The sequence below is a fragment of the Pavona decussata genome, unplaced genomic scaffold (genome assembly GCF_977016875.1).
Source record: "Pavona decussata unplaced genomic scaffold, jaPavDecu1.1 SCAFFOLD_164, whole genome shotgun sequence".
Taxonomy (NCBI): domain Eukaryota; kingdom Metazoa; phylum Cnidaria; class Anthozoa; order Scleractinia; family Agariciidae; genus Pavona; species Pavona decussata.
In genome coordinates, this window is record NW_028145575.1 from 1,177,294 (window position 1) to 1,242,186 (window position 64,893).

Sequence of the window (64,893 nt, forward strand, 5' to 3'; positions counted from 1 at the left end):
GATAAAAATAGCAAACCGTGGATCCAAAGAAGGACCTAACAGAGTAATTTCGTCTAGAGAATTTGACCTGTTCCGTCATCTCATCAAAGGGACACTGTTATGCTTGGTTATCATTCGTTGGAAGAAGAAGAAGAAGAAGAAGAAGAAGAAGAAGAAGAAGAAGAAGAAGAAGTAGCCAGTGAAACCAGTTGGTCGCTATGACTGATTTCAGTTTCTCCACCAAACAGACATCAATCCGATCAAATAACCTTTGCTGTTTTCCAGATCCACTTTTAGAAATTTCTTTTTTTAGCTTTAGCATTTGATTTCCGTGTATTTTTGGTACAAATAAAACCGGGCTTAAAGACTCAAACTCCAAAGATCCTCAAAGAACTCGTTTTTTGGGGGCACAAAATGAAGAAACAAACAATTGAAAGTGTACAACTGGCGTGCTCAGTCAATCAGGAGCGAGTAGTTTCGCCGATCGACCAATCATGAGTGTGTAATTTTGCCCTCGGTGAAAGGAAAATTAAGAAAAAATGTCCAGCACTCCAGAAAAAAACTCCAGAAAAGATTGGGAAATTGCACGGTTATAACGTTCATACAATAAGCAGACTTCTGCAAATGCATTTAATCAAATCCCTGTTGGATCAACAGAAAAATGATATTAAGTCAACCCAACCATTGTATAATAAAAATCAATTTGAAATGAAACAAAATTTTGGTTGTACTAATCTGGTTTAATATAAAAACTTTGATGAGACTTATCTTCGCTCTTTAAACGTTGTTTACCTGCTTTTTAACCTAAACGTATTGACAAATTAAATAAGCTATACTTAAAATCCTGATTTAAAGTTGTAATGTTTTTGAGGAGCCTGTAGATCGTACAAGCCCCGATAGTTTCTCAATGGGCATCCTCGCCATATGTGCCTCTCTCTTTTGTTATTCATTTACCTTTTATCTTCTAATTTATATTTATTTTGTAGCGATGTGTAAAAATAATGGCAAAAAACAAACTGAAACTGAAGTTTGAAAGTGGAAAATAAACAAAAGCAATTAAAATACCCAAATGAAGATAAGTATTGTTTTTTTTATTTAAGTCAGAAATTTTTAGTAAGATAGTAACATGAAATTTAATAGAAAATGTATTTTTATAAAAAATTTAAATGCAATTTTGAAAAAATTATACTATAAGAGATATACAAAATTAAGGCAAAATTATTTTAGAATAACAAAACCCACTATTGAAAGAAAAATATACAAATGCAATTTTGAAATAAAACAATTGGAATATGAGTGCCCAAGTTTTCCCAAGATCCTGACTTTTTTAACAAAGTTTAATTCTAGATAACATATAATTTATAATTTTATTTTTAAAAGAACAAGCCGTAATAATACTTTATCTTCTTTAATTTGCATAAATGAGTTTTCTCGAGGAAGCTTCCAAATATTTATCATCCTGTCTTCAGGGAACTAAATGACGCTTATGAACGATGCATGTTACGTTAAATTTGCGACCCACTGTTTTTCATCCACCAAGGCCTTGCGTCCTTTTTTCAACTGTACTTCCACAGTCATTTCTCAGGAAAAGTTTATTTTTTCTTGAAGATAAAAACAAGCAAAAGGCAAAACAAAAAAAGGAATCAACATTACATGACTTTTACAAGATTTTGTAAATTGGCACCAAATTATTATTGTCTTTAATTTCCTTCCGAGGAAACGAACATGCCACTCACATATCAAATATTTATCTCGTTTTAAGCTTCAAGGCACATGAAACTCTTTATAACCAGATGGAAATCATGATCACGGTTGGTGAAGGTCACGTTTTATCATCCACTAAGTTTTATGGGTGACACTATAATTGAGGTCAGTTCAGCTTTTATCATACAAGGTCACAAAGTTGACTCCACATAATTCGTTGACGTTTTGAGAATTGGAATTAATCAGTGACAAGAGCATTCCCCGAGAATAGTGGCCTAGAAAAGAGTCTTACAAGGTATCAAACCTAATCCGGCAAAAACTGAGAGGCAAGCAAAATCACTCGGAAAACGCTTAAATACCTTACATTTGAACAGACGCACCCTTGGATATCTTCTTCAGGTTCAAAACTGAATAAGAACCACATTACGGTGCAATCGTATTATTTCTCTGTAGGATCATGAGGGATGTATGGGCCAAAGGATATACTATCGGATCAACTTGATTATTCTTGAGTGAGAAACCTAAACATGGAAAACACCAAATGGAAAATTTTTCGATTACCCATATGCGGCTCGGTGTACTTTCAGACTCAGCTGGATACCTGGATCGTATATTTGTACATCGCTGTTAATGTAATTCTTACTTTCACAGCAATCGTAGGAAACGTATTGATCTTAGTTGCTGTTCAAAGAGGATCTCTGTAGCTTCATCCTCCATTTAAACTGCTGTTTCGTTGCTTGGCATCAACTGATCTCTGTGTTGGACTGATTACTCAGCCAAGTTTTGTCGTTTATCTCATTTCTAGAGAAGTCGACTTAGATACCTGTGTGTTTTTCACAAGATTCTTAACTGTTTTTTCTACATTACTTTGTGGAATTTCCTTGTGTACATTGACCATCATTAGTGTGGACAGATTACTCGCCCTGCTGTTGGGTCTGCGATACCGACATGTCGTAACTGTCGCCCGTGTTCGCGGAATCACTTTTCTCTCCTATTTTGTACTTTCATCACTCACTATGCTGTACTTTCTTAACGCATCTATTTTCTCTATTATTCTGATTTTCAGTGATCTGTTATTTCTTGTAATCTCAACATTCTGCTATTTCAAAATCTTTTTTACTCTTCGTTATCGTCAAGCTCAGGTTCAGCAAGAAACTGCACCCAGACAATTTAACGGCCCCAGTCGAGTGCACGAGTTAAAGTATAAAAGGTCTGTGTCTACTACAATGTTGGTTTCCATCGTCATGATAGCGTGTTATCTTCCGTTCGCCATATTCATCGCTGTTGTGGTCGTACGTCAAGAGATTTCGTCTTCCTCACTTACCGCACAAGCGATCACGATATCTTTAGTTTACTTTAATTCTTCAATAAATCCAGCAATTTATTGTTGGCGGATCAGAGAGTTGAGGGAGGCAGTAAAAGCAACGATTAGGCGGTTTTGCTTCTTTTACTCTTAAAAAGCTTTTCTTGTATTTTTGCTGAAAATGTTCAGTGACGTTTGGGTTACACTAACGTATGAAATAGCATCGTTTGTAATATCGAATTGGTATTCTACAAAATTGGGTCAAGATCTCAAACGTTAAATTTGTTCTTTTCTCTCTTTTGAATAGAAACTAATGAATACGGAGACCGCTGAAAAGGCTAACGGAATATGACAATGCATTTTATAAATTGCAAATTCCATATGAATGCTCTAATGCTTTGTACAAGGTAGATTAGAAGTGAGCTTGGACGTCACCATGTAAAGGCGCAACAACCCAGTCTACCTTCACCCCACCCTCCTGTACCAATAATGGACAAATCTCATTCTAGCTTCTCAACCCATGAATGAATGTGAGCAGATCAAACCGAAACCCATTCCGTACGTTAATGAAAACATATCACAAAGCATATGAGACGTAGGGGCAATTAACTGGCTTGATGTATTAGTTTGCGTTCGATTTTCAATGTGATTTTATTTTTATTTACTTATCTAGGTTAAATAATTTAACCTGAAACATTAGTCACTGTATAACTTTATGTACAGCATCTTATATATTTTCTCTCTGTCCAATGTCTTGAGTTTCGTTCGTTTTGCAAATATACAAAAGAACAAGAAACCACGGTCACCACTAGAGTTTATTTGCTTTGTTTAAAATTAATTAATAAAATAATATTAATAAAAATTAATAAATTAATACCACCAGATTCAGTAGCAACCTGTGTGGCTTTATTGGTGTCAAAATGAGGCATTGCTGATAGAGGGTTCCTCTCCACAGATTTGAAATAAGCGCGTAAAAATTATATGTTTGGTTGGGTGGAGGGAGGGGGATGAGGGGTTGTGAGCAGAAAAAGAAGAATTGTTAAAATAAATATAAGTTAGAAGTCAGAGATAAATTGAGAGGGTTATAACTGTAAATAAATAAAAAGAATTAGAATACACAACTGAATATGAGTATTGATTGTTTATTTAACTCAGACATTTGTAGTAAGTTTGTAACTTGGAATTTGATAGAAAATGTATTTCCATAAAAATCGCAAATGCAATTTTGACAAAAATGAGACTACGTGAGATATATAAAATTTAAGTCAAAATTATTTTGGGATAAACACACCCACTGCTGTATGAAAAATACAGAAATACAATTTTTTAAACGAAATAATTGGAATCTGCGTGCCCAAATTTTTGTAATATTCTGATTTTTTTAAACAAAGGTTAATTCTAGATAATAATAACAACAACAATAATAATAATAATAATAATAATCTTTATTGAGGAAATCAATTTTACTAATAAGTGATTTACAAAAGAGTCCTCGAAAATTAAAAAAGAACAAAAAAAAGAAAGAGAAAGACGAATATATGAATATATAATTTTGGACTAAAGACTATTTACATTTCTTAACACTCATTACATTTCTTATAACATAACTTATAATTATATTTTGAAAGAAAAAGCCATTATACCTTATCTTCTTTAATCGGCGTAAATGGGTTTTCTCGAAAAAGATTTCAAATATTTATCATCATGTTTTCAGGCGACTAAATAACGCTCACGAAAGATGCGTGTTACGTTAAAATTGCCATCTCAAATCAACTATTTTCCATCCATCGAGGCCTTGCGTCTTTTTTCAACTGTTCTTCCACAGTCATTTGTCAAACAAAGTTCTTGTTCTTAAATATACAAAAAACAAGCAGAAAAACAAAATAAAAAAGGAGTCAACATTACATTACTTTTACAAGATTTTGTAAATTGGCACCAAATTTATTATTCTCTTTACTTTCCTTCCGCGGAAACGAATACTTAGTATGCCACTCACATCAAAGATATTTATCTTGTTTTAAGTTTCAGGTACATAAAAATCTTTATAACCAGATGGAAATCATGATCACGGTTGGTGAAGGTCACGTTTTATCATCTACTGAGTTATGTGGGTGACACTATAATTCAAGTCTGGTTCAGCTTTCATCAAACAAGATCCCAAAGTTGACTCCTCATAATTCGTTGACGTGTTGGGAAATCAAATTAATCAATATTATGTTAAAACAGTCAGCTTGGTTCCCAGTGATCAGGGCATTCCCAATAGTAGCTTAGTACACAATCCAACAAGATAAGAAACTTAATCCGGCAAAATACTGAAAGGCATGCAGGATCACTTGCAAAAAGTTTGAATACCTTACTTTTGAACAGACACACCCTTGGATATCTTATTCAGATTCAAAACTGAGTGAGAACCACATTACGGTGCAATCGTATGATTTCGCTGTAGAATCATCGGGCGACGCAAGAGAAAAAGCATATTCTATTGGATCAACTTGATTGTTCTTGACTAAGCAATCTAAACATGGAAATCAACAAATGGCAAACTTTTCAGTTATCCACATGCGGCTCGGTGTACCTTAAGAACATGACTGAGCTGGATACCTGGATCGTATTCCGGTATTTGTGCATCGCCGTTAATGCAATTCTTACTTTCACAGCAATCGCAGGAAACGTGTTGATCTCAATTGCTCTTCAGAGAAAATCTCTGCCGCTTCATTCTCCATGTAAACTGCTGTTTCGTTGCTTGGCGTCAACTGATTTCTGTGTTGGACTGATTACTCAGCCAAGTTTTGTCGTTTATCTCATTTCTAGAGAAAGCGACTTACATACCTGTGTTTTCTTCGCAAGTTTGTTAACTGTTTTTTCTACTTTACTTTGTGGAATTTCCTTGTGTACATTGACCATCATTAGTGTGGACAGGCTACTCGCCCTGCTTTGGGTCTGCGATACCGACATGTCGTAACTGTCGCCCGTGTTCGTGGAATCACTTTTCTCTGCTATTTTGTACTTTCGTTGCTCACTATGCAAGCCCAGGTTGAACAAGAAACTGCACCCAGACAATTTAACGGCCCCAGTCGAGTGCACGAGTTAAAGTATAAAAGGTCTGTTTCTACTACAATGTTGGTTTCCATCTTCATGATAGCGTGTTATCTTCCGTTCGCTATATTCGCTACTGTTATAGCTATACGTCATGAGATTTCGTCTTCCTCACTTGCCGCGGATGGAATCGTGTTATCCCTTGTTTACTTCAATTCTTCAATAAATCCAGTAATTTATTGTTGTCGGATCAGAGAGGTGAGGCAAGCAGTAAAAGCAGCGATTGGGCGGTTTTGTTTATTTTGCTCTTAAAAAGCTTTTTGGGGATTTTTGCCGAAAAGGTTCACTCATGTTTAAGTTACACTGACGTACGAAATAACATTGTTTGTAATATCGTAAAAGCATTCTACAAAATTGGTTCTCAAACTCATTAATAATTCATCAAGAGAAAACAAAGAAAATCACTACCTTGACCTTGACCGTGACCGTAAAATTTTGCCAACTTTAGCCTTGAATTTCTCCAAGAATTATTGATCACTTGAGAAGCCATATCAAACACTCGAAAGCGTGTTTCATCAGATATCCAAACACCTTGAAGTTTTTTAAAAAAACTCGGCTGCGCCTCGTTTTTTCAACCTACTTCTCGGTGTTTGGATATCTGATGAAACACTCTTCCTCGTGTTTGATATATTACGTCAAGGTCTCAAGCGTTTGTTCTTTTCTCTCTTTCGAATAGAAACATGAATAAGGAACCCGTAAGAAAAAATAACGGTCAATGGTAATGCTTTTCATAAATTTCAAATTCCATATGAATTCTCTAATGCGCTTTATAATGCAGAAAAAAAATGAGCTTTGACGTCAACCTCATTTCCAGAGTCCTTGCTCGTCAAGTCACAGGGACGTGAAGAGGAGAGACCCTGGGAACGAGGTCGCTTGGACGTCAGCATTCAAAGGCGTAACAACCAAGTCCACTTTTACCCGACCCTCCTGAACCAATAATGGACAGGTCTCATCCCACCCTCTCGACCCATGAATGAATGTGAACAGGTCAGAGTAAAAAACAAATGGAACGACGGTTTCTGCCGACTCCAAAACAAAAAACCATTGGAGACAGTTAACTGGATTATTATTTTTTGTTCTGCCTTCAATGAATTTTATTTTATTTATTCATCTAGGTTTCTTAAGTTAACCTGAAACATAAGTCACTGTATAATTTCATTTACAACATCTTGTATATTTTCTCTCTGCCCAATGCCTTGATTTCGTTCCTTTTACATATATGCAAACGAATAATAAGCCACGATCGCTTGTAAAGGTCATTTGCCGCCACTTGTTTTTAAAATAATTTCATATAGACTCTACTTAGAGATTGTTTTAAGAGCATGCGTGGATTTATCCTTACACCAGGTCTAAACCGACCTTCTATGCTTTTGAGTGAAAGACAGTTTGTAACGTGCATTTCACTCGCAATTATCATCCCTCACTTCAAATACTGCTCAGAGACATGGCATTTTTGTAATAAAAATGTCACTGCAAAGCTGGAAAAAGTAAACGAGCGTGCCCCTCGTTTTGTCTTTAATAAGAAACAACAACCTTGAGCACTGTGAACTACTCAACAGAATACCATCACTTGTGGACGAACGCCTCGCAAAAATACTCTGTACGGTTTTTAATGTTACTTATAATAAACATGCACCAAGGAGCATCAAAGAACTGATCCGATATAGAAACAATAAATACGAACTGAGAGGAAATGATATTTTAAAGCGGCCAAACACCTACACTTCAACTTACGGCCTAAAATCGTGGAGGTTTACGTACGACGCCAAAACTCTGGAATTCAATACCCCACTTATACAGAACTATTCGATCTTTTAAGGTTTTTAAAAATAACATTAGAAAATTGGACTTGTCAGGTTTACTATGGTCAACAACTTTATACCCGTCGCATGGTACAAACAATGATTTTTCATTCTTATGTGAACAGATTTTAAATTTTATTCTAGTTACTTGTGTAATACCTGAAATCTATCTGGTGAGCTCTCTCACTATCTACACAATAAACTTGACTTGACTAATTTTTATGCTACCGCATTGTACGTATTTAAGAACGAAACGTAGTTATAACCATTAAAAATTAATTAAGGACATCCCGTAGAGGTAACAGTCCAATTTGTAGAAAATAGAGGACTTTTGCTTTGAGGTTTTTGCCTCGAGTTATGATCCAATCTCCGCTCACCTCGGTCAGCAGCAGATCGTCTGGTAGATACCTGATATATGGTAGTTATTATGTCCCCAACTTTGATATTTTTTATGTAATGTGCCCTCAACTTTTATTTCTAATTATTATGTCCCAACTTCTATTTTTGATTATTGTTATGTCCCCAACGTACCTTGCTGTCTTGTAAATTTGTTACTCAGTAGCTCTGTTAGTGTTACTGTTACTGATGTCGTCGACAACATACCGCTGACTGAGGAGAGCGAAGACTCTTTGTAGGTGGTTGGTTATGATCTCCACGGGAAGTGGTCCCTTTTCCTGGAGTCTATATAGTGACCATCCGCTGACTGACTAACACACCGATCTGTGTTATGAACTCTTAGTGAGTGAGCCACTGAATCAGTGAGTACTTCACAAGCTTTGGATCAGGCGCCATCCAAAGTACCAAAAAAAAATGGCGACTGGTTCATTTACCCATAATTCTTAGCGTACGTAAATCTCCAAAAACGCTCATAAAGATTCATAGAAAAGTATCAAGAAGTTCAAACTAAGCATACACAATTTTGTTGGCAAGGGGTCGCCAATTTCGTATAAAATTTGGCTTTCCATGTGTCTGTTGGCTGTCTTAGGTTCGCAAGGTATTGTGGTAAAATCTTCGGCCGTCATCTTTTTCCGAACAGTGGATTACAATCAGGGAACAGCCCGAAAATATAATTTCGCTTGAATTTCTGTTTGGAAGGCCTTCATTGCATCAGAAAACTGATATTCTCTGTGGCAAAATATCACCACAAAATTTCGTAATATTGGAAAAATAATTTGTTTTTTTTCTTTTTCACAGGGTAAAATACGTCGTTGATTGTGCGAAATATGGCCAACTAGCGTTGTTGTTAAGCCAGCAGAGGAAATTCGGGAAATAAAATTCCTTTCCTTAAAACTTTCTTCCACTTTTAAAAACATCCAAACAGATCAAATTGTATAAATTGAAATAAAATTTTATTATTTTGGTTTAATGTGGTCATTGAGTGTTTCTACAGTAGACAAATGCCTTTGAGCAGGCCTGGGCCTAGATTATACAGCTAGCTCAATAATCGCAAGTTGATATGGGTTATTTGTTAAAAGACACACAGACACACTGGTTTTATCGAAGCTACTTTGCAAAGAAAAAACAAACAGAATTGTGTAACTTCTTTTCTGAATAATTACAATAGATCAATATGTAAATCATCTAACAACAGTTTTAAAAATAGCCTTATTAATCTCAGCTGGGGGAAATGCTCATGAATTTTCTCCCATCCTATGGTGACTGTCAACCGCAAAATTGCAGCAAAATTATCAGATTTAAAGCCACCCATACTACGTTTCTGTCTTGTAGCGTAATCTCCAACAAGCTTTGTAGCTACTGCAGTTACAACAAAGCGGATTTACGAGATAAAGGCGCGTGCACTAGAAACTGAAACTGGATAAGCCATTTCCAACTCGCTTTGAACCTCATTATGAACCGACAATCATGGAGAAAAGTTGTTGAGACACATGAAAATTACCAGCCTTTTTTCCCTAGGTGTAAATTCTCCTCTCTCCCCTCGTGAAAGGCAGCTTTCCCTTCCCCCTTTTTCAATGTTGCAAACAAATAAACATCCAGGAAGCGTTTTGCAACATTGTTTGGGGGGGGGGGGGGGGGTGGGATGACTACTTATGAAAAAAGGTGTTTTCATTCAAATACAAAATGTTTAAGAACAGAAAGGAGTCAACTTAATTCTCGATTTTTGCAATTTTAGACCAGAAAGGTATGATCTTAATGTTCGATTTTTAACTGTTTTCACGAATTTGAGAACAGAAACAAATCAACTTTTTTCTCGAGTTGTGGCAATTTTCGTCAACAAGTAACGAATTTATTTGCCTATTCTAAACTATTTTTTAAGAATTTTGAGACAAGAAAAGGAGAAACTTATAGCTCGATTTTTGACTATTTTCACGAATTTATGACCAGAAGGGAGTGAAATACGACGTTTGAACGCTATTTTCTTGAATTTGAGACCAGAAAGGAGTGCACTTATAGCTCGGTTCTGGCGTACTGTATTTCCACGAATTTGAGTCCAGAAATTGTCGCGAGCAAGCTAGTAGCAGTTAATGTTCAGTACTGTTACAGATATCATCACCATACGATCCTTTAAGCTTTGTACGGGAATCGAACGGAAATTTTTGCACTTTTTGAAGGGACAACTGGAAGGCAGTTGAGGTTTACTCAACAAAAGAACTTTACAGCCAACGAACACAGCTGATTTGCAATAAATTCAACACACTGGCGAACCGAATTCGCCAAGAAACCAACTTACGAGGACTGAAGCAAAGGTTGTTTCAGGTCGATTTTCCGGAGAATCCGTGATTGAATACTTGTCTTCCAATAGCTCAATAGATCAGAAACATCTTACGCGAATCTCTTTCTATTCTTTTTTAGCGACAGAGCTTGCCAAACGTGCCATATAGTTACGACATTATTGCTGGTCTGCCTACATTCTGATTCTTTGTGTTTAGTCGCTTATGTTAACCCACTTTAATTATGTCAAGTCTTTTTACATTAATTATTCCATTTCTTCTTTTCCTGTTGGTTAATGCGTAATGAAGCCATGATGTCAAGTTTTTTACCTTAATTATTCTAATGCTTCTTTTCCTGTTGGTTAATACCTGACGATGCCATGATGTCAAGTTTTCAGTTTACATTAATTATTCTATTGCTTCTTCTCCTGTTGGTTAATACGTGACGATACCATGATGTCAAGTTTTTTACATAATTATTCTATTGCTTCTTTTCCTGTTGGTTAATACGTAACGACGCCATGATGTCAAGTTTTTTACATTAGTTATTCTACTTCTTCTTTTCCTGTTGGTTAATACGTGATGAAGCCATGATGTCAAGTTTTTTACCTTAATTATTCTTTTCCTTCTTTTCCTGTTGGTTAATACGTGACGATGCCATGATGTCAAGTTTTTTACATTAATTATTCTATTGCTTCGTTTCCTGTTGGTTAATACGTGGTGAAGCCACTTGCTTCTGATTGGTTTGCCATCAAGCTATTGTTATTTGCCTATATAAGTGCGACACCACCCGGCTAGATTGGGAGGAATCAGTAAACCTAACGCACCGTAGACAGAATGAACCCTCTCCTTTTGTTAGTCATAGAACCCATTGATTTCCAGAATACACTACAATTCATACGCAATACAATTATCTTTCCATCCAGACAACACAATAGGACACAACACAATTACAATAAAATGACAAAACAACACAACAAACAGAAAACAAAGAAATCATACCTACCTTAAAAAATACTACAGCTCGTCGTGAGCCGCCCTTAGAAACCGTGGAAGTACATAGACTGAATTTAGGTGTCAGTTGTTTTTTATTGAAAACGTTTTGTTAAAGTACGTACTACACATTAACCAACTTTGCAACGGTAAGGAAATACAATTTTTGAAATGAAATAATTGGAATCTGGGTGCCCAAATATTCGTAACATCCTGACTTTTTTAAACAAAGGTTAATTCTAAATAACATAATTTATAATTATATTTTGAAAGAAAAAGCCATTATACCTTTTCGTTTTTAATTTGCGTAAATGAGTTTTCTCGAGGAAGATTCCAAATATTTCAAATATCATCCGATCCTCATTCACGAACGAGGCATGTTACGTTAAATTTGCGATCCACTGTTTTCCATCCACCGAGGCCTTGCGTCTTTTTTCAACTGTTCTTCCACAGTCATTTGTCAGACAAAGTTTTTATTCTTTAACATACAAATACAGCAGAAAAACAAAATAAAAAAGGGGTCAACATTACATGACTTTTACAAGATTTTGTAAATTGGGACCAAATTTATTATTCCCTTTAATTTACTTCAGAGCCATTCAGATGACAGATATTTATCTCGTTTTAAGCTTCAGGCAAACTCTTTATAACCAGATGGACGTCATGATCACGGTTGGTGAAGTTTACGTTTTATCATCTACTGATATGTGGGTGACACTATAATCCAGGTCCGTTCAGCTTTGATCATACAAGATCCCAAAGTTGACTCCTCATAATTCGTTGATGTGTTGTGAAATCAAATTAATCAATATTATGTTAAAACAGTCAGCTTGGTTCTCAGTGATCAGGGCATTCCAAATAGCAATCTTGTACACAATCCAACAAGGTATCAAATTTAATCCGGCAAAATGCTGAAAGGCAAGCAGAATCACTTGGAAAACGTTTGAATAGATTAACTTACATTTGAACAGACACACCCTTAGATTTCTTCTTCAGGTTCAAAACTGAGTGAAAACCACAATACGGTGCAATCGTATGATTTCGCTGTGCAATCATTAGGTGATGCAGGGGAAAAAGCATATTCTATCGGATCAACTTAATTATTCTTGACTGAGCAATCTAAACATGGAAAACAACAAATGGCAAACTTTTCAGTTATCCACATGCGGCTTGGTGTTCCTTAAGAGCATGACCGACATGGATACGTGGCTCGTATGCCGGTATCATTGTGCATCGCTGTTAATGCAATTCTTACTTTCACAGCAATCGTAGGAAACGTGTTGATCTTAATTTCTCTTCAGAGAAAATCTCTGTCGCTTCATCCTCCATGTAAACTGCTTTTTCTCCATTATGAAAATGTGGTAAACAAGGCTTGAAGCACAGCAATTGCATGGAAATTAGAAAAAGCAGAAGTCCGGTGTCATGATAATTTCCGTCAAATTTGCAGACATCTGACAAAAGATGAATTTTGAGCTTAGGATACCAGGGAAAAGATTCTTTGGCAAAATTGGATTGGTGATACTGGGATAAAAAGTGAGTAATAACGTTTTAAATTTTGGTGCATTTGTCTGTAAAAATTTTCGGCCGAGTTTGATTTTGGGGCGCGTAAGCAGGAACTGATGCCGCTACAGACTCTATTTTCCAGTTACGGTATACGTTGCCGGATTTCAGCGGATTTAATATATATTTTTTTCTCTTTCTGTTTACCAGAGTGTCCTCCTTTGTTTCCTTGCTACATTCGGTCCGGCAACCTGACTACGAAACTGATGAAATTCTTTTTCAGCTCTGGTGACGGCGTCTAATAATAGTTCAATCATAGTTTTGAAAAAAAGCGAGAATGCCTTATCTACTTGCTTGAGCACGACAGATCTTTCCAAGGTTCTTGCTTACTACATGATAATTCGTCGATAAACTCAATGTTCAGTTTGGGTCGCGTCACGTTATGCCATCGAAAACCATGGTAGCAAAGAACTTTTATTTCTTTCCAAGATCTTTCATCATTGGCGTTGGATTTTGCTAATCCCACATTCGCACCGCTTGCGAAGGTTCGATTTGTTTTTGGTTGCCTTTCCCGTCGCCAGTTACGAAATTATTACATTCAGTAAACTTCTTACGACCACTTTTTAGTGTACAATATAAAAAAATATCCTTGTAAATCGTGTTAGAAATGAATTTTGTGCATGTCAAGCGACCCAAGTTTACTTTGTGAACCAATTTCTTACATTTAGAGACAAATGGAAAACAAAATTAAAGCCAAGTAGTATTGTCGAAAAGGTTTAATGTTTAGTTCGACTGGACGTTATTGTCTTCCTTCTTCTTTCAATTTTCATCCATCAGAATAAAATGGGTTTGGTCATAGTAATCAAAAGCAACTGAGATTCGTATTTACAACAACCGAGTGCGCAATTTAATGGTCGGTTGCAGTAATCATCCCGTTCTGGAGTGAACTGTTTTGACAAATTAGTGAGGCTTGTGTGAGAGCATTTTGCACAAAAGCAGGAAATGAACAAAACAGCGCCAAAAAACGAGTGACTCGTTTTGTGTCAAGGCTATTTAGATTTCCTTAAAATATTAATTGACTCGCGAAATAATTTTCTCATTTTGTCAATAAGGCTTTTTTCTCGAGTGAAAGCAGAACTTATAACTTCACCTGCAAGTACAATTTCAGGCGGCATTAATTTTCTAATTCGTTACGATATTATTATTTATATTCTGAATCCCTCCTTGTTATTTTCGTTCAAAATATTTCCAAGTAAACACAGCTGTTTTGTAGATAGACAGTGCATCCTGTTAGGGTGGAGTACTTTCATGAACAACATTAAACTAACAGCAGTCAAATGCCAAGATTGGTGTATTACTGTAAATAAATTGCGATTTGTCAGTGTTACATTACTCACACCCGCTGAAAGGAGAAAATGGTCTTCACGTACACTTTTCAGAACAACTGCAGTTTTGAAAAACGGTGAACGCACAAGATGCCATCTTTTTCAATGTATTAAGAGCGGCTGACTGAGAATATCGGGAACTCGCGATCAAAACTGAAATTTCGAATTTCCTCATATTTTGTCAGGAGAATCCCTTCAGGGAAGTATTTACGAAAATAACAATAAAACTTTCCAAAGATTTTTTCGTTTTCGAGAATTCCGGCATAATGTGAAATCGCGTCGAAACCGGCGTTAAATTTTGACGAAATTTGGTGCATTTTCAAATCACTCGGGAAGGAAGACGGCTTAGCGTATTGAAACGATCTTTTGAAGTTAAGTTAGGCATCCTTCTTTTTGAATACGGTCTGATGAAAATATATGCTGGAGGATTCTTGTTTACATGCATTTTTCAAAGTCCGAAGATTCCTATTTTCAGCATTTTCGTTGACACTTGAAATTGTGGGAACTTTGCGGACAAAAATCTTTTCCTGGTACATCAAAATTTACAGTGAAATGTACACTAAAGAAAAGCTCTATTCTTTAATTGCAACGTATAAAAAATTCAGCTCGGGTAATTTAAAAGCCAGCCTTTGACGGAATAAAACACATAGGGAATTTTTGACATATTTTTCAAAAAATTCCAGTGGACAAGCAAGGACAAGATGACATATTCCAATAAATTATTGTTTGTATGTTATTTTTATTGGAAAATTATAAAATAATTGTTCCAAAATTAAACAAAATGTAATGATCCCCAAATTTAAAAAGGTCAAATGTCATGTCACCTTTCTGCTCGTCCAGATCTCAACGAATTTTTTTCATTGCTACAAGGTGCTCCTAGAACCAAGTACTTATGATATACATGTATCTTACTGAATAAGAACTTGTTTCAATAAAGGCCGATTGCCGTGGCATGTTTTCCGATAACGCAACGTCAGAATGATCGACATATTTCGTTATTGTTCTTCACACAACTAGTACGTTTTTCACTAAACAGAAGAGTAACAACTTGCTAATTTATTAAATGAAGTTGTGCGAAACAGCGACATTTTCTACCCCACAGTCGATAGCTAGGGTTAATTTTTGTAACTACAGTGTAGTATCCGAGTTGTATTTACCTCAGCCGCTTCGATACCGCCCATATGAGATAAAATTCCATTTTGCCCGGCGCTTTGGCATATTTTCGAGTAGAAGGTTTCATCTACAGGTGGTATTGGTCACTAAAGACGAAACATCATGCTTCATTTAATAGTAAATGCAGGTTTCTCATGCTCACAAGAAAAGCAAAGCAGCATGCCGTACCTCTAAGGCCTTTATTCGATTCACCAATGATAATGATGATGATAATGATAATGATGATGATGATGATGATGATGATGATGATGATGATGATGATGATGATGATGATGATGATGATGATGATTATGGCGATGATGATGATGATGATGATGATAATAATGATGATGACCATAATGGCGATGGCGATGATGATGATGATGATGATGATGATGATGATGATGATGATGATGATGATGATGACCTCTTTTGCCGTCTTCAGCTTGTGGACGGCCATTTCTTTCTGGAACAGCGCAGTTTCTTATGTTGCTCATTCAACGAAGACCGTAGACATATCGATGGAGCTGGCAGATGGTCAGATTGTTGTTCGACTCATCCAATTTTTGTCCGTTTTATCGCCAGGAAACACCTTCCTGGCGTTGGGACCGGGATGACTGGAGATGTCTTTTTGGCATTCACCAAAGAAATGCAGGTTGCTCTAATAGTACGAACTCTGACCGCAACTGGACTCGTCGTCTATCAAGGACGAAAATGAGCACGGAGCCTTAAATGCAGCCGAAAATATACAGACACTGCAAAAAATGACATCGCGGAAAAAGAAATACAGTTTCTAGTATCGAACCTACGCACATTGCTATTTATAACCATTTTGTGTCATTGTTTTTAAATAGCAAGTTTAAAATAGCTATGTACACAGTGATGGCCATAATACGCAAACAATCTTGGTTATTTTCTGGTGCTCTTCGATCCGGATCGGACTGAGAAGGGTTTGTCTTGTTGCTCGCATTTATGGGGATGGTTCTTTAAATGCCTATTTTGCGGACATTTGAAACGGTAAGTGCTCATTCAAATATTTTATAGCCGTGTACGTAGCTGTTGAAGATAATAATATGGCCAGCCTTGCACTAAAGTGAACGCATGATTTTCTCTACTTGCTCTGATATCTCAGTTCTGTTTATGATATATAGTCTACCTGCAAATTGAACCTTATTCTTCAGCTTTTTGAATTCTCGTCTTCGCTTGTCCAGCTGCCACGACATTTTATCAACAGTGAGAATGAGATGCAACTTTTGTGCAACCTTACTGAACCAAAGGTATTTTTCATGCAAGTCGGTTAGTAATTCAATGAAACATTATCGCCTGTTTAAAGGTTTCAGACGCAGTTTGATATGAAATATTTCTTGATTTTGTTTCGTATCCTTTGCATTGTTGACGCTGGCGTACCGAGAAAACCGCGCATGGCACAACATCTAAACCTTTCATTTTTTCATTTGCGATCGGTGATCACCTACTTGGAACGAAATTAATTTTTATACGGATAAACCCATCAACACATGAGATTTTGTTTCCGGATAACAACTTAGTTTTATTCCACCAGAAATGAAACATAAACAACAAATTTATTTAAAACTTGTTACTTGTGCTTGCGTGAACACTACCAGTTTCGAAAAAATATACATCTAAATTCCCTATGTGTTTACTTCTGTCAATGCTTGGATTTTAAATTACCCAAGCTGGATTTTTTATATTTTGCAGTACATGAATAGAGCTTTCCTCTAGTATAATACTTGCTACAAATTTCGATGTACCAGGACACGATATTTGTCCGCAAATTTTCCACAATTTCAAGTGTCAACGAAAATGCTGAAAATAGGAATCTTCGGACTTTGAAAAAAGGATGTAAATAAGAATCCTCCGGCAATATTTTCATGATACCGTATTTTCAGAAGGATGCCTAACTTAGCTTTAAAAGATCGTTTCAATACGCTAAGCCGTCTTCGTTCCTGAGCGATTTGAAAATGCACCAAATTTCGTCAAAATTTAACGCCGGTTGCGACGCGATCACGGCATTTCACATTATGCCGGAGTTCTCGAAAACGAAAAATCTTTGGAAAGTTTTATTGTTATTTTCGTAAACAGTGCTCTAACAAAATTGGAGGAAATCCGAAATTTCAGTTTTGATCGCGAGTTGTCGATATTCTCAGTCAGCCGCAATCACTACCCTGAAGAAGATTTGGAGATGTGATCAATATTAATAATCATAAAACTTGATAAAGTTTTGTTTTCGGAATCTCTCCAAGAATTATTAGTGCTTTGAAAAGCTATTTCGTGCTGTTTCATCCGATATCCAAACACCTCGCAGTTGGTTGGGAGAAAAACTTGTAACATTCTTTCTCGTGTTTGATATATTGCTTCTCAAACTCATTTCATAATTCATCAAGAGAAAACAAATATAATCTGAATAATCTCTACTGCGACCGTGGTTTGAATATGTGTTCCTAATAACAATAACATTATGCTAACTTTAGCCTTGAATTTCACCAAGAATTATTGATCATTTGAGAAGCCATATCGAACACTCGAAAGTGTGTTTCATAAGATATTCAAACAACCTCGAAGACGTTTAAAAAAAACTCGGCTGCTCCTCGCTTTTTCAATTCAACCTACTTTTTAGTGTTTGGATATCTGATGAAACACACTTTCAGCTCGTGCCAATCTTCAAGAGACATATTTCAAGTTTTAAGGAGAATACCTGATTACTAAGAGACTACCTCATAGTCTCTTGCTGATTACCCAAAGACTGATGGTGGAAAAGTAAATTGAAAGGGAAAGGGAGCTGTGTTGAGCTGTGCACGTACGTAATGTCGTCATTTTACGATAAGGCAAGACAATTTCCTCCATTTCATTTTAGTTTCGTTGGACTTCAAGTACTTTTATCTGTAATAAAAACCCAGCCCTATAATGCAATGACGTAGATGCAAACTTCCTTCCATTTAAAGCATAAGCAACCATTACCAGCTGGTAAAAGTTTTTAACTCTTAAAGTTTCGGCATGAGGACTCTATTCGTTGGTACTAACACGGCAATCTAACTGCATGCAACGAAGTTCAATCAACGTATACGTATCAACGGGCCTTTGAAACAAACTAGGTCTTGATTTCTCAGTCAGGCTTTTATCAGCAAAGCAGAACTCAGTGAGGAAATAACGAGAAGATATTTAAACAAGAATTTAATGAGGTGTTAGCCCTTCCATAAAACATTCGATAATGCGTTCAATGTACTATTGATCATTGAAGCGTTTAGCCAGATAAGAACAGTATTTTCAGTGATCGATTGGCGCTGTCGCTGGTTTTGCGTTTTATAAAATGACCACCGTAAACTTTACAAGAATTAAATGGTGAATATCATTCACTTTGTTCAAAGGGAATTGTTCTCGTATGCCTTGCCGGAACAGCGTGCAACTGCCGTCGTCGGCCCAAATAGGTTCATTCGCTGCTGAAGTACAGTAACTAAAGGCAAACTCTTACAGTCATTTTAACAGCAAAGGTCTAGCTATAGAAATGATTACTCCACATGCATTATGAAAGTTGTTTTAGAGGTGTTCAAAATGTTGTAAGATGTTTCCCTTCGACTAACATCCAAGACGACCTTCAAAGTGGATACGGTCCAGTTGTTTCCATCCCTCTTCTGAAATAGACTTTTGCAGGCTCCCTTTGAATAACTGTTACTTTCTTACTTACTTACTTTCTCACCCACTCACCGACCCACCCACTCACTCACTCACTCACTCACTCACTCACTCACTCACTCACTCACTCACTCACTCACTCACTCACTCACTCACTCACTCACTCACTCACTCACTCACTCACTCATTCACTCACTTACTCACCCATTAACTCACTCACTAGCTTACTTGCTTGCGTAACGTCTGAAACGGTCTCTGAATTTAGATGAAAGTTAAATAAAAAAATTTAAGATCTCTCTTTAGATTGACATGTCATACAGTGGATAGATGACATAAGAGAAATCGACGATGAAGAATTCTTCGTGTTTGTCAAGCGCGACTTTTGATTCCACCATAACAGGGCCAACTTTGTCTACAGTCATCCAAACTCTTGACATGCCACTGGTGGTGGTCTTATGCACCATACTAGGAGTGGCCAGTATGGTGGGGAGTCTTGGAAACACCTTGGTCCTCTTGTCCATAATCAAGTTTGATAACCTGCGGGACATCTCAGACTTGTTCATTTTTAGCCTATCTTTGTCCGACCTCCTGGTTACAGCACTGTACCAGCCCTTGAGGGTGGTACGCCTGGCACACTTGGAAGCGGTCTCCGTACAAATGGACGTCTTAAAAATTTCAAGTAGTTTTCTTGGACATATAGCGCTGATTGCTTCGGTTTCGAACATGTTTGGAGTGACAGTGGAAAGGCTGATCTCCATAAGATTTCCGTTGAAGTATGACTTGTTCGTGACAAAGAGACGCGCTATTCTCATTGTGATATTCATTTGGATATTTTCAATCGTCTATGGAGGAATATGGTCGCAGGGACTCGCTCCACACTCATACTTGTCTGTTTACTTCATTGCAATCCTTGTTGGAACGATATTAATTTACTTGTACATATTCGTGGTCGCAAAAAGGCTGGAGGGTTCAGTGGCTCAGATACCGCAAAACCGTTCAACGGAAGCGAAAAGGCTCAGTAGTCGCAAGAATCGAAAAGCCGCAAAAACCATCGCCATTATCCTTGGAGTAGCTATTGCTTGCTGGCTGCCGTTTCTTATCGTTCCACCTGCTCTGGCCAACGACCCTGATCGCACCAAGTTTTTTATGGTTTTCAATTTTCTCCACGTTTTGTCAGTTTGCAATTCATCTATTAACCCTTACATATACTGTGCGAGAAGTCGAAGGTATTACGTGGCATTCGTTAAGGTCCTTGGATTACATAAGGCTCTGTCCAAAAAAGTGGTTGGAGCCCCCACACATTTGCAACGTGACTTAGGATCAAGTGTACGTGACGTTTTCCAAGAGATCCAACCCTCCAAAGGGGAGATATACGATTCTGCCCTTTAACCAATCCCAGAGGAAAAAGACCATTGCCGTGTGTCGTTGAGTAAATGACAGCTTCAAAGAGTTCATTTCTTTTCGCGGACAATTTCAGAACTGAACTCTCCGCAAGTGAATTCAGTTTTGTTCTAGTTAAGAACTAACCATCATTTTGTACTTATAAATTCTATCCGCACCAAGAGATGTTTCGAAACACAGACCTCGAAAAACGTCTGAACAGTGAGAAAAGGAAAACTTTTGAAAACGACCTCCAGTCCTGTGATATTACAGGTTTGCAGGTTGTTTACTTAATTGCATTGGTCGCTCTTTATTTTTTTGCCATTCATGGGGCGAGAGAAGATTGTACACCCCACGTGCCTCAATCCACTGTTGAATCAACCTCTCGGCCTACAAATAAGTACAATGTGGAGACTGAGTACGAGTCTGGGCTTGTACTGCTTGTACCGTTTCTATATTTCTACACTATGCTGGATAGCATTTTATGCCGTTTTGAAAAATACTCCGGTCTACGAAAAGAGGTGGCCCAAAACCGCCGCCATCCTTCCACAAAAATCCAATCCTCTCTCGTGGTTGTTGACTTCCATTTCGCTTCGATTCCCTGTTCACACTACTCAAGAAAGTGTCACGAAAACCTATCCGATATGTGACTATTCTCACTGTCTAAATAATCATGAATCTAGCCTGTGCGCTACGCTGGCATGTTTGTAAAGCCTCGGTGTTTTAAAGTCAATGCCACCCTTGTCTCGTGGGATTTCATCTGCCTATTTTAGCAAACTATTCCTGCTCTTTGGTCCTTCTCGCCAAGTTACGCCGTTTTGGGATTTCATGATGTTTTTATACCCACCCACCTCCCCTTCGCCGGGCGACCCGTCCTACCTTTCCTTTCTCTGTCTTGCGACCCTCTATCTTTGCAAATCTCGCCTTCCATATTAATTCAGCAGAGGCAGTGAGTGGTTGTAATGACAGTGAAAATGGTTTACGATTCACTTTCAAGACCAAAGCAGCACAGCATCGCACCGGCACAAAAGTCGAGCCGAAATCAACGCTTTGTGTGTGTACAAAAGCCCTATCCGATATGTTTTTAGTACCGGCACAAGAGCTTTACAGTATAGTGTAGACATAGCCTTATTATTAAAGTCTGGTAAAACGATCTGAACACGGTTACATGTGGACGGAAAGATTTTGGCCTGTTTTCCAAGAGACACAAACTCTCTAAAATGCAATCTTTTGTTTTATAACAACACCTAGCTTAATTATACATAAAAACAGAGCGTTCAAAATTTAAAGACATGACTCAAATTCATTTTATTGACAATTGCTTCTTTCACATGCTCATAGAAGCTGGAATTTGCTCTCTATTTGTCCAAATACGAACTGCCGGCTTACCTGTACCTATTTAGCTCAATAGCCCATTACCGAGTTGCTTTAAAACATCATAACGAAATCGAGGCTAAGTGCAACGCTTTTCGTAAGAAAATAGTTTTCTTTGTAAAGAAATGAAAAGTAATTTTCCAAAAAAAAGAAGAAAGAAAACTATGCACGAGGCCTCCAATCATGGACAAAAGTGTTGAGACAATTTACCTAAACCATCCATCCCTCCAAGGAGCCCAGATATAAATTCAATCGAGAACTTTTCTAAGCTCGTAAGAGACCGCTTGACAAAGGACGCCATCGCGAACAGCATAACTTATGAAAGTTTTTCCGACTTCTATAAACGCGTAAGAAAGACGGTATTGAGTATGGATAAGGCTGTAGTTGATAAAATTATCGAAAGTTAATGAACAAAAGAATAGATTCAGAAATAAGAAATAATGGCGGTAAAACTAAACACTGATCATTTTATTTCAAGCTATTTCGCTGAACTGTTTACAACTACTATTTTTTAATTTTTATTCTGCGTTATGTTACAATGTTACAAGTACTAACACTAATTACATTACTGTTACAATTACAACAGTTCACAACTCTACACCTGGACTGCTTACGGTTACAGTACGGCGCATTAAGCACAATTTACTACAAAATACATATAAACTTTTACATGTTCATTACTTCTGTACTTTATGATAAATAAACAAAGTATAACGCCACTCAAGCAAACGTATCTGTTGTTGGATTGCAGAAAAGTGCGATAGATGACTTTCAGTGGATTTAAAAGAAACGTTTTCCAGCAGTTTGTGGGTCCGGTCAGGAGCAGGTTATGATTTTTGCCTCGGACGCGCAATAATAACTCGTTTACAGCAGTGCTAAAAAGCTCCTCTTGTATTATGTTGTATTGCATTGAATTTTATTGTAGTCCTCCGGTGTTGTGCTGTGTTTTTTAACGTAGGTTTGTTTTCTTTGTTTTGTGTTTGTTGTGTTGTGTTGTGTTGTTTTGCAATTTGATGAGGTATGTTAGGTCAATTTATTGTGCTTGTGGTGAATGTGTCCTATTGTCTTCGTTTCTGTTCTCAAACTCGTGAAAATGGGCAAAAATTGGGCAATAAGTTCACTCCTTTTTGGACCAAATTCGTACAAATAGCTAAAAATGGAGCAATAAGTTTAATTCTTTCCGACTCAAATTCGGGAAAATAGACAAAAACCATGAAAGACATAGTTCTTCTATTCTTTGCGGTCTTAAAATCGTGAATTTAGCCAAAAAATGGACAGATACGTTCATTCCTCTCTGGTCTCAAATTCGTAAATGTAGTCAAAAATCGAGAATTTTGGTCTACGTTCCTCGAAAATGGCCAGAAATCGAGAAACAAGTTCATTCCCTCCCGCTCTAAATTTCATGGAAATGGAAAAAAAATCAAGCAATATGTTTACTCTTTTCTGCTCTCACATTCGTGAAAATAGTCAAAATGATCAAGAATCGAGAAATAAATTCAATCCTTTCTGTTCTCAAAATCGTGAAAATGGCCAAAATGGCAATAAATCAAGCCATAAATTCACCCCTTTTTGGTCTCAAATTCGTGAAAATAGCCAAAAATCGGTGAAACTGTTCACCCCTTTCGGGTCTAGAATCCGTACGTTCATTTCTTTCCTGTCTCAAATTCATGAAAATAGTCTAAAATCGAGCAATAACTTCATTTGTTTGGGTTTTACTTTCGTAGCAATGGCGAAAAATCAAGCTATAAATCACACCTTTCTGCTCTCAAAGTCGAGGAAATAGCTAAAAAGGGATCCATAAGTCCATTCCTTTCTGGTCTTTTTATATTCATGAAAATAAAAAAAATAATTTTAGATACGTTCATTCCTTTTTGTCTCAAATTAGCGAAGCTACAATCATGGACAAAAGTGTTGAGACAATTTACCAAAACTAACGCTTTCGAACTAACGATGATATTCTCTATTTGAATGAAGACAACTTTTTCATTTGTAGTCACCCCCGTCCCCCCCCCCCCCGAAACAATGTTGCAAAACGCTTCCTGGATGTTTATTTGTTTCCAACATTGAAAAAAGGGGCAAGGGGAAGCTACCTTGTACGTGTATGCTAAGTTTGAAGATTTTGAAACTTTTCTATGAATCTTTGTGAACGTTTTTTGAGGTTTACGTACACTAAGAATTATGGGTAAATGTACCAGTCGCCTTTTTTTTGTTTTTTTTTGGTACTTTGGATGGCGCCTGATCCAAAGCTTGTGAAGTACTCACTGATTCAGTTGCTCACTCACAAAGAGTTCATAACACAGATCGGTGTGTTAGTCAGTCAGCGGATGGTCACTATATAGACTCCAGGAAAAGGGACCACTTCCCGTGGGGATCATAACCAATCACCTACAAAGAGTCTCCGCTCTCCTCAGTCAGCAGTCTGTTGTCGACGACAACAGTAACAGTAACAGAGCTACTGAGTAAGAAATTTACAAGACAGCAGAGTAATTTGGGGGCATAATAATAATAATAATAATAATAATAATAATAATAATAATAATAATAATAATAATAATAATAATAAGTTCCGCTTGGCTCACAGGTTACGCTACGCGCCCTGTGGTGCTTTCTTATACTGTGCATACAGATAGTTTGACTGCGCATAATGATCAAGAATAGAAGTTGGGACATAACAATTAGAAATAAAAGTCGAGGACACAATTAAAAATATTAAAGTTGGGGACATAATAATTACCATATATCAAGTACCTACCAGACGACCTGCTGCTGACCGAGGTGAGCGGAGATTGGATCTCAACCTCGAGGCAAAGGCCTCAAAGAAAAATCCCTCCATTCATCCTCGTTCCCAGAGCCTACGATCTTTTGGTCAGTGGTTGGATCGTAGGCCCTGGTAACAGCCGTTACCGGATGTCGTGAAATTCACGACATCCGGTAGCGCACGCTTAGTGTCATAAATTACCATTGCGCTTGCTCAGTATTATTATTGCTCAGTACTGCTCAGTATTAGGAAGTAAAGACAAATGCGCAGAAGCGTAGCATTTTTCACCAAATAGCGCATCAGGTTTTCGACAGCCAATGAAAAAAAAGATATTTTTGGATGGACCCAGAGCCACTCGTTCAACAATTTAAATAAAAAACGTTGGGGCTCTGGGGACGAGAATGGTCCTTATTCTCAACAAATGCTCATCAAATTGAGCTGTTACTTCTACGGGATGTCCTTAATAAATTTTTAATGATTATAAGTACGTTTCTTTCCTTAATACGTACAATGCGCAAATTAGCACAAAAATTAGTCAAGTCAAGTTTATTGTGTAGATACGCTTAGCTTTAGTGAGAGAGCTCACAGGATAGTTTTCAGGTATTACACACGAAAATAAGATTAAAAATAACTGTACATCGTGGCTATATACAAGTAACCAAAATAATAAAATGTAAAATCTGTTCACATACGAATAAAACATCACAATGAGTAAATTTCACGAGATGAGATAAAAGCTATATTGTTTCTACCATGCGATGGACGGGTATAAAGTTGTTTATCATAGTAAACTTGACAAGTCCAATTTTCTAATGCTATTTTTAAAAACCTTGAGGGCCTCTTCATATGAGCCCGGTCGACCGGGCTGGCTCAGTTTCCGAGATTTTGCGTCGCCACTCTTTTCTTTTACCAAAATTTTGATGTGTTCATATGAGAAGGCGGGCTGGCCCGGTTACCGAGATCTCGGTTTCTGCGACCGAGATCTCAGTATTCGAGCTGGAAATTTTTCCCATATGAACACTCCAGCCCGGATACCGGGACTGACCGAGACGAAACAATTTTAACTGAGCATGGCTACGGTAACGTCGCTGACAAATCAGGAAAATTGTTTTTATACAGGGTTAACCTCACGATTTCCCTAATCAGGATGTTTTTGTATTTGTGTTGAAGCCTTCTGAATAAATGTTATGTTAAGTTGGAACGCGGGTCCACGGGTATTTTGGGCCTTGAAGACATTTTTCATATCGGTAACCGGGATTAAATTTCCCATATGAACAGAAGACAAAATTCGTCCCGCCTACCGGGCCAGCCCGGTAACCGCGGGCTCTTATGAAAAGGCCCTCGACAGTCAGGTATTAAATACCAGAGTTTTGGGAACCTCCATGATTTTAGGCTGTAAGTTGTAGTGTTGGCCTTTGGCTGCTTTAAAATGTCATTTCCTCTCAGTTCGTATTTATTGTTTCTATATGCGATCAGTCCTTTAATCCTCCTTGGTGCAAGTTCATTATAAGTAACATTAAAAACCGTACAGAGTTTTTTTGCGAGGCGTTCGTTCACAAGTGATGGTATTCTGTTGACTAGTTCACAGTGCTCAAGGTGTGTTTGTTTCTCATTAGAGACAAAACGAAAGGCACGCTCGTTTACTTTTTCCAGCTTTGCAGTGGCATTTTTATTTCAAAAATGCCATGTCCCTGAGCATTATTTAAAGTGAGGGATGATAAATGAGAGTGAAACGCACATTATAAAGGTCTTTCGCTTAAAAGCATACAAGGCTCCGTATTTGTGAGTTTTTATTCAAAAGAGAGAGAAGAACAAATTTAACATTTGAGACCTTGAGCCAATTTTGTGGAATACTTATTCGATATTACAAACGATGCTGTTTTACACGTAAGTGTTACTCAAACATGCTGACCCTCTTCGGCAAAAATCCCAAAAAAGTCTTTTAAGAGTAAAAGAAGCAAAACCGCCTAATCGTTGCTTTTACTGCCTGCCTCACCTCTCTGATCCGCCAACAATAAATTAAAGGATTTATTGAAGAATTAAAGTAAACTAGAGATACCGTGATTCCTTGAGCGGCAAGTGAGGAAGGCCAAATCTCTTGACGTGCGACCACAACAGCGGTGAATATAACGAACGGAAGATAACACGCTATCATGAAGATGGAAACATACAATGTAGTAGACACAGACCTTTTATACTTTAACTCGTGCACTCGACTGGGGCCGTTAAATTGTCTGGGTCCAGTTTCTTGCTGAACCTGAGCTTGCCGACAACGAAGACTAAAAAAGATTTTTAAATAGCAAAATGTTGAGACTAACAGAAATAGCACATCATTGAAAATCACAGTCATAAAGAAAATAGATGTGCTGATAAAGTACAGCATAGTGAGTGATGAAAGTACAAAATAGGAGAGAAAAGTGATTCCACGAACACGGACGACAGTTACGACATGTCGGTATCGCAGACCCAACAGCAGGGCGAGTAGCCTGTCCACACTAATGATGGTCAATGTACACAAGGAGATTCCACAAAGAAATGTAGAAAAAACGGATAACAAACTTATGATTAAAAAACAGGTATTAAACTCGCTTTTTCTGGCCGCCGAAATCAAATAAACGAGAAAACAAGGCTGAGTAATCAGTCCAACGCAGAAATCAGTTGATGCCAGGCAACGAAATAGCAGTTTACATGGAGAATGAAGCTGCAGAGATCCTCTCTGAAGAGCAATTAAGATCAACACGTTTCCTACGATTGCTGTGAAAGTAAAAATTGCATTAAAAGCGATGCACAAATATACGATCCACCTTTCCAGCTCAGTCTGAAAGTACAACAGGCCGTATCTAGATAATTGCCATTTGTTGTTTTCCATGTTTAGATTGCTCAGTCAAGAATAATCAAGTTGATCCGATAGTATAGGTTTTGGCCCTTACATCACTCAATGATCCTTCAGCGGAATCATACGATTGTATCGTATTGTGGTTCTCACTCAATTTTGAACCTGTAGAAGAAATCCAAGGGTGTGTCTGTTCAAATGTAAGATATTCAAACGTTTTCCGAGTGATCCTGCTTGCCTTTCAGTATTTTACCGGATTAAGTTTGACACCTTGTTAGACTCTGCTCAAAGCCACTATTCTAGGGTAATGCTCTTGTCACTGATTAATTCGATTTCCCAACACGTCAACGAATTATGTGGAGCCGGTCAACTTTGTGATCTTGTTTGATGAAAGCTGAACCAGAACTGAATTATAGTGTCACCCACATAACTCAGTAGATGACAAAACATGACCTTCACCGACCGTGATCATGATTTCAATCTGGTTATATAAAGAGTTTCATGTGCCTAAAGCTTAAAACGAGATAGATATTTGTCATCTGAGTGGCATATTCGCTTCCGCGGAAGGAAATTAAAGAGGATAATAAATTTGGTGCCAATTTACAAAATCTTGTAAAAGTCATGTAATATTGACTCCTTTTTTATTTTGTTTCTCGCCTTGTTTTTGTATGTTTAAGAACAAGAACTTTGTCTGACAAATGACTGTGGAAGAACAGTTGAATTAGACGCAAGGCGTCGGTGGATGGAAAATAGTTGATTTGATATCGCAATTTTAAAGTAACACGCCTCGTTCGTAAGTGTTAATTATTTGCCTGAAGATCGGATGATAAATATTTGGAATCTTCCGCGAGAAAACTCATTTACGCAAATTAAAGAAGATAAGGTATAATGGCTTTTTCTTTCAAAGTATAATTATAAGTTATGTTACCTAGAATCAGAACCTTTGTTTAAAAAAGTCAGGATATTAAGAAATTTTTGGGCACTCAGATTCAAATTATTTCATTTTAAAAATTGTATCTCTGTATTTTTCATACAGCAGTGTGTCTTTTTATTCTAAAATAATTTTGACTTAAATTTCATATATATCTCATAGTCTAATTTTTGTCAAAATTGCATTTGAGATTTTTTTAGAAAAACCTTTTCTTTAAAATTTCAAGTTACAAATTTTCTACAAATTTCTGACTTAAATAAACAATCGATACTTGTATTCATATTTGTGTATTCTAATTCTTTTTGTTAATTTTACAATTATAACCCTCTCAATTTACGTCTGATTTCTAACTTATATTCAGTTCAACAATTTCTCTTTTTCTACTTACAATCCCCCCTACCCACCACCCAACCAAACATACAATTTTTACCCGCTGATTTAAAATCTGTGGAGGGAACCCTCTATCAGCAATACCTCATTTTGACACCAATAAAGCCACAAAGGTTGCTACAGAATCTGGTGGTATCAATTTATTAATTTTTATTCATATTTTTTTATTGATTAATTTTAAAGAAAGCAAACAACCTTTACTGGTGACCGTGGCGTATTGCTCGTTTGCAAATTTGTAAAACGAACGAAAATCAAGACATTGGACAGAGAAAAAATATATAAGATGTTGTAAATGAAGTTATACATTGTCTAATGTTTCAGGTTAACTTAATAAACCTAGATAAGTAAATAAAACTAAAATCACATTAAAAACCGAACGCAAACTAACACAAAGCCAGTTAATTGCCTCTGATGGTTTTGTTTTGGAATCGGCAGACACCTTTGTCGCATTTGTTTTATGTTATGTCTTGCATTAATTAACGTACGGAATGTGTTTTGGTCTGACCTGTTCACGTTTATCGATGGGTCGAGAGGGTGGGATGAGATTTGTCCATTATTGGTAAAGGAGGGTGGGGTGAGAGTGGACTGAGTTGTTGCGCCTTTACATGCATGTTGCGCCTTTAAAGCATTCATATGGAATTTGCAATTAATAAAATGCATTCCCATTTACGTTAGCCTTTTCAGCGGGCTCCGTATTCATTAGTTTCGATTTAAAAGAGAGAGAAGAACAAATTTAACGTTTGAGTTCTTGACCCAATTTCGTAGAATACTTATTCGATATTACAGACAGTGCTTTACGTGCTGTGAAAGTGAGCGGCATGCGAAGAATTCGTGGAAAGTTCATTTCTGGTACTTGCAGGAATTCGGGTGTAATTTGCAAATTGTTGGGTATTTTCATCAAGCAAGCCGGGAAGGGGTTTATTTAATTTGTAACCTTCCGATTAATAGCCCATTTCCGAGTTGCTGTGAACCTCATTGTGAAAGTGAGGCTAAGTGCAAAGTTTTTATTATAAAAATGAGTTTTCATTCATTTGCAAACAAACTAATTTTCATATGAAAAGCTTTGCACTTTTCCTCGCTTTCATAAAGAGGTTCACATCAACTCGGAAATGGCCTATTTCTGAAACGCGCGTGCTTTGCTGTAGACAAGACAAAACCGCAAGCGATGGCCACAGCGTGACAGCAGCCAAATAAATGCAAGCAAACTAGTTTACAAGATTTTACAAAACTGTGATTGGATTGCAACAACTAAGACCAAAACTGGGACATTCTTTCTTTGTTTAATTTTCCTCTTCGCAAAAGGATCGGGCAATGGATGTCAAATCGAACGATTCTTATCGTCTGATAACCACCTTCCGATTTTGTGCCACGTGACGTATTTTGTCCAATGAGAATACGCGAAAATTAGTTGGTGGGTGATAGAGGCAGATGTACCGCACCCAAACGTTACTGAAAACGTATTCAGCAAATGCCAGGAGAAATGTTCACTTGGCCGTCTCCTTTTTGCTCCACCAGTATTTCTTGAGTTGAAAACCGGAGAGTTACCCGCACTTATTACAGAGTAGTTGATAGATAAGATGCAACAGGCTTTAATGTGATTACTGAACTACTACTAAAACTTGGTAAATAGCCGACGATGGTAACACGCGCAGTTCACAGGTACGTTCATCTTAGCTCCTTTTTAACTGTTTGCTGGGTTTGCCTGCGCTTGAAATAACTCATCAATCACGTGGCTATGCTTGCTCTATTTTCAATACGGGTCAATACGTATAAGGTGCTACACAAATAGACCGACAAAGTCGGCTCTGCAGATTGTCAGCAAACCTGCTCTTTTGTCGCATCTCCAAACTAGAAGCAGACAGGTCTTGGGGCCCGTTTCTCGAAAGTCCCGGTAACTTACCGGGCCCGATATAAGTGTCTTTGGTGATAAATGTTTCTTAACAGACGTCAATTCTTGTTAGCTTTGAAAACTAAATTTTTAAAACTTATAATTCTATGAAGACATTGGCCAAGTTCCATGCCTGTAATCACTGTGCAATCGGCGAAAAACATTTAAAAATACACTTATCGAGCCCGGTTAGTTACCGGGACTTTCGAGAAACGGGCGCCTCAGTTTCATAGACAAGTTATGCAATTTTGCACTGCAAGACATTCTTGTGATTCAATATGTCAATATTCTTTGCAAAGCTGTCAACAATCATATATCTAAACAGTCAGATCATGATACCAGAATCTGGTATCACGGGACGGGATCCCAAGTGGGGTATAGGGCGAAAAGAAAAATCGGCGAGCCGGGCGAGCGGAGCGCGGTATGGGGCGAGGAAGAAAGAAAGCGGGGCCTGTGGACATTCTTTGAGTGCCGCCGTCTTGTGATACCAGATTCTGGTATCACGCTCTGATTGGTTAGATAGGCGATTGCAGACAGATTTGCAGGAATGATTGACACATTGAATCGTTTGAATCTCGCGCGGTGATATTTGCATAATTTGTGATCTTCTTCGGCTGTGGAAATCGAACGAATCTTTTCCACAGAACGTTAGGCTTTTAAGAGAGCTGAATTTTTCTGCAGTCCGTAGATAGATGGCTTTGTAATGTTTACCGACTGGTTTCGACAAGAGTTTGATCTTCCAAATGCTTCCTACGGTTGTCATTGTCACGCCGTTGGTGTTTATAATGAAGGACAAGGTTAAGGAGTTATCTAGCTTAGGCCTCAGAGCGTTTACAATCGGCGCTGGAGATTAATAAGTCTTCGCTTAAGATAATTCATCAATCGGCGATCGTACAGTCGGCGAATCTTTTGGAGTTTGTTGCCCAGGACTAACAAACAATCTCTTGTTTTTAAAGAGTTGAAAAAGGAAACTACTGGCACTCTTTTGCGTTTAAATTTCATTACGACTTAAGAATTTTTCGCAGAATCTACAAATGTATGCGCTTTCATTCTCGCTGGATTTCCCCCAAAAATAATGGTATTGCCAAATATTATTGATATTCCGACTCATTCGAGCAGAATGATTGGTATAAAATTACCTTTTTGACATATTACTCACAGGTTAATTGCAAGGGGGTGGAACGGCGGCATCAAAAGAATGTCCACAGGCTCCCTCCCTTTCTTTCTCTCCCTCGTCTCCGAGCTCGATTTTTGTCTTCGCCCTAGACCCCACTTGGGAGCCTGCTCACAGGCTATTATATTATATACATTGAAAACAATATATATAACAGGCTCACCAAGATAGTTACGACTAAGGTATTTTAAATTCCTATGATCAAAGAACTTTTTTTGTTTATTGAAATGTAAATTGCTGGTAAAAAAAAAAGAAGTGAAATTGCTTTGCAAGTGGTATTAGCTTCTAAGCAAGCTTGGATTTCTTATCTGCCGCTCGCTGTAACAGTTGTTATTTTTGTTTTCTTCTGATCAATGCATCTTTCCTTTACTTAATTTTACACAGCTGCGACGAAAGTTAGAGAATAAATGTGGCTACTGCACTAACACTTTGAAAATCTGAACAATAGATTTGTTATTGTCTTAATTAAGGCCGATTTAGACAGTACAACTTTTGTTTACCACTGTCGCATGCGATTTCTAGAGCGCACGCTGCTCGCGTCACGCAAAAAATCGCACACAACTCTTGTCAGTCAACGTTGCCTTTACCTAAAAAAAAAACAAAAAACAAAAAAAAAAAAAACATTGCCTTTACCTACGATTGTCGTAGGATTTCGAAATATGTTTTAAAATCCTACCACTTTTTTTGTGACGTACACGACAGTCGTAAGCGAGTTGTAGGTTTGATTTACACGAGACAATTCGTGTCGTAGGCCTGTCGTAAGTTTGTCGCATGCGAGAACGGAACGATAGATTTGTTATTGTCTTAGGATACGTACAATACGGTCAACATTTATTCCTATATATCTAATTAGATAAGCTGGTTTAAACGGAGCCTTGATTCAAGGTAAATTCATAGGAAATTATATTAAATAGTAACACTACCATATAATACAAACAAACGTTCCAGAAAGTATTTAGGGTCCAATTCATTAATAATATTAACAGTCCTTGTGTTATTAGCCAGGCTATCAAAGGTGTGTCCGCCACTGTATCTGAAGCTTCCCTGCTATTTCGATGCTTTTTTCAAGAGGCAAACGCAACAAATCACGGTTTCTAGTACTGTGCTCCTGTCCCTTTTCTTGCAGCTGGCTAAGTTGTTTGTCTTCAGTGGTGATCCATTCTACTCATTTCATCCCACTAACAGCAGCTTTGGTGATCCTGAAGCAAAGCAACATTTACCTTCCTTCACCACTACTTTCAATTAGCGTTGTTATTGCCCGTTCCGAAGTTCATAAAGGGATTGGGCCCTAGTTTACACATTGTTCAAATTGCGTCATGTGAAGAAATTAACCACATCGCCATTAACATTAAATGAAAGTTTTTAATTTTAGCAAGTTTGTTTATGTTTCACTGCGTAGTAACCAGGCTGCGACTTGTCAAAGGTCGCACAAATTCCATACAAATGTCTCTAATTCTGAGATGGCGTCCTCCAAATTCATAGTCTATAATTTTTTAGATTTTTGAGTCTTCTACATGGTTCCAATCTAATGACAGAATCTGAAACTTGCTAGACTGACTAATTTTAATGTGCTCTTTCTTGTGATGGACTCTAATTTCTGACTAAATGTAAATTTAAAAACTCGTTTCCAGTCTCCATTTGAACTTCAAAACGGGCAATTCACCACCAAATGCTGGTATTCATTTTAAAAGAAGAAAATTTTGGACTAACGCGGAAAACTATACGAAACAAATTATTTATCCCAAATTATAAACCGAAACTGGCTACAAACTACTGCTTCTCAATTCGAATCGAATAAGGCCGTCTCCAGGACCCTTATTCCTGTCCAGGCCCTGAAAAATTAGTGGTCAGCGGTATAGAGTTAAGTACCCTTTTTCAATGCGATCAAAATAGGGGCAATTTGCTGCTGATTTAATAAGGCTTGAAATCCTTCTAAGTTTTGGTTATTATATTATCGATATTTTTAAAGCTTTGTCCTAATTCTTTCATGGTACGATTAATCATGTTTTTTTCTGTGAAGTTTGGGTACCCTAAAAAATGTATCATGGACCAAACCGAGTCTAATAATATCCCAGAAACGGCAAATAAGCACAAATCATGGTTATGGATCCTGGCACAAATGGGTCTCCTGGCGTAGAATTTGGCGTGTGGCAGTTCTGAAAAACGCAACCACAACTGCGATTGGCTAAAAGTTGAAGGATAGGCGTTTCGTATGTAAATGCTTGAGCAGTCGTTAGTGTGTCAAGATGTAACTGAACGCCAAGTAACGGCTGCGTAGGAGAATCATTCAAGCAATCGAATGTCTTTAGTTAGTGTACTTATTGCCTAACTTCCCTTGCTTAACTTCTGTTCTGGATTCGTTGTCTATGCATATCTTTATAAATGAGAATTATGGTCACATATAAAATTCTAACAGCTGTTTTGCTATATGTACACCGTTTTATAAGGGTATGGAGAGAAAATAAGAAAATTTGTTAAAAGATATTCCTCGAATTTATTTCCCCATATAATCACTAGGGGAAAACGTAGCAGCTTAATCCAATAAGCATTTCAGAACCGACTCACGGCACGCGTTTTGTAGCTTTCCAGATTTTTAGAATGGATAAAATAAATTCCAAGAGCAAGGGGAAATGTATGTAGGCAAAGTTTGGTTCCCTGATTTACAGATATTCTCTTGACTTGATTATTCAGCCTCTGTAAGAGAGAAGAAAGGAAGTACATCAGCTAAATAAAAACATCGCACTATTGACGCATGTGATGTGCTTTTTATAGATGTTTACTCTGGTAGTTACAGCTTTTTTTCAAGGATTTCCCGAAATTGTAATGTTTAACATCATTACGTTGGACTAAACTGAGAGGAAAATGTGAAGCCTATGAAACCCAAAACAAAAGAAATGGATTACTCTGACGTTCGTTATTGTAGACCTGGGAAATACTTAGTAGTTTTTATCTTTTAGTGTTTAATACTTTAAAACACCCACAAGGGAAGAAATTTTAATGCCCTTGTTTTAAACAATTAACCGAAATAGTCGCGACCGATTTCATTTCTCTCTGGTAGCCAAATCACAGAAACTTCCCTTCTTGCTATTCGTGCATTCATTTATTCGTTAAATATTTTTCCAGAGTTTGTTTCACAAGCTTTCGTCCTCTGAAGTAGCTTTTGTTATTTTTATATTTTTTTTTGGAGATGGAATTGCCATTTTCCGTGCTAAACCTGGCTTTTCTCTTTCGTATTTAACCACATTTTAATTGTAAAACACCAGGCCCCTATACAACTTTGCTTTTAAACCCTTCAGTTAAAACCACGTGTTCAAAAGGTGGATAATTTAAAAGCCCAACATTAAACAAAGATTATGTTTGTCACAAAAAACTCGAACATTTGAAAAAAGACTTACTTTTTTTTAGCATTATTTCACTGCTTTGTTTTCTTGCGTCCAAATTCAAGTGAATGTCATCACCAATAAGTACAAAAGGAGCCCAGTTCTTCACAGCACAGAACTGCTCTGACTCTCGTAGATATTTCATAGCCTGGTGAAGAGCCACACTGGCGGTTTTGCCATCTCCAAGATGTTGGTAGAAACTCTTCATGAACTCCAAAGTTGCCTGGTCTGAAATTGCCCAAAGTGAAGCAAGAACAGAACGAGCCCCAGCAGCCAAGAAAGCCCGAGCAATTCCGACGACACCCTCTGACTTAATCCCTCCTCTGCCACTGTGACAGCAACTAAGCACAACCAGTTTTGCTTCCAGCTTAACAGCTTGGACATCCGACATCTTCAAGATGTAGTCCTCTTCTTTAGGACCACTGTTCTTTCCTTTTGATCTTGAACCTCGTTCGTAATGTTTTTCCCACCCAGGATTAGGCGCCAAAGCAATTTCTCCCGTTTCCTTTCGTCCATGAGCTGCAATATGAACCAAATCGGCCGAAGTCATTCGTTTTAACACCTCGTCTTTGGTTGCCTCTGTTCCTGTTAGTGGTGGAATCTTTAGAATTTCCCCTATCATCTCTACTTCCTCTTTGGCATAGGGCAATTCCTTGAACTTTGGTTTAATGACATCCCCCAGATATGGATCTCCCACAAGCAGTGCCTCCTGTGTACTTTTACAGTCCTCAGGGCGATCTGTGATCAGTCTTAAACTGGTCAACGAGGGTACAGTGCGGATGTGGATAGATGTGCTCAGAGCCGAGAATGGAGCCAGGCAAAGGGGACCATCGGGGACAACGATCAATTCGTTACCTTGACACAAGTCTGCAATGGGGCCAAGAATTGCATCATGTAATGGTTGTAACGCATTGATGGTGCATTGTGAGGGCATGCCTTGTTTATCCTCATCCTCTTCGTCATTGTCATTAACATCACCATAATTTAGCTGATCCAGTGAACGATTCTCACATTCTACGCGGACACCAACTCCAATTTTCTCCAAAGTAGTATTCAACAAGACAGTCACTGCATCTTCGTGCACTCTTCCTTGTTCCAATTCCTTTTCTCGAAACTCAACCTTGCTTCCCTTGCTGATAACCCAGAAAGTGATTTTGTTCCGCCTGTGACCCAAGAAAACCGTTTTCGTAGATAACTTGTTTGAGATGTAAGAAATTGTTTCTTTAGGTTTAAGTGACGCTGATGGAGATTCTGTGAAACCATACTGTGTTTTTAAGATGTCAACCAAAGCCTGTGCTCGACCTGCCTCAGCAGCACACAAAGCCTCATCTATTCTTCCCATCTTCAATAGGCTTTGCCAAAGATCGCTGTAAGCTCCACGATAAAGATCTCGAAAACTTATTTTTAAGGCATCTTCACGAGTAATGGAAACTCTGACAATATCAAGTATATTTACCCAAGCTTGATAACATTCGCAAGCTTCCTGAAACTTTCCCAGAGTTTGGTAAATGCAGCCCAGGAGACCGTAGGCCTTCCCTTCCCCCGTTCTATCGCCTACCTCTTTTGCTATTTTCAGACTCTTTTCTAGGTGCTCTATGGCCTTTTGGACGTTTCTTTGGCGCATATAATTGCAACCAAGGTTTCCATAGGCCTTCCCTTCTCCGCATCTATTGCCTACTTCTTTTGCTATTTTTAGATGCTCTTCATGGTGCCCTATGGCCTTTTGGAAGTTGCCCAGGCTGCCATAGACGATGCCGAGATTCCCATAGATACTCCCTTCTCCGCATCTATCGCCTACCTCTTTTGCTATTTTCAGATGCTTTTCATAGTACTCTATGGCCTCTTGGAAGTTGCGTAGTTCCAGATAAGAGTTGCCAAGGTTGGAATAGGCCGCTCCTTCTCCAGATCTATCGCCTACTCCTTTTTGTATTTTAAGATCCTTTTTATGGTACTCTATGGCCTTTTGGAAGTTGCCCAGGCTCATAAAAGCATTGCCAAGGTTGCCATACGCCTTCCCTTCTCCGCATCTATGGCCTACTTCTTTTGCTATTTTCAGATGCTTTTCATGGTACTCTATGGCCTTTTCGAAGTTGCACAGGCTGTCATAGGCGATGCCGAGGTTCCCATAGGCCTTCCCTTCTCCGGATCTATCGCCTACTTCCTTTGCTATTTTCAGATGCTTTTCATGGTACTCTATGGCCCTTTGGAAGTTGCCCAGTCTGTCATAGGTGTTGCCGAGGTTCCCATAGGCCTTCCCTTCTCCGTATCTATCGCCTACTTCTTTTGCTATTTTCAGATGCTTTTCATGGTACTCTATGGCCTTTTGGAAGTCGCCCAGGCTGTCATAGGCGTTGCCGAGGCTCCCATAGGCATTCCCTTCTCCAAATCTATCGCCTACTTCTTTTGCTATTTTCAGATGCTTTCCATGGTACTCTATGGCCTTTTGAAAGTTGCCCAGGCTGTCATAGGCGTTGCCGAGGTTCCCATAGGCCTTCCCTTCTCCGGATCTATCGCCTACTTCTTTTGCTATTTTCAGTTGCTTGTCATGGTACTCTATGGCCTTTTGGAAGTTGCCCAGGCTCCGATAAGCCTTGCCGAGGTTCCCATAGGCCTTCCCTTCTCCGCATCTATCGCCTACTTCTTTTGCTATTTTCAGATGCTTTTCATGGTACTCTGTGGCTTCTTGGAAGTTTCCCAGGCTGTTATAGGCGTTGCCGAGGTTCCCATAGGCCTCTCCTTCTCCGCATCTATCGCCTACTTCTTTTGCTATTTTCAAAAGCTTTTCATGGTACTCTATGGCCTTTGGGAAGTTGCCCAGGCTGTCATAGGCGTTGCCGAGATTCTTATAGGCCCCTCCTTCTCCGCATCTATCGCCCACTTCTTTTGCTATTTTCAAATGCTTTCCATGGTACTCTATGGCCTTTTGGAAGTTGGCCAGGCTCTGATAAGCGTTGCCAAGGTTACAATAGGCCCCTCCTTCTCCGGATCTGTCGCTTACTTCTTTTGCTATTTTCAGATTTTTTTCATAGTACTCTATGGCCTGTTGGAAGTTGTGCAGTTCCAGATAAGAGTTGGCAAGGTTGGAATAGGCCGCTCCTACTCCAGATCTATCGCCTACTTCTTTTTGTATTTTCAGATGCTTTTCATGGTACTCTATAGCCTTTTGGAAGTTTCCCAGGCTGTCATAGGCATTGCCGAGGTTCCCATGGGCCTTGCCTTCTCTGCGTCTATCGCCTACTTCTTTTGCTATTTTCAGATGCTTTTCATAGTACTCCATGACCTTTTGGAGGTTGCCCAGGCTGTCGTAGGCGTTTCCAAAATTCCCATAGACCTTGCCTCCTCCGCATCTATCGCCTACTTCTTTTGCTATTTTCAGATCTTTTTCATAGTACTCTGCGGCCTTTTGGAAGTTGCCCAGGCTGTCATAGGCGTTGCCGAGGTTTCCATAGGCATTCCCTTCTCCGGATCTATCGCCTACTTCTTTTGCTATTTTCAGATGCTTTTCATGGTACTCTATGGCCTTTTGGAAGTTGCACAGGCTGTCATAGGCGTTGCCGAGGTTCCCATAGGCCTTCCCTTCTCCGGATTTCTCGCCTACTTCCTTTGCTATTTTCAGATGCTTTTCATGGTACTCTATGGCCTTTTGGAAGTTTCCCAGGCTGTTATAGGTGTTGCCGAGGTTCCCATAAGCTTTTCCTTCTCCGGATTTATCGCCTACTTCTTTTGCTATTTTCAGATGCTTTTCATGGTACTCTATGGCCTTTTGGAAGTTGCACAGGCTGTCATAGGCGTTGCCGAGGTTCCCATAGGCCTTCCCTTCTCCGGATTTCTCGCCTACTTCCTTTGCTATTTTCAGATGCCTTTCATGGTACTCTATGGCCTTTTGGAAGTTTCCCAGGCTGTTATAGGTGTTGCCGAGGTTCCCATAAGCTTTTCCTTCTCCGGATTTATCGCCTACTTCTTTTGCTATTTTCAGATGCTTTTCATAGTACTCTATGGCCTTTTGGAAGTTGCCCAGGCTGTCATAGGCGTTGCCGAGGTTCCCATAGGCCTTCCCTTCTCCGCATCTATCGCCTACTTCTTTTGCTATTTTCAGATGCTTTTCATGGTACTCTATGGCCTTTTCGAAGTTGCACAGGCTGTCATAGGCGTTGCCGAGGTTCCCATAGGCCTTCCCTTCTCCGCATCTATCGCCTACTTCCTTTGCTATTTTCAGATGCTTTTCATGGTACTCTATGGCCTTTTGGAAGTTGCCCAGGCTGTTATAGGCGTTGCCAAGATTCCCATAGGCTTTTCCTTCTCCGGATTTATCGCCTACTTCTTTTGCTATTTTCAAATGCTTTTCATGGTACTCTATGGCCTTTTGGACGTTGCCCAGGCTGTCATAGGCGTTGCCGAGGTTCCCATAGGCCCCTCCTTCTCCGCATCTGTCGCCTACTTCCTTTGCTATTTTTAGATGCTTGTCATGGTACTCTATGGCCTTTTGGAAGTTGCCCAGGCTCCGATAAGCCTTGCCGAGGTTCCCATAGGCCTCTCCTTCTCCGCATCTATCGCCCACTTCTTTTGCTATTTTCAGATGCTTTTCATGGTACTCTATGGCCTTTTTGAAGTTGCCCAGTCTGTCATAGGTGTTGCCGAGGTTCCCATAGGCTTTTCCTTCTCCGGATCTGTCGCGTACTTCTTTTTCTATTTTCAGATTCTTTTCATGGTACTCTATGGTCTTTTGGAAATTGCCCAGGCTTAGATAAGAGTTTCCGAAGTTGCCCTGGTTGTGATGAGCGATGCCGAGGTTGCAATAGGCCTTTCGTTTTCCGGATCTATCCTCTTCAGAATCTTTCTTTCCAATCATTTTATGGAAGACTGTAGCGAAGTCTGTAGAAATTTACATAGAGGACATACTTAGTCTATGAATACATTTTAAACCCTCTTCATATGGCCACTTCATGACTGTTTGCATGTGCTCATCATCGAAATCACAAAATATAGCTCGAAAGAGGAGCAAATGATGTCCATTGTTTGAACATAAAAGAGTTCTAAAGTTGATCTGAGTCCAGTAACATCTACCTAGACTGTTGTATTCTTTAGATATTTCTTGACAAGGTGGAAAGTATCGCTGATAAAAGTTTCAGTATTGTAGGCTGTGGAAGTTTTATATACACTTAGTGTAGAGGAAATAAATACTTGGAGTATACAGATGGGCTCTATACAGTAAAATATCCCTATATCATCATGTCCAGAAACTTCCCAGTAAATCATTGGTCTCATTTACTTCCTTGGAAAGAACCCTTTACGGTATGAACAAGGACTTGTTGAGTACTTTTAAGAGCAATATGATTTAGTGGTGGTAGAAGTGTTCAGGTCAATATCGCTCATATTTTGATGAAGCACATAGTTTGTAGATAGTTTCCACAATTACTGCTTCCTTTGGTGAAAATATGGTGAAAATCACGACGTTTTGTAAAAACTTGGAAGGCTCGTGTATCAAATTTGAATTAGTGACGCACTTGAAGATAACATTTGGTTTCTAAGTATATTATATTGATCAAGTACAAACTTAAATAGGTAAATTAGGTAAAACGTAATTAGAAAGCTTTGGTTTACCTTGCAAGTAAGACGCATTAAAAAGAAAAGGCTATAATTTGGGATTATTTCGTTTTTTCCTTGCCAATTTTTGCTTTTATGTGCCACCTTTTTCGATTTCATAAAAATTGCTTGAGTAATTAATTTTGAATCACCCAAAAGGCCTCGTATTAAACAACGTTTTAATCGAAAACCTGGCCTTTACACAGTAGACAATGGCCTGTCCTAACAGAATAGGGTAAACGTGCAAAAGCAAGATATAACGTATTATGCGAAAATACGGTTCACCGGCGAGGATTCGAACTCCGGTCTTCTGCGTTCAAGGCAGACGTGATAACCACTACTCTAAAGGCTCACCTGCAGTAACCGCGGACGAAATAGCACAGCTTATTCTTATTACATCACTAAGATCACGTGATCTTAGTGATGTAATAAGAATACGCTGGGTGAACCATGTTTTCGCATAGTACGTTATATCTTGCTTTGATACGTTTACTTACTTTGTTCCTTTGATATAACAGTACATTACAGTGATCCTATGTAAAAATATGGCTGATTCACTTAGTATGAATATTCCTTGTGCTCTTTGTTTCCTAACAGAATAGTCTGGGAAAATTAAACTTTATAAGTATAACGAGAGAAAACACCAGTCGACCAAAATATTGGAGCTGGAATGAGGGGCTAGATATTCAAGGTTAACAGAAATTAGCGAAGAATCTGACGTTTTAACACTTAAACACGAAGTTATAATAAATCAAATAAAACAACTCACTATTTTTCACCAAAGAAATTGTCTCAAGTGTAGCAGCCCAACAAAACTCACCGTCCCAAAATCTAGTCTGAACAATTTTTAATTACACTGTTAGCTTTCATTAGCTTTCAACTTCAAGACTCGATATCCCATCTTTACAATACTCACCCCAGTCTCCGACACTCACATATATTTACGGAGGAAATATATGTTGAAAATGATGTATTATTCAGTAAGCGACAGGCATACTCGGAAAAAATCCAATTGTTCCTACCTGGAGTCGAGCCTAAGACCTTCCGATTACTAGTTCGGATGCTCTACCACTGAGCTACAGGAGACTCGTGGGAGCTAAGGCAATTAAACTAGGTTCATAGGACAAACGTCCTGCATACTGCTAGTGTTGGAATGTCGTGTGGGTGTGTGGCATATGCGCGATGAAATAAAATGTGATGGAATATTTTAAGCCTGGTGAATAAATGAGAATGATGTATATGTATGTATATGTTGTCTCTAACACTGCAGAGTGGCTTCTGGTAAACGACTATATTAATTGTCTCAGAAATAAAGTAGTCTTAAGTACTTACTAACAGACCCTGTATTCAAACGGTTCAATTTTCAATGTCTGCTTAAATTTCCTAAATGGGCTAGCTATCCTGAGTTTTCCTCTCCTTTCCTCTGCACTTCTCTCTGACTGTAGAGTTGCTTGTCTCGTGGGCCTGAATATCAGGGCATCAGCGTTGAGCACTACAGAGGGAGCATAAACAGCTTAGCCACACGAAAGTTCTATTGGATAAGGACACTGCAGTGGCGTGTTAAGAAAGCTTCTCCTTTGTTACCCTTACCCCTGTCACAACTCCGAATGTTCCTGAAAGTATTCCGAGAGGCTGTATTACACGCTTGTCCTCCGAAGTGTAAGGATCACTACATTGCCAATATCCAAGATGAGGCGTTTGGCCCTATTTCAAGGATCCGCATGTGTTTTTGGGTCACGTAAGATGATGCTGGGAGGAACGTGATGAAATTAGGGGTGAGGATTGGTAGTACAACATCATGTTCTATGTAGCTTAGAAGCCAGTTTTCAAGGTCATTTCCACATCAAGGAGCAATTTCTTTAACAAACGCACCCCAATGATCTTATCAATAGCGCTTTTGTTTAACACCACCATCCTCTCCTACGGCTTGTCCAATCAAGTGGCACGCCTGAGGTTGAAACGCCAGCTGATTTGGTTTTCAGCAAGGAGCTGGTTCAACTTCTCTTCACACACAGCTTTCATGAAGCACCATGCAGCCCCAGCAGATATTGATCCATGATCTAAATACACCTTCTCTTGTCTTCCTTTCATTGAACCTCCTCAGACTCAAAATGAATTCTTGGGTTTTAATGAAAGAAAAAGGGAACTGCTATAGTGCACAATGTATGCTTTGCCTTCGACTCTCCAATCCATGCTTCCTTTATTTGATCGGCCCCCTTTTTGAGGTTCAGATGAACTTTGTATGCATCAGACCACGTAAATGTCCCACATTCCCAGCAATGCAACCGTCTAATTGCCTTTGTCATCCTTTCTTTCAGGAGTATGGTTGGGCTGGCACTCGGTTGTGTCATTCGTTCTTTTCATTGCGAATCCGCATGACTAACTGTCTGGTTATTATGTTGCTCACTGAGCGGTCTATGTGGTCTCATTTCTTAGGTCGCTCCGTCTGTTTGTTCCCACCATGCCTCCGTTCAGTTGAGTCATTCTCACTGGTTTTACCGGTGTCTCAGCTTGAATGTTTTTCATGGGCATAATCTTGTAAACTTGAACATATTAAAATCTCTTATTAAAACATGAAGACGGATATTCGTGTTTTAATACTTTGGGCGGTCATGGTACTGAGAAAGACTTCCTCTTCGTCTATAGATCTGACCCACCAACAGTTGTGTGTCTGGGAGGTATGTGGAATGAATCCCTGTGCTAATCAAGAGCGAAAAAGCTGCGCGACTCCCTCGCCCATTTTAAACTTTGCTAGCACGATCGTGTCCTTCAGAGAATGTTCCCTTTTGTATTATGCCGGGTGAATCTGTATATTACTCTTAGTATCAGCTCCTTTGACTACAGTTGTTTATAAGCACTTGTTTTAGGTGAGGCACTAATAGATAGCATTCGTAGTATGTTTTTTTTGAATAGTGTCTAAGAAGAGCGAGCTCTGAGAAGTCGAAGAATCTCTCCTTTAATGAAGCCTCTTTTAACTCCATATTGGTAACAATAATAAATAATAATAAAACATATTTATGCAGGATGTCCATTTCAGTAATAAAAACTGCTATCAACATGGGTCCTGCGTTAAAAAAAAAAAACTAGACCTAAAGAGCTATATAAGAAATCGAGAAACGAGAAATCATCCATATGAAAAGAGATAAAAGGACTAAAACTAGAGTTCACATACAATTATTAAAAATATCTGCCCCTTTATAAAAAAAACGCCCTTTTAGTCGATTCCAATTTAACCCTATCAATAACTAGTCTGTTCTTACCCCTAATATCATAATCATGAATATCATGTCGTTTAAGTTGAAAATAATTGGAAAAATAAATTGGGGAGGTCCCCTTGAGGCACTTTTCAACCAGTTTAATTAACATTGTGGTTTTCTCTTCTTCTCGTAAGGGTGTCCTAACCAAGGCTCGTAACCATCTGTTCGGTGGACAAATGGGCAGTATTATAAAGACTGTTCTACCACCTCCTCTTTGTAAACATTCCAGACCTTCTTCATTCCCTTTACCACATCTATGGAAAACAGCACCATAATAATCCAAAATTGGAAGAATCATCGATTTAAAGTCTCGTTATTGGAACTTATCGTTCTGTGAGTTCTCTCCTGTCAGAGGTTCTCCTCTGGCGCAGTTTATAAAAAAATCTATTCACTGATTCAGTTGTTAATGAGGGTCGTACTCTTAAAAAAAATCCCTATATCTTGGAAACTTTTTTCTTTACATAATCGATATGCTGATTCAGAGAAAGGCTGCTGGCCACTAAAGAGAAGAAGGTGAACTAAAAGGTCTGAATGGGTTTAAAATGGTGCTTTCATCGAGCACTAGTTCCTCTCTAAATCTCTTATATTGGTGTCAAAGGAGTTTGTTTCTCTTTCAGATATTTCAGCCGTGAATTTGATAGTGGAAAGGTACTTATTAGATTGTTCGATGAACTACACAATTTGCTCTCTGGTTGTGTTCCAGACGGAAAAAAATGTCATCAATATAACGTTTTCAAACAAGCAGTTTTAGATCGCTTTGGATTACGATATTTGTTTCAACCTTTGTCATGAAGATATTGGCGAAGGCGACTGCCATAAGTCAGAGAGGAGTTGTTGTTTTAAAGAAGGCGTTATAAGACTTACAATATGTGAATTCTCTCCTCTTGTGGTATATTTGTGAAAAGACTCGTTGAGTCCAATGAAACAAGGTTGAGCCTTCTGGGACTTTTGTTTACTGAAGGGGTTTATCAATGAATACTGATAGTTTTTCTGTAGGTCCACCACACCTTGAAATCATTAGTCTACCGACTGGGGCCTGTTTATGTACATGTCGTGCTTCTTCAACTCTTTATTTGTAAAGGGAGGCTGACTTTCTCCTTAGGGAAACATATGCAGCTTTACAAAAATGCTAATAGCTTTCGTCAGTTCAAATGTGCATTTAAAGACTACCGGTACCATAAAGCCTGTCAGCCACAACTGCAGCAACCATACATGGGTAGCTTTTACTTCCACTTTACCTGCTGCGGACATTTAGATAACTTGTTCTTGCAGCCAACATTTACGAACTACAACCCATTCAATAAATATCTCCCCTGCTTACTAGAGCAGCTGGGTTATCTTGGGTGGGGACATGCTTCCATGTAAGCTCAGACTCAGCACCGATCTTCTGTAGCAAACTCTGCACAAATTGTTGCATTGACCTCCACCACTGATACAAAATAGAACCACGGTGCTGTTTAGCCACTCGCTTAATGCTGTAACAGGCAATCCCTGAAGGGTTTAGCGATTGACCCTAGTCGGTGAATTATTAAACCCTGCTCTGCCACAGACAGCTTGGAGATTACAAATTCGTGCTTAACAACAACAACAACATATACTACAGAACCTACACAATGCCCACGTGCAAGCTCGAAATTCTGCAACTAAATTGGCTGGCTGTTTCTTACATGTTACGTTCACGGACTGAATGAAATTTACGGACCGTAAACGATTTACCCATCTGAGTCAGATCAGGACAGTGAAATCCTCTAAGTCCCCTTAAAGAGATGCAATTTACGAACATAAACTCTTCTTTATAGACTGCCTGTGAAATTTACAGACCGAAGAAACTGTACGAACTGACAACTCTAGTGCCACGGGTTGTTAAAGTGCAATTGTTTTAGACAACCCTCCATAATCATCATCAAGAGAGCAAATAACACTTTCTCCCCTGGCCTGTTCATCGGACCAGACAGAAGTGCGATGTTTTATGGAACAGAAATGAAATAAAAAAATGAAACCTTATTTACTGTCCGAGCAACGTTCTGAAAGCGTATCCTTGTTACTTAGAAAAATATACTACTTAGACTTATACCTCACTTTTAATTTCATACTGTAACACCTCCCTCTCTGTTTGGTTCTGATTTCTCCATACTAATTTTAAATGAATTAGGTACAGTGGAACAGAAAGAAATTATAGACGTATACATGCGCCGTACAAAAGATTTAGAGAATAATTTTGTTTAAAGATTCTAAACATTTTTCGCATCATCAAGATCACTATTGCCTGTGACACCCCTTTGTGAGCTCCCACATACTATCAGCACCATCAAACACTAGAGGACGATGTCAGTTTACTCGTTGGTCAGAGCGATGTAGGCCGAGGTACTTGCTTACTTCATTGGTTTGGTCATAGTCTGGGAGGCCAGGGAGGCCTTATGTTCCTGGATGAACGGGATGGCTGTTGTTTTTCGCTTATGTGGTTTTTGCTTTACCACTATAGACTGAGACTTAACCAGGTCTTGCACCACGGCGAGAACCTAGGCGTGGCTCCAAGAGTAAATCTCCAGAGAAGTCTTGGTACATGCCAAAATCAATGATACCACACTGAGTGAGTTTTGTGTGAGATGGTAGAGGATCATAAGTTAAGTGAAAAAAGATGGAGGTAGAAACAGGTTCCATGAACGAGAAAAAGTTCCGCAGGCGTTTTTCTGGTCCTGCGTTCTCCTAAGTGGCTTGCCTTGCTTTCATCAGTGGCTATCCTTGCTTCCTCCTTGATGGATCGAAGACCAAGATCATCATCGGAATATAAAACTATACTCTGATCACGACAATCTTGTTGAGTAATAACGTTTCTTGATCTTTTTATAATATTTTAACCTAATTTTTTTAAAGACGTTAGGGTACTTAATCGTCTACATGTTAAGATGGGGTTGACCAGGGCCGTACCTAGGATTTTTTGTCTGTGGGGGCAAACCCCGCACACCCCTCACAGGGGTTTACTATATGCAGACAGGGTTTCTAGTTGGACATTAATTTTGTTTTCACTCCTACACAGAAAGTTGCCTCTACGACGTTTAAAGAAAAAAAAACACACCGATACTTTTAGTTTTAAATTGTCATGACTTTTTATGGAGTTAACGTCTTGTTTAGCTTGAAGCAAGAGAGGATCTTGATCCTGTCTTGCTTGAAGCAAATATTGTCTCTCATTTTAAAACACAGTCGATGCACGCTGTAAACAAAGGGAGAAAATCACTGAGCTTCCACAATTCAAACGCACTATCTACAACGATTACTAGAGAACCAAAAATCCAAATAGCCGTGCCAAGAAATACAACTCCTTGTGACAAACACTAGCCGGGCCCGGCATTGCAACAATTACAGAATGAAGCCCATTGCATGATACAAGCAGTGATTAATTTCAGTAGTATACCTTCATTGGAATTAGCCGGGTTAGTGGATCCCCTTGGATCCCCTTGGATCCCCTTCATTAATATTTCTAAGCGTCGAGGCAATGACGTCATCTATTGTTATAACCTAGGGAAAAAATGCCTTCCTGCATACTAATAAATGTCGAGGTTTACTAATGAGTGTCACTCTAATACAAAGGGAACAATAGACATGCCCAGGCTTGCCCGCTCTATACCCACCCTGATTGGATAGTCAAGACTCTATTGTTAGAGTTAATAAAAACAGCGCAAAATTTGAAAGCGTTATCATTCAACTAGAGTAAAGATTATTTTATCGCTACTATATTTCGCAAGGATGGTTCCAAACATGCAAGTCGAATCGAGCGCTACACCTCTGTCGACAAAAGATAAAGCGAGTTCCTTACCCGGTCAGTTCTGCCCGTTTCATCCCCGCTCAACGTTAGAATTGGTAGAAAAAGCGCAAGGATTTAGCTATGTTTACTGTCCCGAGAAAATGAAGACGAGACGACCTCGAGACGACCCAGATCCTTCACTTTGTTTAGATAAAGACGATTTGCTGCGTCAGGCGTATTTCAAGTACGCAAGTGATGACGGCCATCATCCCGAAAGTTTCCGAGTGTTGAAGGTTTTATATGAAAGACATATTGAAGGCAAACACGTACCTTTTGAAGGTTATGTCATCAGCCCCGAAGAACATGAAGAGATAGAAAGAGATAAACAGTTATCTTCTTATTCTAGAGCTTTTGCACGAGATTTACGCAGATCAAAATGTATTGCTATGCTTAGCAATATAAGGAACCAAGATCTTCCTGTTTGTTCTAATTAAATATATTGCATTACCGTCTGTGTGGACATAGAGCTGTCTTGAGATCCTTTGAAAGATTTTTTAAAGGTTTTGAGTGAAATAAAGTTTTATTCATCTTTACACCGCGTTAGTCACTAATTATGTTTAACAAATGTTTGACTCGAGCTCTAAAATTTGCATGTGAATTATCTCGTGTGTCTTTTGTTTGAGAAACAATAAGTCATATCCAACACCTACTCTGATTGGGTAGTCCCAGAGTCAGTGTCGATAACAATACCCGAACCGGCTACACGCAATCTATTTTATGCGAAATCTTCATCGACTTCGATTCTCAGACCGTCAGTTCCTTAACAACATGGCTAGCAAGTTTACTGTTGGAACCCCAAACACCCTCAAAAAAGTGTAGAATGGTGATATTGAAATAGAATATCGGAAACTATTAGCGACCTGTTTCAAAACCATGAACGGAACAAGGGAATTATCACAGAGAGCTTATAAGACAATTAAAACTTAGCGACGCGCGACATCCACGCGTGTGTCTGAGAAAATAAAGACACATGACTAGAAATGGCCCGTTTGTCTCTTTTTGTCCCTTTTGGCGTGGTTTTGGCCTTTCAGGTCTGGTTATGACCTTTCAGGCCTGTGTTTGGCCTGGTTATGGCCTTTCTGGTCTTCTTTTATTTATGAAGGAGAACGCTTAGTAACCCCGCCTTCATCAATTTTCTATAAAAGAGACGCGTTACTTTCTGAAGTTTAGTTTCCTGTCAGAAGGCGTGCGGTTCAAACCAAAGATGACGAGCACAAACTATACCTTATACCTGCAACAAGGTGCTGGAAATGATGAAGACAATGAAAAAAGTGATTTCTCCCAAGAAAGCGATTTCTCCCAAGAAAGCGAAGTTTCTAGTCAAGGAACGGAGTCTTCCCAAGAAGAAGAAACAGAAAACTTAGAGCCGTGGTCACGCATTCTTGATGAAGCCGAGAACCGCCACAAGACCCAGCTTAACGCTTTGATCAATCAATACCAAGAAAACGGCGATTCAGAAGATGTGGCTCGTAGTAAAGCCGTAAACGCTCTCGTTCCTGTTTACAGAAAAGAGCTGAGAAAAGTGCTCTTAGAGAATCTACAATGGATGCGTGCAATGAAAAAAGATCCCACCTTCAAAAAAGTGATGGAAACTCAAAAAGAGCTTAAAAACACAGAAGGATTTGATTGGTTGGAATCGACGGAACTTGCTATCGATAAGCGGAAATTCTTACTCAATCGATTGTACGAAAAGTAGCCCATTCCACAAGATCAAGACTAAACCTACTATGACTGTTATGGATTTTTTTTTTTTTATTTCCTGGATCTTTGTATTGTTGCATTTCAATAAAACTGTAAACAAGCAAACTTTAAGTGTGTTGATTGATGACTTGAAAATAATAACAATAATCGGTAAACTTGTACAAAAATTTAAAAAAATCTGAAATTTGAAATACAAATTACTAAAGCAAGATCAAAACTTTTTAATTAAACACTGTTATTTGTGATGACACTTTTAAATAAAGATGATGATTCCAAAGTTGAGAGCTGTTGCGTGACTAGCGACGCGCGACACCCACGCGTGTGTCTGAGAAAAATAATAATACTACTACTACTACTACTACTACTACTACTACTACTACTACTACTAATAATAATAATAATAATAATAATAATAATAATAATAATGATAATAATAAAAACATATAACTACAAATGGCCCGTTTGTCTCCTTTTGTCCCTTTTGGCGTTGTTTTGGCCTTTCAGGCCTGGTTATGGCCTTTCAGGCCTGTGTTTGGCCTGGTTATGGCCTTTCTGGTCTGTGTTTGGCCCTTCTGACACTCTATATAACCTGACTATTTGCGAAAAAGATGTCATTTGTGTTCAGTCACCAAACTGTCAACATGGTTTACAAGAGAGTTTGCAGAAACTGTCCGATTCCATCGTGCGGGGCTAAATACCTTGTCAGATTAGCTAACCATCTCGCGGATGTTCATCAGTTAGAGCACACACAGCGAAGACAGTATTTACAAGAAGCGAAACTGCAACCTAAAGTTAAAGTCGTAGTTTACGAAAGTGAAGCGGATGATTCCGGAAAAAATCACTATCACAATCCAGTAAAGACACAAGAAACGGTGTACGAACTGTCAAGACAGCGGAGAAACGAGGCCTCTTTTAAAGCAAAAACTAAAAGACCGACTTCAAAGAACAAGGCAAACCGCAAGAAACAAAGAAAGTCGAACTCTTGGCTTAGAGGCCGAAGGAAAATTGTGTAGACACGGAAGGAATATTTATTATTTCTCGAAATGAAGCGAAAAACAAAAACGGATTTGTAATAGTCAGTCAAATGATTCATTTTCATTCCTTTTCCTTTCAAATCGCTGTGTATTTGACTCTTTTTTTCATTGTTTTTTAATAAAGTTTTTTAAACGGTATCTCTTGTCTGGTTCTATTGCTAGCAATTATAAGTCGCGTGTTTTAATTGATCCTTGTTAAGTTATATAATATTGATTATATACTAATGCGTCAAGATACTCCCTTGGGTTTTTCCAGCAGAACTGAACTAATTTGTATGCAACTTAAGGCTCGTGGATCCGCATAATTAACTGACTAACGGTGCGTGACTTTAATAGTTTTTTATTTCCTCGAGATAGATAGGAGAAAACGGTCTTGTAATAGTCAAACAAACTTGAAATATAGAGTTTTCAGCGCCACTTTGTGTATATATGTGTGTGTGTTTTGTTTTTTAACGGTAATGATCGATAATCGTCACGAATAACCTGAAATATCAGAGATAAATTTTCCCAGCAAACGGGGCTTCAGTCAAAATCTCCCAGTCGCGGACAGTTAAACAAGCGCTCAAGGCAGCTTGAAGATCAACAACGTTCGCGAAAAAAGCCATTTTGGGAAAAAGTTTTCCCAGCGAGTTTAAGTTGAATGAAGGAATGACGCTTTCGAAATCTAACCGCTTTTTATTCAAAACAGACAATATAAATCTTAAGATCCAATCAGGGTGGGTATAGAGCGGGCAAGCCTGGGCATGTCTATTGTTCCCTTTGTATTAGAGTGACGCTCATTAGTAAACCTCGACATTTATTAGTATGCAGGAAGGCACTTATTACCGAGGTTATAACAATAGATGACGTCATTGCCTCGACGCTTAGGAATATTAATGAAGGGGATCCAAGGGGATCCCAGGGGATCCAAGGGGATCCACTAACCCGGCTAATTCCAATGAAGGTATACTACTAATTTCTGTCCTAATATTGCCAAATCTCAACAAGAAAGGCAGTTAAAACTATCAAGCACTAAAAAGAGCCAAGCCAAACCCAGCTGAAATGTCCTATGTGGCATAAAAACACCGTCGTTGAACACACAGAATAAGAGGTCATATTCAAAACGAAGAGAATTCAAAAGAGGAAACTCAAAAATCATTAGGCGCAAATGACCTGTCGGATGATGAACATATGATGGTTAAATCCAAACCCGCTACAAATACTTGCGAGCAGCGCAGGCTTTTAAAACCAATTTATCTCGGAAAAAAAATACTTGTATAAGCTAGATTTAAAAGGGCTAAAACACGGGCCAGAAAGTGGCGTATGCTTGTCAGTCTTTATTTACACACCAAATTCTAAACCATAGGCAGCCCAAACTGAAAAAAATCATTATTTTCATAAGAAAACCGGTACCTCAAAAGATTTTCGAAAGTAATTATTTGGAATTCACATTGAAGGAATATTTTTTCAGTCAATTAGTCGATTTTCTTGTGATCAGTGTGATGTTAGAAACGGAATTGAGTTTTCCTGGCGGGGGCAGCTGCCCCCTCCGCCCCCGCGCTATGTACGGCCCTGTTGACAGACCTGCACGACTCCTACTGTGTGTCCGTTGTTTTGATAAAAGCATTTTCAGTTTTTGCTTTTACAAGCATGTCTTTAAGCGATTTTCCTTCATATAAGAGATTCTTCCCTTTTGATCAAAACGTGATGCGACCGCTCTGCTTAATGGTGTTTATCTTGATCGTGAGGGGGAATTCTCATATATACTGAATGGAGGGTTTCTTACTAATCATTCTGAGCCGTTAGGATTAGTTTTTGATACGCCATTGACTATGCTAGCTCTGTGGCATTTGTTAAAGTTTATCGGCTCGGATTAACTGCAAGATTTCAGGTAGCGCTAAATAAATTTTATCTGTGAAGACACAGGATCCGTGGATTTCTTTACTCGTGAATTCATGCTTATGCTATTGTATATCGCTGCGGGAAGATTGCAACTGCCGCAGGATGTTTGTTTATCACGGATATGAGTGTCTAACAGATCCTCGTCTTTACAAAGCTTATCATTGTTGTCTCTCGCTTTCGAGAGCTATAGCTTGTAACGCTGTCTCTTAGCTCTCTGGGTTGCTGCTTATCTGAAAAACAGCTATTGTGTTCTTAGAGCTGACATGTACCCCCATTATTTTGTGGCTTAGCTCGCATCCAAAGCAGATATTTAAAGCTAAGACAGACAACTGTCTTGTGAGTCTCTAGGATGCTAGTGAAATTTCTTCTGGCGAGTGTCTAATGTTGTTTCTCACGCAAGACTGCAGTTTCGATTCTCTTGGAATCTCATCAGTTGCTGTGTATCTCGTCGACATGGGTAACGCTAAAATGTTTTAGCCGCATTTATATCGCTTAGCGGATCAAAAATGCCCCCCTGTTTTGCTATTGGTCCAGAGCTTCGGACCAATGAGGTTAGAGCACTGCAAAGCTCGATCCGCCGAGATCGGTTGTGTTTCTTTTGAAAGCTTTTTCGATTTCTTATCTGTGCTATGCCTAGGATATATATAGGAATATGAAATACGCATGTTTCCAGAACTTTCCCTTTAAAGTTCTCATATATTTTGTATTCTCAAACCATCATTTTTTTAAGCTCAAAAGCCCGGTACTTTGGAGGATCGCGTTTTTGTTTATAAAAACCAGATGACACGCGAACAACAGGGTACCTTTAGGAGTTCCTGTAGGACTAGAATCATTTAGCCGAGATCTACTGTTTTCTAAAGAATAAGATACTATTGATAAAGTTTGAATCTCAAGTCAATATTCAAGACATATTCTTATTCCTTTTTATAAAATTTACCTTCAGTTGTTAGTTTTCAAAAAAACATTGCATCCGGCGTTTTTTGGGTTTGCAATATGCCTTTGTTGTCTGCGTTATGCGTCTGCGATTAAATGGGCAAGGACCTCCTAATTTCGGCCTAAACAGACCGCAAACCATATGCATTTCCTTTTGTAGTGTTTTTGGTTACTCAGATGGATTCAAGAACGAGATGAAATCCTTGTAAGGCCGCAGAATTTAATATGGTGTAAAAAGGACTATTTGCTCAATTTGCTGACCTGAAAACATCTTTTACAACTATAAACACTGTTGAGAAACGTATTGCTTTCGTCGATGATTGATTTGTTATTTAAAGTAATTTAGCTGATATAAAAATAAACTGAACGCACTTCTCTGGTGTCATTTTGCGTTCTGTTCATGTGTTTTTCTTTGGCACGTACTACCCTTACCTCATAAAGAACCCGATACTTTGAACGGGTATCAGATCAAATATATATAAGTTATAAGTAGATGTTGTTTTTCGAGAAATAAGGCTAGAAGGAGACATATATCGATATCAGAGTAGGAAGCTTAAGATTCCTGTCAGCAAGTTTAATTCAACGTGCCTATCTCTCTTTGTCTCATTTTGCGACATAGAGAATGGGAAGTCACCAGACTCCAGGTGACGTGCAATGGCAATTCTCCCTTCCCCTCCCTCCTTATTCCCATTTTTGGTGCACAAGACTTGCATGATAATTCATGTTTACACGCGACGAACAAAAGCAGTTTTGCATACTTTAATACTAAAGTTTTTTTCAGTAGCCAGAAAGCTTGTCCAAAAATTATATAAAGTGAAAATTACGTGAGACGAGTACTCACGAAAACAAATGGCGTATTGAAAAGCTCATTTAAGAAATGTCTGTTTATAGTGGTGCTCCTTTAAGTTGCAGATTTGTTTATTTTAGGTTTTATTGAATTGCTTTTGACAAACATTTTCCTGTTTCATGCCTTCTATGATTAAATCCGTCTGCTCGCGTGACATTCATGTGAAGCCATCAACGTCAAATCGGTGCCGTACATTCGATGGCAATCGGGCCATTCAGATGCGACACAAAGATTTGCTTTCATTTTCTAATAAATCGATGCAAAGTCAAGGTATAGAACGCCAATTTAGGATATTCTAAGTTACAGCGCATAGAAATTTTAGCGCCAAAATTTGTTTGCGGATAAATGTAAATTATAGGCTGTCTTGGGTATAAAATTTTTTTGTATGTTAGAAAATTCTCCGTTAGAAAAAGGAAGCTCATAGAAACTGCTACACAGGTAATTTCAGTTTTCGTCACTCTTTCTAGTTTGATACGCGAGCCTTTCAAAAAATCAAAACTTCCTCTCATCTTAATGTGTCTCCATCAATGTTCTGTGTTCCCTAATAGCTTATAAGACATTAGATTCACCTGAATCTTCCCCTCCGCCTGTATCTCGTAGCTTGTTACTTTCATTGACAGATCTCCTCCTTAGTTCCACCAATTTCTGGTTATTCTTGTCAATCTTACATCAGTCAAGATTTATAACACGTAACACGTTGTAAAAGTTATCAAAAGCTTAAAAAGCTGTTAAACTGGAGGAAAAGTCTCGTGAAACATGTGTGTTGATTCTTTTTCTGTTTTTCTTTTATGTTTCTTTCTCTTTCAATGTTTTTGTTCATGGGGAATTTAAGGGCAACAACAAAATTAAAATTTTCATGAAGACTAATTAATTTTTTTTCTTATGAGACTTGAACGAGAAGTTGCGCAAAAAGGCAAAAGGGAAGGACTATCGTAAAGTTTCAACATGACAAATCTTTTCCATGAAAACATATGTAATGAAGGATACTGCCAATCCCTTTTCACACCACGTGATGCCCTCCTTAAACTGATTCAGCTGAAAACATGCACTTGCTCCTAATCGAAAAAGAAAACAAAATGTAAGTTCGGCATCATTTTTGGCTTATTTAACTGATAAGCCGGATAGTAGCTCAGATAGATAAGGTGATTAGTTTATAAAGAAACTCTGGCTCTGCATCAGTTGGGAGCAGTGGAGCTACGCTATTGGTGGGATTATGGTATCGTAAAAAAAACAAGAATAAATTAGTCGAATGAAAACCGTTCGTTGATTCCGTGGGATCAAGAGTGCCGATTTGAAAGGTGAAATTTTGTCCTAAGCTTTCCGGCTTTCTGTGTAACCAAACAAATGCTACAGACGGCCATGTGTTTGTAAGAATGGTTAGACAGGTTAAAGTGTCAAGCAACGGGTTTGGATGCATCTTTGCTGGCATTGAAGTCGGTCTACTAGTCCCCTCTTTGTCCCACCATTGTATAACCTTTTTGCATGGAATACGTTTTACGCCATTGATAACCGATTAGCAGAGGTGCATGTAAAACGATCAGTGATTGGGTCCCGAAATTTTATCGACGTTTTGAATGAAAGGAAAATGACAAAGATGCATCCCAACCAGTCTTTCAACAACTGACCCTATCGTACCGACTTGGTAGAGAGTGACATTATGTTTTTAATGCTTTTTTTTATATTGTTACTTTCCGAGGGGTCGCTTTCTTGGAACTTTAGAAACAAAAGAATTAAAACACACTTTGCAAAATTTATGGTGTTTAGTTTGGATGCTATTTTACTAATGTGGGCTACAACACCGGTCATTTTGTAAGTAATCTTAATTTCATAAGCACAGCTGTTGTTTCCAGATGATCACTTGGTTGGGTTGCTGCGCCTCCTGGTTTCAGACTCCTTGTACTCCTTGCCCTTTAAACTGTTTGTCTAATCAGAGCGACCCACCGACACTTAATTTTGAGACTGCAACGACCGTCTTGTTCAAAAGAAAGGTGGAAATTCATAAAGTTGAGGTCAAAGTACAAAATCTGTTGGGTGTAAAGTCCATAAAAACAGTATTAAATTAGGACCTAAGCAACTTTCCCTAATCTGCATAGGAAACTAGGTAACGTGTTTTTCAAATGAACCTAAAAATAGCGATGTACCCAATTTAAACTGTGTCACAGTAAGCTATCCCAGTCCCGATAAAAATGGACACCTATTTTTATTAACTCGTACCTGTGAATATCGCTTTTAAATAAGATGGCTGTAAGGAGCAAGCAACTTTTGCATCAGTGAAGGAATCAGTATAGTTCCCTGAGAAAGAATAAAGTATAAGGAGAAAGCTAGCGTATTGATGCGGGTTCGATTGAAGAACTCTTCGATATTTTGATAAACCAATTTAAGTTAACAAAAACTTCTCACCCAAACAAAAATAAGCGTTTGCCCTGTTGCTGTATAGTTTGGCTTTCAGTTCCTCATCCTTGCAGTTTACTTTAATTCCTTCCGTGTAGAAGTAGATGGAGTTGTTGAAATCATTCTGTCTGTAGCTGTCATTACCCTCATTTTTGTAAACCTCTGCTATGGCTAAAATGAAGTAATTAAAAAAGATGGCGTTTTAGCTATATAGAGTAAGGTCCAGTTGTATATAAGCCCTTGACTTAAATGACCGCCAAAGCGCTAAGAGGAGGTGAAGAGGACTTACAACAGTACTTCAAAAGAGGAATATAATCACTTCCGGCCATATGGGAACTTAAGCCACTAACTTTTTTTTTAGATATTGTTTGTGTTAATAGGCTTTTTTTTGTATAGTTAGTAATGGTAAATGCATATCTAAAATAAAGAAAAGATTATTAACATGACAGAATGCGGCAATGCATTGAATGAGGTTGGAACTGTTTAGGCCCCTGAAAAACGCTTTCAAGATTAAAAAACTCTAAATAATTGCACTAGGTTATTATTGACCTCAAATATGTCCCTAAAGGGAAAGCCTGCTGCGCAATGGCGTTTCGTTGTGAACGCTGAATGAATTCTTGCACGTGTAATTGATATCTAGATTCAATTCACAACATGTAATGGGCTGGGACGAGTCGCCTCAACCTTCCTCTGTTTTGGTAATCCAAGATGGCGGCAGTTATTAACACACAGCACCACGTATAGCGGGCTACACTAGGGAAGGATACGAATTGTGTTCGCTTTATACATTGACGTTTTGTAAGAAAAGAAAGTGAAACATTTTTCCTCACCTCTTAAAGTGTCGTCGTCGAAATCCAGTGTTTCCTCACCAGCTGGTGTGACGTCACTTTCAATTGCAGAAGTCATTTGACTCTGCGCCATGAATTCTGGGAATTCGGCCTAAAAACCTAATGAATCAAACATTGTTATGTTGACGTTATGCTAATTCCGTGCTAGCGCGTGTGTGGATTGCGTTTTGCTTGCTTATTTTGCATTTTGCGTGGGTTTTTGCGTTTCACCCTATAATCTTTACGTAAAAAGTTAAACCGTTTATTTTGTAGAATATTAGAAATACGTGACTCGCAAAACATCGCGAAGCTAGGGCTGGATGGACAGTTGGTTTGAAGTGAAGGAATGTGCTAAGGCAGCTAGAAAGCATGAGTTGTCTCGTTCTATATGATATTGATTGAGAGGATAGTGTGTCCTTTGAATGGTCTAACCCTTGTCCAAGTTGTGTGATCACACCCACTCGGTGGGACGTCATCCCCACAGACTGTGGGAGTGATACACTGTAATTAGCAGGACTACCTTATAACAACCAGGTTACTGCTATCTCCTCTAAGGTTAAACGAATAAGAAAATCTCTTATTAGACCTACAATAAAAGGCTATGGACCGTGAATTCTATCGCTGGAATACAAATTGCTTACCGACGTTTGCCATCAAAACCACTTCTTCGCTTTCCTCCGATCGAGCCACTAACAAATGAAAGTAACAGTCCTGAAAATGGGAAATCGCAAAATGAGTTTTAATTTTATTTACTTTATACAAACTGTCGTCCCGGTAAATTTGACATTTAACAAGTCATTTATCATCAGATCACTATATCAAGAAAATTTACACAAAATGGGCCAAGTGTAAATTGTTACAGCGAATGAATTTCACTTTTGGACGATCAAACTCCGAGTACTACTTCTAATGGACAAGCAATGAAAAAACAGTGGAAAGTCATGATTAACGCCATTGCAGCCTCTGAAAATAATAATCCTGTAAGCTGTAATTTTAGGTGATATGAATAAAATGCAGGGATTAAGACTGACCAATATTCCACTCCTTGCTCGACATCTAGCGAGCATGATGCTGAAAACAGGCAAGATGGCGGGTAACAGCTTTGTGGTGATCAGTGACATGTTTTATTTTATATTGGTTCAAGAAATGGCTGAAAGGGATGTATATATTCACAGTTTTGTTATATAATGTAAATGACATCTCAGGAAAAGTAATTAAACTGTTGAGTTTTTAAACGTTCAAACTTGGTTAGCCTTTTGAAGGTTTACTGGTTTTCTTTTTTTTATACAGTTATCCGTGAAAGTGAAATCTATCTGCTTTTCTTTCCTGTATTTTGCTTTCGGCGGGGTTTCTCCCGCATGATGACGGTCCAATCACAACTACTGGTGCTATACGTATGACTCAGCTTAAGCGCTACCGAGTTAGAGGCTAAACCATTCAACAATAACAGGCGTGGTGTTGTGAAAATACGAATGGCAAACCTTCGTCGATTGTTTATTTTATTGCCCTGCGTCCGTACTCAGTAACTAGGTTTTCCAAAACGTTATGAATACACAAAGTATTTAGACTACGAGGTTTTGGTCTCATTTAAATATGAATAACTTGGTTAAACAAAACTACCCCCCCTCCTTTCCCCCCACCCGTCACCCCCCAAAAAACAGACTGATTAGGGAGTTTAAGATGCAACGAGAACATAAAAAAAAAAGAAAAAACAAAGTAGATTTAGTAAGTAAAACAATTACTTTGCACCTGCATCACACTTTTCAGTACATTTTTTTTTTTTGCCGTTTCTTTTACGTGGACCTCCATGTGAAGTTTCCTAATTTCACGTTTGAAAGAGGACGTAAACAAACGACGACAAATTTTTCTTTCTCTTTTAAAATTTGGCTTTAACCGGGCAGTAAGAATCCGACTGTGGGAGAATTTTTTCTCTGGCTCTTGAGAGGACATATTTCAGTGTGTCTTTCGACAACGCGCGAACACTAAATTGTTATACACTAAGGAGCTCTAAGGACATTTGTATTGCTATAAATGAGCGGATGCCTTAAAAAAGAAGTAGTTTATTTTAACAGCTTTTAGGGCTTAAGATTGGTGGATATCGATCCATTTTGGTTCTTATTTCCGAATCACAAGGTAGGAGTACCTTTGTTGTTGCTGTTGTTGTTGTTGTATATAAAAAACAAACTGTTAGCGAAGGAAACTGAAAGGTAGTGAACACATTTTTAAGGGGCTGTGAAAAGGCATTTACAGCGTCAGAGTTTAAGACTGATTGCTGCACATTAATTTGGTTTAATTATTTATTTTTTGGCAAATTGTTTTGTAACTTCCAAAAATTCTGCTACGGGCTTGCATTGTCATTTAACAACCAGCCCTCCATAATTAAGACAAAATTACTTATTCAGAGCAATGAAATGTACTCAGAAAATGAAGTACATGCTTTGAGAGGAGGTGTGCATGCATATTAAATAGGAATTTGTCTATAATAGTTGTCCTTAGCGCAATTTATCATCATCATAATACAAAATACTTACCAGGGCTCACTGTGAAAATCTCTCCTTCGTGTTCTCCAGGTGGGATTAACCAAAAACAATAACAATCCTGCAATAGAGGAATTTCACACACTGAAAATATACGTAACGAATTCAAATTTCATAACCAACGCATCATTGCCGTGTACATGGGATTTTATTAAGACGATATGACGGAATGCTCAGAACGACGAAATTTACTCAGAAAAAGCAGATGATTGAAGCCAAGCTTTGAGAGAAATTAAGTGTAACTGATGCGTCACAATTCTCCAAAGCACAATTTATGAACCATAGCACAAAATAACGTACCGATGTTAGCTGACAAAACAACTTGTAAGTATTTCTTCAAGAAGTTATCAAAACCCTTTAATAATCCTGCAAAAGGAAATTAATGTGTCACATCACTGAGATTTACCACTTAAACATACAAAGAGAGGGGGAGGGGGAAGGTGAGAAAGGGAATGGTGGATTAAATGTCAACCCTCCCTCTACCAACTGCTTTTAGCAACTCTTATGTCTTCTCTCCCTGCCCTCAGAAACAAACCCCTTGGTGGTGGCTTGCGTGAGTTCTGTTTACTTTTCAAAAATAACGCCAAGTTTTAATAGGCATGCTAGCCAACATGTTGAGATTTTTTACATAAAACTATCTGCTTCCCGATTTTGTTTACTTTTCTAGGCTATTTTGCAGTCCGTCTCACTCCCCTTATACCAAAGTGGTCTTAAAATAAACTGTTCTCCTCATTAATTTGTTATTTAACAACCAAACCGCCATTACAGAGTACATAGGATTGTATGAGGAAATTCTGAGTCATTTTTTGAAAAGCTGAGCTTTTCTCTGATATCTACTTAACAACCATAAGTATAGATTGCCAACATAAACATTAAGCCTGTTAACTCAGCACCCACATAACCACTCACTTTGAGGTCTAAATGTTTTTTACAATGACAACAAAACGTTGGATTTCAATATGTGGCAAAGCTTATAAAAGTGTAATTTAATATTCAAATCAGATAGACAGGAACACGTTACCTAATAACCCAACCATACGAAATGTCAACATGACGTTGAACACTTCTGGTTTGTTTTGGTTCAGCATATTGCAAATTATTTTACAAATGAAGGCAACACGACTTAAGAGGAAAAAAAGTTTATATTATGGACGAATGAGAATTAATGAGACTTGGAGTTGCAGTCCGTTTCATAACGTTCTTGCACAATTAAAAAATTCCTTACTTGAGTGCTAAAATGTGGGCAACGTCATAATGTCCTCCTCATACACTTAGTACTGAAATGCATCATAAAGCAAAGTAATGATGAGAGTAAAGGAAAGGATTAGCAAGGAGATACAGCATTGAAAACTAAAAAGCAACAGAAAAATTCATTATTCTCTTCCACCAAATAATTTAAAATCCAGCTGCTGTTTGAGAATTCACTTTAGAATAAACTATAGATTTGTCAGGACCAGTTTACAAGGGTAAGCAGATATTTGCTGGGAACCGAGTTAGGAACCGAGTTGGGAACCGAATTAGGAACCCATATATCGATTAGATATATTTGTACCGATTGGCTTTTTCTTTCATCTGGGGAGAGAAAAACTTCTTGCGTACCTGTAACAGTTGCCAGGTCGGAATCCATCAGTAGAAAGTGTCCATAATCCCGCTGTATGAATATTATATCTACGCCAGAACGAATCACCGTACATTTTTAGACTGTGATTTTAGCTCTCCTGTAGCTCACTAAACCGTCTATTTTATGTGGTAAATACCTTAAGTCGCCGTCTTTCACCTCAGCTGGCAAAACGTCCATGCGATTGTTTGATTTTGCCAGGCTCATTCCTGAAAGTCATCATTGTGGTTCAGAAACACAGCAATTTTCAGGTAGATCGAAACCGATTAACAGCGTACGTTTTGGAGATAAAAACGGATTCGAGTAATTCATCGCCGACAGGACAGTATGGCCGAAGGCTGAAAACAGCATAACCAACTTTCCAGGAACGCCTCGGGCTCGTATCTCGCCTTCATATTTGTTCACTGCGATTTTCAATCAATCGAAGTCAAGCTTTTAAAGGCAGTTGCGTTTTCTTGGGGTCAGAAACACGATAAAATACAATAAATTATTCACGGCTAAAATCAAAGACCTTCGCTCTACAATATCTCGGCCAAAAATCACCCAAATTGCGTTCGAATTGCTCGTTTTGGCGATACTTCTTTTGATCAGCGGCTCTTTTAAAAGTGGCGATAAGCAACTATGTATTTGACCACTCGATCTTTCCTGACATCATGAGCCTGTGAAAACCTGTGGTTGAGACCATTGTATGACTTAAAATTAATTTCGATGGCTGAGATTTACCACGATCCAGATTTCAAGTACATAATAGCGTTAAATCGCTTAATGACTTACTTGTTTCCTTTGAATTCAGCAAACCTTTCTTTTCGCGACAGCGTGGGGCGCGCGAAACCTAATGGTGTGCGAAAAGGAGCAAATGAGAGGAGAGAGGAGCGGGAGTGGATGAAAACGCCAACAGAGGCTACACATAGGCTGCGTAGCGGTCCTTTTCTCTTCGGGACTCGCAATATCTTTTTCGCTCTTTCTCGTGCCCCGCTCGTTCACATTTGAACTTTAGTCTTAGAAAAACATGGTTTAAGTTTCGTTGTAAACTGCTTCATTGATTCATTGTTAGATCAATCAAAACAAAGTTATTACAAGAAAGTTGTTGAGCAATGAGTGGTCATCCCGACTATAACCTGACTGACTTCAAAATTCTTGGTTCAACTTCAAATAGGGCATAATGATTCTATTTCTAACCAGGCGAAACCCCTAGTTTAGAGGTAAAGTGCAGATCGGAACTGATGCTAGGCTAATACAAAGACGATTTACTTTGAAAATCAACAACAACAACAAAAAAAACAGCAAAAAACTTGTCTCAAATCAATAACCAAATCTCCCAAAGTTGTTTAACTCGCTTACCAACTACTTACTCGGTTCCTAACTCGGTTCCTAACTCGGTTTCCAACTCGCTTCCTAACTCGGTTCCCAACTCGGTTCCTAACTCGGTTCCTAACTCGGTTCCCAACTCGATTCCTAACTCGGTTCCCAACTCGGTTCCTAACTCGGTTGTTAGTTTATCTCGATGTTCATTCACTATAACATCTCAATACGAGGTTAATTTCGGTCCCCTGAAAGTTATCCGATCTTCACCAAATATCTTATGTTACAGACGCAAATGTAAAGCGACAAAGCGAACGTCTGCAACAAACGGTGAATCAGACGGCATTCGTGAACAAGAACACGTACTTTATTTAATATAACACAACGTGCGCTTAACATAAACTATAAGTCAGTACGATCAAATATATAAATGTTCGAATGCTTATCTGCCTGGTTTAAGTGTCCATATACTCTTTAGGTCGAGGAACATCCAGTGGAGGGAACATCCAATGGAGAGAGCAGAACGAAGGAAAATCCAGAACGAAAGTAGCGAGTCTTTTCTCTTTCAACACTACATATTCCCAGGGCTGTTCTGTATTTATCCCCCGAACATTTGCTGGCTACATGCCTATATATGGGCATTAACAAAAATTACATGATAGGAACGCGCGTGACATAAATACGCGTGACTTAAATAAAACAACTGTTTATAAATGTAGGTGTGAACCTCGTAACACTTATTTCCTTCGTTATGAACTCTCCTAATTGCGGAAGGAGTGTCTTGCATTTGTTTGGATAAAGCCATCCATCCACAAACTTATTTTGCCAAATAAACAACAGTCATAACAGCATTTTCAAATTGGCAACCAATCCTGATTTGCTTTTGTATACTTTGTCTCATTAGCCAATTCGAGAGGTCGTATTAAGGGCAGGAATTTATGAAGAGAAAATGGGTGGGAACCCCTAGAGGCGGGCGTTGGTGCGCACATTGATGAAATGATAGGATCAATGGTGTTTGGGATAAGAACATAACTCAACTCAAACACATTGTACAAAGTAATAAGGCACAACTGATTGAGGAGATGACACAGTGCGCAATTCAACTATATTAAAGTTCATCCGTCGTTTTCGATCGTAATAAAGATTATCGATCCAAGATGAACAGTTCCGCTCCTCTTGGATCATATGAGTTTTGTGGCAACCACGCCAATATCCACCGTCTTAGTAAATTAGAAACCAAACTTTAACAAAAGGTTCTGTACTTACCACGACTCCACACGCTGTGTAAATCCAAGCTTCAGGCACTACGGTCCTTTTTCTACTCGAGAACAATTATCTTTTTTCAATGATGTCACAAGGACAGAAATAAACTGTGAATTTATGAATATGGCTTATTACATACTAGCAATCATTCTTGACACGTTTCCTTGACATGTTTTATTTCAGTCTATTTAAAAACACGTTTTCAGTAATTAAGTTTCTAGGTTTTTATTATTTGATGGTATCATCTGATAAATCAAAATTGCATCCTTGGCATGCTATTTATTTTAAAGTCCACATTTTTATATATTGCGGAATACCATAAATAGTTACGCAAAGTTGGCTATGTCGAAGTGTGAACACAAGCAATAAATTGATACAACTGAAATGAAACTTATGTGGTGCCGCCGAAAGCAAACTATGGCAGGTTAAATATAACTCAGCTCAACAGAAATCAACTCAACTTTTTATACAGATCAACTTTTTTGTCAATGCGGAAGCTTAATCCGAAATGCTTCAGTACACACAAGCAAAAATCGTGTCCTCGCGATTCTTGTTTAAGATTCCAATATCGGATG

General features: G+C 38.4%; 2 protein-coding genes across 2 annotated transcripts; one reads left to right on the forward strand and one right to left on the reverse strand.

Moving 5' to 3' along the window:
- The first annotated feature begins 15,732 nt into the window (after nt 1-15,732).
- LOC146464404 (adrenocorticotropic hormone receptor-like) lies at nt 15,733-22,169 on the forward strand. Its single transcript, XM_085129818.1, has 2 exons — nt 15,733-16,600; nt 19,538-22,169. The coding sequence occupies exon 2, from the start codon at nt 19,583-19,585 to the stop codon at nt 20,621-20,623; it is 1,041 nt and encodes a 346-aa protein (XP_084985944.1). The 5' UTR covers nt 15,733-16,600; nt 19,538-19,582; the 3' UTR covers nt 20,624-22,169.
- A 10,490-nt stretch (nt 22,170-32,659) lies between these two features.
- Nucleotides 32,660-60,492, reverse strand: LOC146464405 (uncharacterized). Its single transcript, XM_085129878.1, has 10 exons — nt 60,436-60,492; nt 60,130-60,196; nt 58,240-58,309; nt 57,602-57,718; nt 56,781-56,942; nt 56,595-56,672; nt 55,368-55,435; nt 54,950-55,043; nt 35,358-40,214; nt 32,660-34,656 (listed from the first exon to the last, which is right to left on the reverse strand). Exons 4-10 carry the CDS (start codon nt 57,690-57,692, stop codon nt 34,646-34,648), a joined length of 5,361 nt encoding a protein of 1,786 aa, XP_084986004.1. The 5' UTR covers nt 57,693-57,718; nt 58,240-58,309; nt 60,130-60,196; nt 60,436-60,492; the 3' UTR covers nt 32,660-34,645.
- Nucleotides 60,493-64,893: the final 4,401 nt, after the last annotated feature.

Bases quoted from the DNA above. Each gene is read 5' to 3' on its own strand.
- LOC146464404 (XM_085129818.1), top strand. From the start codon at position 19,583: ATGAAGAATTCTTCGTGTTTGTCAAGCGCGACTTTTGATTCCACCATA.
- LOC146464405 (XM_085129878.1), bottom strand. From the start codon at position 57,692: ATGGCGCAGAGTCAAATGACTTCTGCAATTGAAAGTGACGTCACACCA. The intron at 56,943-57,601 runs GTGAGGAAAAAT...ACTTCATTTTAG, and splicing joins CGACGACGACACTTTAAGAG to CCATAGCAGAGGTTTACAAA. The intron at 40,215-54,949 runs GTGAATCTAATG...AAATTTCTACAG, and splicing joins AGGCGGAGGGGAAGATTCAG to ACTTCGCTACAGTCTTCCAT.